A 72,089-nucleotide genomic window follows, 5' to 3' on the forward strand; every position below is an offset into this window, starting at 1 on the left:
ATCCATATGGCAGCTCACGACCAACTGCAACTTCAGTTCCAGATCCCATGTCCTACTTCTCACCTTCTTGGGTATCAGGCACACGCGTGATTCACAGACATACGTAAAGGCAAAATGCTTATTCATGTAAACTAAAAGCGAATAAATCTTAAGCACAAAACCAGAACGTTTACCTCCACTCGTCCCCTCTCCCTCCATATTTAATTTGTTGTTGTTATTACTTTACTCGCTTTGTTCGTTGAGACATGGTCTAACGCAGCCAATGCTTTCTCCTGCTGCCCCTTCTCAAGTGCTGGGATTGCCGACAGATATCGAGACCCCTGTGGATTTTATAAAATGAAGTCGGGGACAGTGTACTCTGTTCTGTCAACTCCCCAATTGTAATATGCAGCCACTGCTTAGGGTCATGGAGGGGATACGGAAAACGGTGGACTCTCTGCGCTTGCAGGGCAATCTGATAGAAGTAGATTTATCCTCCGAGGCCGCTGGGAACCTGAGAAAGAGGCAAGACAGGACCTGCACGGCCAGCCCTGCCCCACAGCGCAGGATTATTGGCTCCTACCACTGTGGCTCAGCAGTCAATCACAGGGTCTGTCTCAGAGGTTGGCGGTGCAGACCTAGGCAGCCGGCTGCCCCAGGCGATCTTCCCCTTGTTAGGCTGAGCAGGTGCAGCCTTGTTCATCTAACGCTTCTCCTTTTTTTTTTTTTTTTTCCTTCACACTGAATGCTTGGTATTACAGATATTTTGAATTTCCGAGTTTTTAGATATGTTACATTGACAAACTTTAATTTTCTGTTAGGTGTACGGGAGTGCTTTTAAGCATTTTTTTTTCTGCTCTTAAAATCAAATTTGGGGTTTGCATACAAAGAAATAGATACCTTCCCAGAGTCTTCATGCACATGTGTTATGTTTTGTGCTGTTTTAGCTTGTTCCCTCCCCCACTCGCTCCATTCCCCTCCCCCACTCTCCATCGGGCTTGCTTCTCTCTCTCTCTCTCTCTCTCTCTCTCTCTCTCTCTCTCTCACTCTGATTCTTCCTTCAAGGTTTCTCTTGCTTTGGTGTTATGTTTGTCTCATCCCCTCTCTTTTCCTCCTCTTATCTTTTCTTTCATATGATCTCTCTTTTAGTTTCAACGCACATGTATGAGAGAGAGAGAGAGAGAGAGAGAGAGAGAGAGAGAGAGAGAGAGAGAGAGACATACAGAGCCAGAGAAAGAGATAACATGGAGTACATCTTTCTCTTTCTGGCTTGGCTTATTTGGGTTAACATAATGATTTCCACTTCTGTTTTCCTACAAATATTACAATTTCTCTTTTTTCATTAAAGCTAAATGACTTACACAAAATGTGTTGTGTATGTCACAACGTTTTCTTCACATATTTATTTATTTATTTATTTAGAGACAGGGCCTCACTATGTAGCTCTGGCTGTCCTGGAACTCACTATGTAGACAGGTTGTGCCTTGATCTCACAGATATCCTACATTTGTCTTTCGATGGCCATCTAGGCTGGTTCACTTCTTAGTCCTAAGACTAGCTCAGCAACAAACATGAACATGTGGCACCTCTGTGGTATGTTGATACAGAGTCCTCTGGGTAATAACCAATTAAACATGTTTTCAATTGGGTAGATGATCCAGCCGTTAGACATGCTTGTATAATTTGACTGCACAGAATATTTTCTTCAGTAGATGCTTTCTGTTGTTACTCTGGGAATGAAATCAAACTCCATTATAATTAAAATATTTATCACTTGAGCCTCTGGGTTTGTACTCAGTCATCCATTTGCTCTGTCACACGGAATGCTCATTACATAACAAGCTTTAAATACTCTCCTTCATCTTTCATGTATGGTATAATTGTTATGACTTAAGAGCACGATGTGGGTGTCACAGGGCAGATTTTGAGAGATGCCTTATCATGTGTGAAAGAGAGAAATGAGGGCCAGCAATGTCGGTCAGCAGTCACAGGCAGGCCATGCCTTATGAAGGGAGTTTGATCCCCAGGACCAACACGGGAGGAGAAGAGGGCAGACTTCTACACGTTGTCCTCTGCTTTGGACCCTCTTCCCTTCAGGAAATAAATAACAATGTAATAAAACTGTAAACTGTAAAATAATGTAAAAAAAAAAAAGAAGAAAAAGAAAAAGAAAATTTAGTGCAAAAATGAGGCCAAGATGCCTGGGCTGCACCCGAGTTTGCCCCTGATACCACCACACTACACCACCATCATCACCATCACCACCATCACCAGCTCACCATACCACCACACTACACCACCATCACCAGCACACCACCACTACCACCATCACCATCATTACCACTACCACACCACCACACCACCATACTGCCATACCTCCATCACCACCACCACCAACATCACTAATCAGGAAAGAAAATAAAAGGGAGAAGTGTGTGCCATAGGAGAACCAGGATACGCCTTATGCTGGCGCATCAGTCCTTGAAGTGAGAGAGCGAGTGAGCTTTCAAGAAACAGAAGAGGAGGCAGGTGATTTCAAGAATGCGAAGACTCATACCATGCTACATACAGGAAGCAACTGGCACAAACTGGATGCTTCCTGATAAGGTATGTCTTTTTTTTTTTAAATCTATTTATTCATATGAGGGCATCAGATCTCAATATGGATGGTTGTGAGCCACCATGTGGTTGCTGGGATTTGAACTCATGACCTCTGGAAGAGCAGTCAGTGCTCTTAACCACTGAGCCATCTCACCAGCCCCGATAACTTATGTCTTGACAACTGTCTTACATCCTTCAGGTGTTTGTCACAAGGTGCTCCAGTTTTATTGACCCTCTGGAATCAAGACTAGCCCCGGGATAACAGATGAGCTAGCAGCCATCGAAAGCATTCATCATAATCTGTGGGGATTCGATGATACAATCCCTGACAGAGGCTGCACTTAGTGGGCTGGCAGAGTGTCAAGAACTTATGTGCTTGCCTTACAGTTAGTTGACTAGCATCTTTTATGTCACCGCTACTATTTTAAGTCCTGGAAACCAGGCAGAAGATTAGATGAGCGGCACCATTTCCTCCTGGGGCTAACTTTCTAGTACAAAAGATGAAGCCAGAAGAGGTAAACACACTCCATGATCATTAACAATGTGTTTGGACCTTCAGATAATAAAAACCCAAAACAAACCAAGTCTGATGGGGAGCAGAGGCAGGAGGATAGTTAGGTTAGTTGCAAGTGTCAGATCAGCTCATCAGCTAGGGTTACCTACTGAGACTCTGTCTCAAACAAACAGAATAAACCAACCCCATGTTTATGTAACATGGAAGCCACGGGAATAGCCTCTGGGAACAAGTTGTTCGTGAAACCTTCCGATGAGCTGAGAAGGCACAACCAAGAAACCAGTAGGCAGGACCATAAGGGAAAACCCAAAAACCAAAGCAAGCTGACTGGCAATAAAAGCAGAGACATGAATGGTTTGCCAACTGACAGTTTTATTTCATGGCTGTAGCACAATTTTTAAAATTAACTCATCAAATGACATCTTGGTTGCTCTCCAACTTATGCATATAGGTTCTGTAAACATTCATCATCAGGTTAGATGCACAACAACTTTCTGATTCATTTCAGTAGGTATTGAAGGACGTAACTGAAGGTGTCCCACTGCGGCTGGACACACACTCCTACCAGCATTTGGCCGTTTCAGTCTTTTCAATTTTAGCTGAATATCATTGTTGTTTAAAGTTACAGTCCTTAGTGACTTAGGATGTTGCATATGTTCTCAATAGATGCTTGCTTGCTGTCTGTGTACCTTCTTGGTAAGTGCTATGTTCTTCTGAATATTCTAAGAATGAGTTTTTCCTGGAGTGGTATCACATGGTTTTAACCTCAGCATTTAGGAGTGCAGAGGTAGGTGGGTGTTTGTGAGTTCCATATTAGCTTGGTCTACCTAATGAATTCTAGGCTTTTTCAGACTGGGAGGGAGGGAGGGAGTTGAGGAGAGAGAGGTAGGGGGGTGGGTTTGTTTTAATCTCAGTACTCAGGAGGCAGAGGCAGGCGGATCTCTGAGTTCAAGCCAAGTTTCAGGTTGGCCACGGGATGCCTAAAAAGATCCTTATTTTTTAAAAAGGAAAAAAAAATAGGTATTTTTGTTTGTTTGTTTGTTTGAAATAGGCTCTCATATTTACTTAGAATTCCTCACTTTGAATTCCTGTGCCATGTGCAGTGTCTCCCGCCCAAGTGCTAGGATTACAGGTCTCTGCCACCGTGCCTGACTTTTTGCATGTTTTCTTAAAGTTTTATTTTAATTTAATTTGGTGTTAGTTGCTTTAATTATAAAATATTCCATATAATATTCTTGAAATGTAATGATTTAATAAGGAGATACTACTTAAAAGGTGGAAGTATTTGTGTGTTCTGTTATTTTAGTTTCAGTTAGATAGAATACATAATGTAGTGTTTCCTGTAATACTCCCTGTGCGTTCTCTCTCTCTCTCTCTCTCTCTCTCTCTCTCTCTCTCTCTCTCTCTTTCTCTCTCTCTCTCTCTCTCTCTCTCTCTCGGTATGTGTGTATGCTTATGCAGGGTGCTGAAAGCAGGGCCTTCCACAGCGATTTTTAAAAACACATACCCAAGTCTGGAAAATGTTCAATAAATTTACAATGTTGCAAAAATGCAGGAGTGGGTTTCCCCCTTTTAAGTCTAGGAAGTTTATCATTCTCCCAGACCTATTTGTTTTGTGACTTAAAAAGGTATGTAGGCTCATTCAGAACAATGAGAACATAAATGTGCGCTAATAGGTAATAAAGCATTTGACCACTCACAAATTGTTCACTTTGTCTTCCTTCGGCCCTTGGGAAGCCAGAAGCCAAGGTGAAAGTCACCTCCATTGTCTCCGTCATAAAAGGAAAGCGTAAGGGCAAACCAAATACTTGCAGATGATCTGGTTTCCACTATCCTCTAACAGACAGAGCAGAGCCTTTCTAACAGATACTGGAAGTTTCATGCAGCCCTGCGAGTCCCAGGACGCGCTGTGACTTGACCCGACAACGATCTATTTTTCTTTCCATCACCCTTCCTTGTGTAACCGGCTTTGAATAATTCTCAGTAACATCAAGTATCTGATCCTTAAAATGAGTGTTGCAGTCGTCTTACCCCATTATCGATCGGCTGATGACTAAGTAGTTCTGGCAAACCTGGAACTCACTATGTAGCCCAGGCTGGTTTCGAACTCATGGCAATTCTGATTTAGTCCATGAGAACAGGTGTATGTCACCACACTAAGGTCACCGGTTTACTCTCACTTTACCTAAAGTTTGTCCCAAATACTGTGATTTCTGTGTACCGCCAAAGGGAATTTGGTTGCTAAACCAAGCAAGCATGTGGTTCCGTGCACAAAGCTTCAGGAACAAGACGACCAAATTAATCCAGCTTGGTCGGATTGTGGCCAAGCTCACAGCTTCCATTTAGGTTATTTCAGGACGTGCCTTCTGCGTCCCGTAAGAACGTCAGCCCTAAGTAAGCAGAGCCCACGACCCTAGTGATCTAGAAAGGTGAAGCTTCATTAAGGCTAGTGACGGGGCTGGGTTAGCACTCCACAGCTCGTCGGTAGAGCTCGGAAGGGCTCGGCAAAGCTCGACAGTGGTCCGGCAAGGCTCGGCAGTATTCGGCAGGACTCCGGGAAGGGCTCGGGCAAGGCTCGTTAGAGCCCGGCAAAGCTCGACAGTGCTCGGCAGAGTTCGGTAAGGCTCGTAAGCCTTCCGGCAGGGCTCGGCAGCACTCGGACTCCTTCGGGTGCAGGAGCCCAGCCAACCCCACAGTAGCGGAGTGCCTGGCGGTGCGCGCTCCCCAAGACCCCAATCCCCAAGAGCCCCGAGGCCCGCCCATTGTGCCGCGGGGGTTCGCCACCCCGCCACCCGCCTGACGCAGCCGGGACTCCGCCCCCGGCGTGACGCTAGCGTCAGGCCAGTCCCGGCATGCTTCGCGGCTGCCCGCGGTCTAGCGCACTGAGGCATCTTCCCGAGAGCGGCCGTGCCTCCGCGTCTCTGCACTGCGCACCCCGTCCGGCCGCCTCGTCGCCCCCGCCGCCCGCCCGTGCGTCCGAGCGGCCGCAGCCCTCCGCCGAGGGCGCCCCGGGACGGAAGGGTCCAGCAGCCTGCCGGCGCCCGCCGCGCTCGTGGTCGCCGTCGCCGTGGTCGTCGTGGTCGTGTCCGCCGTCGCCTGGGCCATGGCCAATTACATCCACGTCCCGCCCGGCTCGCCCGAGGTGCCGAAGCTCGACGTGACGGTGCAGGACCAGGAGGAGCAGCGCTGCCGGGACGGCGCCCTGAGCCTGCTGCGGCACCTTCGGCCACACTGGGACCCCCGGGAGGTGACCCTGCAGGTGAGGCCGGGCGGGCACTGGGTTTCCTTCCCGAAGCCGCCGCGTCAGCGACGCCTGCCCGGCCCCCGGGGATGGCTGCCGCGGCCCTCGTCATGCTCGAGGGCTCCTTCCTCTCCTCCCAGACCCCGCAGCCCATCCGCCTCCCGCGGTCCTCTTCGCTGCCCTCCCTCCCCTGCGCTTGCCTCCCATCCCTGCCTTATCCAGCCTGGGATCTTCCCACATCCTCCGAGCCGCGGGAGAACTCCATTCCAAAGCGGAATGACCGGGGGACCTGCTGCTGCCCACGCCAGGGTGCTAGGGAACGCTATTCCGTGTGTTATTGGAAGGCTCGAGTTGGTGTTTCTAAATTCGTAAAGTCTTAGAAGAATTAATGCTCTGGGTTGGAGTGAGCGTTGGCCTGGGAATATTTTCGTGAGTCAGTGGTTTTAAAGACAGAAATTCTCAGAAGGAGAAAACCTCCCGAAAATCTAGAATTAAAAAAAAAAAAAAAAAAAAAAAAAAAAAAGGCACTTGCAAGTTATGATCCCCCATACCCACAATTTATCTGGTGTGATTGGTTTTAGTTTTTTTTTTCAGTGCACAGCTTTAGGGATTACTAAGATGAATTTCCTATTTCCTTGCAAACAAACAAGCCAAATTAGTAAATTTTTAACGGTTTGGGTTTGTTTTAGATTTCAGCAGTAATTTGGATTATCCAAGCCTTCTATCTCATTTTGATGACTCCAGTACATTATGGGGTTTAACTATACAGGATTTATTGATTTACTTTTTTGGCTAAATTATTATTATTATTTAGTATAATTAAAACATGAATAGTGTTAGGCCCCAGAGCAGTTCCTGACACTTGGGGGCTTTTATGAGTTTTAGTTTCGATTCTTGCTAGAAGGGTTCTGAACAGCTGAAAGGGACCCATATGTTTTGGGGAAGAAACTTGTTAGACAAAAGGCTTTGAAATTTAAGGCGTGCCTGTTGGCTAAGCATATAGGAAATAGTCGATTCAAAATGATTTTTATGTATAACTTGAAAAAAAATGATTGCATTTCCTTTAAGGAAGTGTTTTTCAGATGGAGCATGTGTATTTGTGTGTGTTTGCGGTGCTGGGAAATGCAGTTCTGAATCCTAGGCTAGCGTTCCACCGATGTTACAGAGCCCTCATGTTAGACTGTTACTATATAGTAGATATTCACTTGCTTGTTTGAGAGGGTTTTAAAATTTAATAAAATCTATTTCTGGAAAATATCTTAGTAATTAGAGGCAGTGCTGCTTCCTGGTGAATTGCAGTGCTGGCAACCTGTATTGTTTTTTTTTTTGTTTTTTTTTCTTTTTAGCAGTGACTTCTAAAGTTTGTAGCTTGGAATTTCCTTTCATTTATTTGTGTTTAGAAAAGTGGTGATAGCTATTGCTGGATTAATAAGTGCTGTGTGCTGGATTGGATTGAGCTCTTTTTAAAGTCATTATTGCCTAGGAAGTATTAGGTAGGTGCTCTCTCTTACCTCATGTGAAATTTAATGAGGAAAGTCAGGGTATATGTAAAAAAAGACTTAAAACTATTTTGGTTGTTTTGTAGGAGATCAGGTTAAATCATGATTTATATATCTTCTTTCTTTCTTTTTCTTTCTTTCTTTCTTTCTTTCTTTTTTGTTTGAGGCAAGGTGGCTAGATTGGTCACTCAACTGGCAATTCTATTTTTGTGGGGTCGTAGGTTTTTGCTACTGTTCCTGTCCTATGTTGTGACTGAACTTTAACCTTTGGGTTCATAATCTAAATGTATAATATGTGTATTTGACAGAGATATCACTCACTTGTAGAATTGATAATTAGAAATTCACCCCCTCCTTATGCAAGCAGAACTCTTGGATCAGAAGGTGAGCCATCAGTAAGCCAAGGCTAGGGTTATTTATTACCAGCTTATAGAGGGACTCATATACTAGGGCTTTGCAAACTAGTGATGCCTTGGGGCCTTGTTTAGTAATTCTGCTTTCGTTGTTATTTTTTTGAGACAAGGTCACACTGTAGGTTTGGAGCTGGCTCTGTACACCAGCCTGGCCCTGGAACTTGCCTCTTGAGCCTTGGGCATAAAGACTTTTGTCACTGTTGTCTGCTTGTTTAGTATTTCTTTCTCTCTGTGTGTATGTATATATATTATATATGTGAGGACACCGTCACTGTCTTCAGATACCAGAAGAGGGTATTGGTTCCCATTTCAGATGTTTGTGAGCCACCATGTGGTTGCTGGGAATTGAATTCAGAACCTCTGAAAGAGCAATGAGTGCTCTTAATCGCTGAACCATCTCTCCAGCCCTGTTTAGTATTTCTTAATGGTTATAGTTTCTTTTCAAATTTTATCTCTTGAACTGTAAAAGATAATACTTTTACCTTGTTCCTGAAAGGTATCTACATGTATCTTTTTTTTTTTTTTTTTTTTTGGTTTTTCGAGACAGGGTTTCTCTGTGTAGTCCTGGCTGTCCTGGAACTCACTCTGTAGACCAGGCTGGCCTCGAACTCAGAAATCCGCCTGCCTCTGCCTCCCAAGGTGGGATTAAAGGTGTGTGCCACCACCACCCGGTGGAAACATGTATCCTATAGACAAGAGAGACGTTATTTCAGGTCAGCTGGGTATCATCAATATTAGCCGTTTTTGGTATTCTCTGCTCTCTCCCTTTGTGTGAGGTTCTGGGACTGGAGGCTTGAGCCTAGGGCATGCTACACAAGCTTTCTATCCCAAACTCACTGTTCTTTCTCCCCAAAAGTAACATTTTTCTTGGCTGTATGTAGTGGAGGCAGGAAGATCAGGAGTTCAAGGTTGTTCCTGGCTTTACATGAGGAGTTCTAAGCCAGCATGAGCTACTTGAGAACCCTGTCTTTGCCCTCCAGTCCGCAAAAGAAAAATATATTTAAAAAATATTTTTATATAATATATTTTAGAAGCTTTTGTGACAACCCTTATCTTTCCTGGTAGTCACTTCTATAATACCAACATGTGGAATGTGAAAAAAATAGAAACAGGCCCCAAACAAGAGACTTGATAGTCTAAGAGATAGTCTCTCCTTAGCACTTACCAGCATGTGAAATTGGGTCTCATTTTGGATAGAGCTGGCCTATCAAGTCAAAACAGTATAAGGAGGAGGTTTGGAGGTTAGGTTTCTGAGTAGGTACAGCAGTTCTGAGACAGGATGAGCTAAATGTTTTCTGTTTCATGCTGCCTTGTTTTTAAATCCCTCCCACCCCATATTCCCAAACTGTCCTATGAGGGGGACAGGCAAGAACTGCAAATGGGTATTGCAGCTGATAAAACTGAGCCTGTGTGTAAGTGACAGCTCTGGGGGGACTACCTTAGGATTACTGCTCTTTGACCTAGAAAGGCTGTGTTTATGTTGTTATGATTGAGGCAGGGAGGCCGTGCCTGTGCAAGGCTAATTTCTTAAACTGGTGTGGCTCAGAAAAAGACAGCTTTGAGCGCACTTGAACACATTTGCATTTCCTTCCATGAATGCTACAGTTTTAGAAAGTGACAGACTATTTGTTATGCAGCACTTCCTTCATGTGAATGTGGGTTTTTGATGCATCTACAGTTTTTGGGGTAGTTATAGAGGAACAAAGAGACTTGTTTTCCCTTTCTTGTCATTAGATCTTCCTGCCTCAGCCTTTCAAGCAATGGGATTACAAGTTTATCAGTACAATGCCTAGACAAAATCCTTTACTCAGTTTCTTGAATATTTTAGTGGGTCACTTTAGGGCTTCCTCTGTGCATCAGTGTTTGAGTAAGATTAATTGGCATTAGCATGTCACTGGGGGTCCACAGTAGATAATGATATAATGGCAAAGCTTGACAGGCTGGGAAGACCATATTTTTGTTACAGATGGTTATAAAATTGACATCTCATCCAGCACTTCAGAGGCAGAAAACAAGAATTCCATGAGCAAGTGGATTCATCCAGCTTAGGGTTCAGTGAAAGTTCCTGCTTTAATACATGAGGAGCTTGAGGTAGACATCTGGTGTTAACTCTGGGCTTCCATACACACACTTGCATTATGCCTGCACATGTATGTGCCCTCACACATAAGAATCTAATTTTGTGCACCTGTCTTCCCATTAAACCCAACCCCACTTCCCAGTGTCTGTGCTATAGGATCCCAGGAAGCTTCCTTGGGCATTGGTACCTCATGTCTGTTCAGTATTTTCAGTAGCCAACTTCATAAGGTAGAGAACATGGGGTGGGTGTGTGCTCTGCACCTCATTAGCTTTGTCACTGCTCGAGTTTTGTCTTTTCTCTTTTTGAGACAGTCACTCAACTGTAGTCCAGGCTAGGTTGGAACTTATAGGCAGTCCTTCTACCTTAGCCTTCCAAATGTTGGTATGACATGTATGAGCTACAGAACATGCCTCATGCTCAAATTAATTAATTTCTTTTTTCTTCCCTCCCTTTCTCCGTTCCTTCCTTCCTGAGACAGCTACTCTAGAATGAGCTCTGTAGACCAGGCTGGCCTTGAACTTACAGAGATCCTCTTGCTTCTGCCTTCCATATGCTGGAATTAAAGGCATGTTTGTCACCACTGCCTAGCTCTGGTCAAATTTCTTAGCCTTTCTAAGCTTCGTGATCCGAAACTATAAAATGGATCCAGTACACAGTTCCTTACCCTTGAGGCTTGTAAGGGTGAAATAAATGCTAGCTCATGACAGTTATGCTGCTGAGCACAGGCTGTATAGGGCCTGAATCAAAAACATCTGCTCTTAAAATTCCCACCCGAGACAGATCAGAAAATGGAATGTTCTTTGAATGACTGTTCAGATTTTTTTCACATGTAGAGATGGAATGAAAACACTCTACAAGTGTACTACTCCTGTAAGACAGTGCATTTCCCCAGTGCTGGGGAGCTTTCCTGCCACGAGGCAGTGCTCCCACACCAGGCCCTCCCCACCTCATGCTTCCACATTTCTGAATGGTTTTGAAATCTCCATGCTTTTTAAGCAATAGCTAGGTTCATAATTCCACCATACAAAAACAGCTTCCTTGCGGGCTCCTCTTACACACTGTTCCTCACCTTTGTTTGTCCCTCTCCTGTCACTTAAGTCTGCTTGTCTCTTTCCTGTTCCTGTCCTAGATGATATAGAAAAAAACGTACAAGGATGGGAGAGATCATGTGATGTTTGATTCCTGCCAAAAAGAACAGTGTTTGAAAGCTTCCAGACTTTTTTTTAAAACCGTCCATGAACTTTATTGTGATGTAGTAATTTAACTGTGGTTAGAGATTTAAATTGTTAGTGACTAAAGATACCAACACCTGTGATTTTACTTAAGCAAACTGTTTTCTCTCCTTGGGGCTATCACTGTTGTGGTGGGAAGAGGATGGTTTTGAAATCATTGGTAAGTTTTTTGTTTTTGTTATTTTGAGACAAGGTTTCTCTGGGTAGCCCTGGCTGTCTGGGACCCAGGCTGGCCTTGAACTCACAGAGCCAATGGCCTCTGCTGGGATAAAAGGCGAGTGCACCACCCCTGGTGGTCGGCAAGTATTTCAGTCTGTAAAAAAATAAAAATGTTGGGAGAAGTCATACAGGATTGCAGGATTGCTTGTGATCCCAGCATACAGGAGTTTTAGGTGGTAGGATTTTGACTTCCATGCCTGTTTGGATTACAGAGTAAGACCCCACCCCCTCAATAAAAAGAACTGTAGATGAAAATACACAACATAGGTAGTGCTCTGAGCCTTAGACAGCCCTTGGGAAATGAACACGACATTTTAAAATGAAGTGATGTGTGCTTCAGTGTGGGACTCCTGTCTGTCTCACCTTCCATGACCTTCATTATTAAGTGGAGACTGAACAGAAGGAATCACCATGTTTCAGATGGTCCAGGAATGACTGTAGCTCAGTACTACAGTACTTCCCTGAGTGTGCGGCCCAGGGGGCAGTTTCCAGGGCCACAAAAGGATTCAAGGCCTGCACTTCTAAAACTCAGCAACTTACTGGTAATGTCTGTCTGTCTGTCTGTCTGTCTGTCTCTGTCTCTGTCTCTGTCTCTCTCTGTTTCTCTGTCTCTCTGTCTCTCTGTCTCTCTCTTCTTTTCTTTTCTTTTTTGATTTTTTTGAGACAGGGTTTTTCTGTTTAGCCCTAACTGCTCTGAACTGGATCTGAAGACTGGGCTGGCCTTGAACTCACAGAGATCTACCAGCCTTTTAGCCCTAGTGTTGGAATTAAAGGTGTCACCACGTCCCCCTTAGGTTTTGTTTGTTTGTTTGTTTGTTTTTTCAAGACATGGTTTCTTTGTAGCCCTGGCTGTCCTGGAACTCGATCTGTAGACCAGGCTGGCCTCGAACTCAGAAATCAGCCTGCCTCTGCCTCCAAAGTGCTGGGATTAAAGGTGTACATATTTTAATTTTTAGCTGGGTAGTTTTGCTGTGAACTGGAGCATAAGACAGCCCCAGGAGAATTAAGAATATGTTTCATAGAAGTGGGGGACCTGATGTAGCCTTTGTGGGGTTTGTGTCTGTCGGGGCTAGGTGGTTAGGTGTTGGAGACTGAGTCATAATACTGGGTATACACTCTACCTTGCTCTGCCTGAACCTCTCTACTTTCTTCTTTTAAGGGAAGGAACAGATCCAAGCAAAGAAGAAGCATTTCACAGAGAGTTAAGCTAGGCCCTAAGTAGTTTGGGCAGAGTCGTGGGAGAGGGAGTTTTGGGCATTAAGGGTCTACATCACTCGAGAGTTAGTATAGACTGTAGTAAAGATTTAGCTGGAAAGCAGTGAATGTTTTAAGTTACGAGAAGTGTCACATAATACAGAGGAACATTGGTTGAGAGAAATTTTTGTGGTGTTAAAAATACCAGCTGGGTGTAGTGACACACACCTTTAATCCCAGCACTTGGGTGGCAGAAGCAGGCAGATCTCTGATTTCAAGGCCACCTAGTCTACAAAGTGAGTTCAGGGCTGCAAGAGCTACACAGAGATGCCCTGTGTGGAAAAAACAAAACAAAACAAAACAAAACAAAACAAAACAAAACAAAGTACCAGAGTGAGTCCTAGAACCTATGTGCTAGGAGAGGACCAGCTCCTGCAAACTGCTCTATGACTTTCACATGCACTCATGCGCTTAGGTGCACACACACAATTTAAAAAATGATTTTTGAAAAGATGACTTAGAATAAGATAGGATAAGAGGGGTTAGATAGATGGCTCAACTGTTAGGAGCACTTGGTTTTCTGGGGGTTCTATGTTTGGTTCCCAGCACCCACATTACATCCCACAGCTGTCTGGCAAGAGGCACACATGTGCACAGACACACACACAGGCAAAACACTTATATATATATATATATATATATATATATATATATATATACATGAAAGTCAGAAATTAAGAATAGCACAACATACATGAGGGCTGGGGAGATGGCTCAGCAGACAAAACTCTCAGATAAAGCTTGCTGCTGAGTATGTGTGAAAGCTGGGGTGGTGACTTCCCAGTACCTGTAGAAATGCTGAGTGTATGTGTAGGCCTGGTGGTAATCCCAGCACTCAGAAGGTTAGCAGTGCATTCCTGGAGCAAGTCAGCCAGCTCAGGTCATCTGAGAGGTGTTTGGTAAGAAGGAGGAGTGGTTGAGGAGGCTTATTAATCTTGGGCCTCTCCATGTGTTCCTGAATACATGTGGCCACTCAAATGTACATGTCACACATGCCAAAAAAAAAAAAAAACAAACAAACAAACAAACAAAAAAAAAACCATGGAAAACTTTAGATTCTACATGTCTTTAAAGTAAGCTTAGCTCATGGTGGTACTCACCTGTAGGGTTAGCTCCTCAGGAAGTTGAGAGGTTGCTTGAGTTCAGGAGGCCAAGGCAACACAGCAAGAGTCCTTCTCAAAAGTAAGTGGGAGAGAAATTCGTGAAGCACTTGTAGTTATGTAGCCCCAGACCCCGGGCAGGAAATAATTGCAGCAACTGAACTTTCTCTACTTTCTGGTCTTAACTTTGCCCTCCCTCTAGTGGTTTGCCACAGTAGTAGCACCTCTCTCCTTCCTTTCACAGAATGAACTGTGGAGAGGACAGCATGATCTGTAGCGAGTTCCAGGACAACCAGGGCTATGTAAAGGGAATGTGTCTCAAATTACTGCAGCCATGTAATTTTATGTTTTCTTGTGACTGGTCGTATGTAGCCCAGGCTGCCCTTGAACATAAGATCCCCTTGCCTCTATTTTCCAAGTACTTGGATTGCAAGTGTTTGATTCATAGTTTGTCCTTTCAGTGATTTACTTGTGATTAGCATTGCTGAAGCTGTTTCAGTTTTTGATAGTTAAAACTGTTGTAGCAGACTGTGTTTGTATATGTTTGTGTGGTTTGGATGAGGTTTCTGAGTATTTCCATAGGATAAGTTCATATTGGAACAGAGAGATGATAAACTGTGTGTCAGGGTTCTCTGGAGAAGTTGTTTATACGACAGCTGGTAGGTCTGTAAATCCTAAGATGGTACCATGGAACTCAGCTGTGGCTTCATAGTACAGTCTTGAAGCAGAATTTCTTCAGGAATGCTTATTTTTGTTTTTTGGCCCTTCAGCTAATTAGATGAGATCACCCGTGTTATGTAGAATAATAAGACAACTAGTGTGTGTTCTCCCCATGAGCATAGCGTTTCTCACAGCAGTGCTTAAAAACCAGCTGAGCTTTTGGTCTTTATGAAGCCAGGCTGATCCCTGTGTACACAGCTCAGCCACCTCACTTAGGGTGTCCCATTTTGAGTGCATAGGTGCCAATTCTATTCATTTTACCAGCTAGCTACCAGTCCTTGGAATGAGATTGCAGCATGCTGGCATTTGTCACAACTATCAAGGACTCTTCATAGTGAGTTCTGTGTTCTCCAGTATCCTAGCCATAACTGGCTTGTATGAAAATGCCCTAAATTTACCCTCAAAATAACCCACAAAATAAGTTACTACATACATACATACATACATACATACATACATAAGTATGTATGTGTACACACACACACACACACACACACACACACACACACACACACATTATCTTACCTGCAGTCTTAGTTTGTAGTCCAAGCTAGCCTGTAACCCGCTGTGTAGCTCAGACTCTTGCCACTTCCGTTGTCCTAGCTGATTTAGAAAAGAGGCAGCTGCGCCCCACCCCCCCTCCCCCTTGCCTGGTCCCTGGTTTGCTGATGTCCTACCTGCCCTGAGTTGTAGTCTTGGTAAGCAGGGAGCTGTCACCCAAGTACAGTTTTTGTTCTGTGATGGTTCTGAGATTAGTAGCCCCAGGTTTTGTTTGGCTCAGTCTGCCTCCATTCTTTGTTTCTGCTTGGCTGCTATCTTTCTTTGTGGTAGTGTGCCTCGCTGCCAGGGAGTCAAGTGCTTCCTCAGTGTTGTGCACATTATTGTAGATACAGTGACCAACTCTTCTGGAGTTGGTTCTGTCACTGCTGGAGTCTGCTCACCTTGATAGCAGGCTAGCAGTCAGCAGTATTCTGACAGACAGCCCTCAGCGCTCAGGGAGTTAGCACTTTCTGTCTCATTATTTTCAGCATATAATGAGCGACGTGGGCTTGTGTTGCTGACCTAAAAATTTGAGACATACCATCAAGTGTTAAGTGGATTTTATTACTGTGGCTTTAGTTAAATATGACAGCTTTACCAGTAGCATGGTTTCTCTTCCTAAAAATTGATAATTTCCATGGTTGAATCCAGAACCACAAACTACTGAAATAGTAAAAAATCTCTGCCACTTAGGAATGAAGCATGGTTCTTTTGCTGTATCCTCTCTGATGTCTGTGGGAATGTTTCAGGTTCCTTGTAGGTTAAAGGTCTTGCATGTAACTAGCCTGTGAACATCCTCTCCTACCATTTAGGTGATGTAGTAACCCATGGTTAGTGCCGTGCCGTGCCGTGCCGTGCCGTGCCGTGCCGTGCCGTGCCGTGCCGTGCCGTGCCGTGCAGTGCCGTGCCGTGCCGTGCCGTCACTTGTAGGGAGTGATGCCCTGTAGTCTGTGCTGTGCAGGCGTGCTTTTCCTCAGGTATTTTTGATCCAGGGTTGTTTGAAGCCACAGATACGTAACCCATAGATGCAGATGGCTCTTTCTGTCTGTATACATTATATACAAATACATATGTTTGTGTATACATGTATTTTTCTTCTTTAAAATAGTTAGGTGTGGCTGGAGAGATGGTTCAGTGATTAAGAGCTCTGGCTCTCTTCCAGAGAATCTGGGTTCCATTCCCAGTACTTACATGGCAGCTCACAACCTTCTGTAAGTACAGTTCCAGGACATCTGGTGCCCTCTGCAGGCACTAGGCACATACATGGTGCACAGACATACATGTAGACAGAACACTCATATGAAAGAGCTAACAAGAAACAAAACAAGAAAGCCAGAGTGAGCTGGGCATGAAGGCATGTCTGTATCTCAGTGCTGAGGAAGTGGAGGTGGCATGATTGAGTTCAAGGTCATCTTCAGCCTCAAAGTGCAAGGCCAGCCTGGGCTACATTAGACCCTTCTTAATGGGCAAACTTAGTATATTCAGTGTATTCATGTTTTGTTATTGAGGTATATGCATTGAATTTGAAAACATAAACACTAAATCACCTTTGCATTTCTGGAGAAAATGCAATTTAGTTGAGATATCATATTTTGTTATCTTTCTGTATTGATTATTCATAACTCAAGATTTTTCCTTTTGTGTTTTGTATGAGACAAGGTTAGCACAGGTTGGTCTCCAGCTCATTTTTGAATCCTTTTGTGTCAGCTTTCTGCCTGAGGCTTAGTCTGGACTATCACAGCCATCTTACGACCATGTTCATAAGAGGCCTTGTTCTCTTTTCCTTCTGTGCTGCTGTCTGGCTGAGCTTCAGGATCGGCCTGGATGGTCTCTCTTTCTCTTTGGAAGTGTAGGACTATGTAAGTCACTGTCCTCACTCGCTCTTTCTCACTTGGTTCTTTTTCTTAGCTTCTGGGTTTTTCTCTCTGTTTCTGTCTGTCCTTTTTCTTTTCATTCACCATATAGCCTGGGCTGTTCTTGAGCTTGGGATTGCTCCTGCTTTAGCCCTGGTGTGCTTAAATTTACAGGTACCCACTACAACTGCCATGTTGAGCTTACTTTCCTAGCTTATTGAGTTGGAAGGCTAAATGACTGTGTGTGTGTGTGTGTGTGTGTGTGTGTGTGTGTGTGTGTGTGTGTAGTGTTGAGTCTAGGCTCTATCTGCGTGTTAGACATATAGTATACCACTAACTTACATGCCTCACCTGTAGTTCCTGTCCTTTTCTAATGAATGAAACTTAATTTCACTTACCTATCCCTTACTGTGTACTGGCAAAGGCAGTCTCTTGTGCAGTCTTCTTGCCCTTTCTCATAAGAATTTGCTGTAGACCTGACATTCTTACAGAGGTCACTCAGCCTGTGCTGAACTTTTCTTTTATGTGGTATGCCATTTCAGAGTCAGTCTTTGCTCCTTTGTTTTGTTAAGCATGTATGTTATAAATCCCCTTCCAACTTCTAGGGGGACAGATACAACAACCTACTAAATCTGTCTTCTGTTGGGAGGTGACAGGTCTTTCTCATGAGCAACTCCACTGTCTGTCTAGTGTTAGGAGGTACCTGTTCAGGGCTGGCAGCCACTGTGGAAGCTCCAATTGCTCTGTCTGTTCTCAGAATTAAGTATTAGTCCACCCAGCGTCTGATGGCTCATTGTGCTTGTTGTGGTGATACCAATACCAGTATAGAGGACTAACTGCCACATCCTACTGACAACTGGACACCTGCCACTTGATCGACAGCCTGTTAGTGCTGCTCAGTCTGGCACTCATCCCCTACCCCTCCACCCGTTTTCTTTCTTTTCCAAGACAGGGTTTGTAGTCTAGGCTGGCCTCAATCAGACTGATGGGATTAAAGGCAGCTACCACCATGGCTCACCTGATACATTTTTAAATTTTCATTCAGCTTATGTCTACCTCTCCTAGACAATTTACATGTACATTTGGTTCATTTCTTATTGATTTTGTCATTTCTAAAGCAGTTAAACATTATGTAATAAAAATAACAATTCACCGTTCACTGCAAGTCATAGGACTTGAGGTGTATGTATGTATGTATGTATGCATGCATGTATTTTGTTTTGTGGCTTAGTTCTGACTGTTTGAGAAAGTGCTCTTGAGTGTTAAGCTTGTGGTGTTACTGAGACCTTTAATCAGGCCAGTCAGTTGGTAAGCTCTTGAGCTTTGGAGAGGAGGAGGAGTGTTCAGTTGGCCATGGTGTATGATCTGTGAGTGTTGTTGATTGCCTACATGTAATCATTTCTCTCTACTTGGTATTTGCTTTCTAGTTGTGCTACACATACATTTAAAGGTATTGGAATCTATAGATTTACCCGATAAATCTTGGACTGGGATCATTATGACGAGTCTTAGTAATGTTTTATATGGTTGTGCTCCCTTTCCAGGTGGCACCCCAGCTTTCTGTTGACATAGCAAATACTAGTTTCCTTCATACTCAGGATTTTAATTGGATTATTGTATTCTTCTTAATTTAATCTAATTACATAGATTGTTTTCCCTCTCAAACTCTTTAGTTTTTCAGGATGTTGTAGGGTAGTGGTAGATAGAGCTTGACATTTTTACTCTGTCTTGGAGCTCACTATGTAGTGTAGTGCAGGCTAACCTTGAACTCGGGCTCCACTTGAGAGTGCTGTTGTTACAGTGTGAGTCATGACGTCTGCCCTTCTCAGACCTCTTTGTACTATCTCCTTTGTATGTATTTGTGGCCATAGACATGCTGTGACCATCAGCAGAGGTCAGCAGATGTCAGTGAATGCTCTCCTTTCTCTGCTGGCTCCTCCTGGGCTTGAAGTCCAGTGTCAGGTGTGCTGCTGAGTGCTTTCGCTCTGTGCTGTCTCTATGAATAGAGCTGGTCTTTTTACAAAGCTGCTACTCACTGTTCTCTTCCCCTTCCTTTGTCTTATTGCCATGCGTTCATGGCTCATCTGTCTTCCCCCACTGGGCTCACATGCTCCTCAGATGCCTTCCCCAGTGGTGCTGGGGATCAAATAAGGACTTGCTTTCTAAGGAAGCACACTACTGAGGGTTCTCCAGAAGGGTCGTTGACGGTCTAAAATAGGTGTTTTTCCTGAGTTTTGGAGATTTGAGGCCAGGGTCTGGTGTATGCTACCTATGTACACTAAGCTATACCCACACTTGCAGTGTTTCCAGTTACCATTTTACTCACATGTCATCGTTAATCCCGGCCTTAGTAGAGTCCATCAGCATTTCTCTTTCTCTTCCTTTCCTCTGGCAGCTGTTCACAGACGGGATCACGAACAAGCTCATCGCCTGCTATGTGGGCGACGCCATGGACGATGTGGTTCTGGTGAGGATCTACGGCAACAAGACTGAACTGTTAGTGGACCGGGATGAAGAAGTGAAGAGTTTCCGTGTGCTGCAGGCTCATGGCTGTGCACCTCAGCTCTATTGTACCTTTAATAATGGGCTGTGCTATGAGTTTATCCAGGGGGAAGCTTTGGACCCACAGCATGTCTGCAACCCAGCCATTTTCAGGTAAATTTGTCAGGTTTTTCTTTTGAAAAAGAATGTTATGTACACTAAAGAAATATTAAAAAATTAAAAAATTACATTTAGTTTTTGTGTATGTGAGGGAGGAGGGTGTGTGTGGCGTATGTTTACCTGCTGTAACATTTAGCTGACTTCTTAGACACTGTTTAATAACTGAGGAGGCTAGTTCACACCTGCAGTCCCAGCAGGATCTATTTAAAGCCATCCTCAGCTACCTAGAGAGTTGGATGCAGGCCTGGGCTACATGAGACCCTGTGTTCCTCCCAAGAAGGAAAGTCTTTGAACACCAGGAGACTTTTTAGTACCAATATCTTCTGTGTTAGAAATTGAAACATTTTAGAATATAAAGACTGTCAAGTGGACATCTTGTTTGAATGGTTGGTGTGGTGACATTGTCAGGCACGCTTCACTTAAGAGAACGAGAGTGGGCATGGGAAATAAGGTCTCATGGAAGAGCTTTACCATGGAACTTTCCTGAGAGGCGTCCTGGGTTGTACTTCAACATTTTTTGAGTGAAAACTAATTAGAAATGAAATGTGCCATTTGCCTGTGCTGAAATTCTGTTAGACACTATATACAAATTTTGTTTTTCTAATGAGGAAGGATCTCATGGAGCCCAGGCTGACCTCAAACTTCCTGTAACTGAGGATGACCTGGAGCTTTTGATCCTCCTGCCTTTATCTTTGGGTGCTGGGAGGCAGGTGTATGCTCACCATGCTTTTCTGTTTGTTTGTTTTTGAGACAGGGTCTCATAACACAGTCCTGGCTGGTGCCGACCTGGCTAAGTAGACCAGGGTAGTTTAAGGGCCCGTGAGCGCATCTCCCGCTGTTCACACAGCTCCTGCCTTACTCCTTTACCCTCGCCCCATGCCCTCATTCCCTGTGCAGATCCCAGGCCTCCTTTATTCTGCACCAGGACTGTTGAGTTGTCTTCAGTCCCTCACACTGGAACTCAGTGACACACATCAGTCAGTTTACATTCAGGAGACTTTTACTCTCTGGACATAATAGTTGGAACTGGACATAGGGAGTTTATGTTTTCTACTTTGCTGATACTGGCAGTGTGTTGTGGAACGAGGGAGGGGCTGTATTGAAATGATAATTAGATGTCTGTGGCTTTCCTTCAGAGTATACTATTAGAACCATCTTGCTACCTTTTTGAGCTGTGGACATTTGGGCAGAGAGCCAGGTCACCTCCCCTTCACCAAGCGATGAGAATATGGTTAAGTTGATCAGCTCAGACACACAGGCTGAATTTCTTATATCTTCAGGCTGGAAATGCTGCTCTAAGTATTTTTGGCCATGGAGTATTTACACATTCATAGTGTGTAGTCTTTGGTTTGAGGCCAAATTGAAACACAGCATCCATGTATGTGGGGCTGTGTACCCAGAGCAGAGCATGAGTGCAGCTGTGTCAGGGCGTCTGTCAGGGTGTCTGAGCTGACTGACCTGTCAGTCAGCTGTGGGGTTTACTCTAGGTGTGGGGTTTACTCTGTATCCTTTTTCTAAGGATGCTCACCTTGTATGTGTGGGAAGTTTAGAACAGTGTTAAGTAATGAGTGTTAACTTCTGTAATATTTTTCTTATGCTTTCTTACATGTTAGCCAAACTTTGCAGTTCTAACAGTTGGATGCTAAGAAGCAATTAATACTATTTTGGCAAATTCTCATAGATAATGCCAAGCTGCTGCCTCTGTTAATACTTTTGGAAGCATGCTCTTCTAAGTTTTTAGCTGAGTGTGATTATGTATAGTTCTGCTTGGGAAGTGGGAGACAGGAGGCTAACCTTGGCTGTGTGAGATTTTTTGTTCCCTGTAAAGTAGTAGGAAGGAGGCTCAGTGGGTAAAGTGCTGTTGCATGGCCTGAGGGCCACTAAAATCCAGGATGCTGCACACCCTGTAACCCCACTCCTGGGATGAAAGGTGGACACAGTTAGAGCCTTGGGGGCTCCTTGCTCCAGTTGAGCAGTAGTGGGAACTCCAGATTTAGTAGAAGACTATCTCAAAAACAGAACAAAACAAAAAGCCATCAAAGAAGAGATTCCTGTTGTTACCTTCTGGCCTCTGCATTCATGGCAGGCACATGACCCACACACATGACTCCTCTCCCCCAATTTACAAACAAATAAAATTTACACAAACTAGGTGTAGTGCCACATCTTATGATCCCAGCCACTCAGAAGTCGGAGGGAGGAGCATTACTTGAGACTAGAATTTGAGGCTTGGGAGCTCAATAAGGTCCCATCTCAGGGCTTGGCTTTTAGAACTGATGATGCAGGCATATTGGACACTCTCTTCTGAAGTGTGTGGAAGTTGCATGTAAATGTGGCCAGGCAAACACTCTCGTTAGCGCAATCAGTGCTGTCATAACTAGGTGAACTCTGCTCTTGGTCCTGTCCGATACCTCGGGATGCTTCCTGACTGAGCCAGGTTTTCATTTCTTTAACGAAGTTCCTGACAAACCTGTCTTAAAATAGGAGAGGTTTAGTTTCACTTACAGTTTGAAGAGTCATTTGGTTCTGTTATTTTGGGAGGGGTGGGGTGCTGTGGTGAGAAGAGCAGCGGCAACTGGGATCACATGGCGGATTGGACCAGAGCTGCTCCCCTCACAGTGGCAAGAAGCGAGAGGCACATGAAGAGGTCTGGGTCCTAGGCTCTACCTTCAAATGGTTCTAGCACCTCCAGGTGGCACATCAGCTAGAGCCAGGCCTTTGGGGACATGTGAGCTCAAAATAATGTTACCAATGCATGCTTTATTTAAATTTTATTTATAGTATAAAAAATTTAACAGGCATATTACAATTCTAAAAATGTGAGAATTCACTTAGTGAAGTTGAGGACATGATCCAATGACTGTGATAGCTAATTCTGATGGAGCATGTGACAGGAACCTTGTAGTGTCTAAATCTAATTAATAAAATTGATGCAGAATAACTCTAGGGGATAGATACTAATAAGCATGCTTTAGTAAATTCTCATTTACTTAAGATATAAAGACATTTCAGTCATTAACCTTTGATCCTCCACATTGTTAACACAAATAGATGCTGAAAGAATACCACTGATAGATGACTAAGTTCTTATGAATTAGAATAGAGAGGAAGATAGGGCTTTGTTGTGCTACTTAGAAAACATGATATTGCTGGACTTAAAGGTGAACAGAGAAGATGAACGTAGAACATTCTGTTCTTTTAGTATTTATAACTACATAATACTTGGCCTGCTCTAGAGTTTCTCTTTATTAAGGGAACTGCAATCTTTCTGAGTAACCTCAGGTGGGAAGAGTGGAACGTCACAGAGTTGTTCCTTAATGTCTGCGAGTGACTGACTGATTCTAAGATCCCTTCTCTCCACTGCTGTCAAATCTGTGGGTGCTCAGTTGAGTCCCTTGTGTGAGATGATACTTGTCTGGAGCATGAGTGCCTCCTTTCATCACCGGTTGTCTCTGCGGTACTTAGTCCCACATGCCGTGCAAATGCTCTCTAGGCTGTAAGGGTTCACTGTTCAGTACGGATGAGCAGTTGCAGATAGGTTTGAAGCACATAGTATATGACAGTGATACCAGGCAGATAGTGCTGGGGGTGGGTGGGGGTGGTGGTGGAGGGAGGGAGGGAGGAAAGAAGGGAGGATTTGGAAGGCTAGGCTACTTCACTGTGATTCCATATAGTATTATTTGTATAGAAATTATGTATTACTCAGTGTAACAAGGTATAACTTTGTGAGATAGATTTTTTTCCTGAATCATTTCGGTTGTGCTTAGTTGGATCCATGGATATGTGGCCCAGAGACATGTGGGCTGACTGCAGATTTTAGTCACTTAAGGTTTGCTAAAGCTGATTTTAGCATTTATAATTACATTCGATTAAAATGGTGTTACTTGTATTTTCAGTTAAATCTACTCATTTAGAATACATATGAAAATACTAATGTCATGTATTCACTATGTAGATATAATATTTACTGTTAGAAACCAGGCATCAACTCTTTCAAGTATATTGTGTGACAATATAGTTTGCATTGTGATAAATTGATTTACTGTTTTTTGAAAAGGAGGCTAAAAAAACTAAAATAAGAAACTGATAGGAATCAAGTTAGTTGGTGTCTTAAGGAGTATATTTGCTGTTTGTTTTGCTATTCAGTTTATTTCAGGTCTTGTTGTAACTGTTTTATGGCATTTTAAAAACACTTAGCAGGTTCTATTAACCACTAGAAAACAGAAAGTGCAGGATACAGGAAGGGCAATATGTCCTAATCATAAGTTAATCTGGAAGGATTCTGGGTAGGAAGCTCTGCTTATCTTTACTGGATCTTAAATGCAGGACAAGACAAATCCCCATGCCCAGTAGAGCAGAACAGATAACAGGAACTGAGGTGACCTTACCTCTTCACCCAGCAAGAGAAGGATAGGAACAAGCCCTTGCTGGCTACGAGCTCATCTGTGCTTCAGAGGCAGAGCCAGGAGATCATGAGTTCAAGGTCACCTTCAGTCACATAGGAAGTTCCTGGCCTGTTTGTACCTCTCCTACCTCAGATGTATACGTGCACACATATGGCACACATAGGGACATCAACAACACAAAAGTAACTTTATTTTTATCTCTTTAAAGCTGATTGTCGCTGGGTGATGACTCAATTGGATACGAGCTTGTTCCTTTTACAGAGGAACCTGAGTGTGGGTCCTAGCACTCATGTCAGGCAGCTAACAATGAGAACAAAACTTCAGAATGTTCACCATAGAGGGCTAGGGATGTAGCTCAGATGGTCAAGTACTTGCTTCATATGCGTGAAGTCCTGGTAGCATTCTTAAATAGGGAATGGTGGAATACCTGTCTAATCTGAATAGGTGACATGAGATGATAAGACGTTCAGGGTCATCCTCTGCTACCTAGTCCAAGGCTAGCTTAGGGTATATGACATTGATCTCAGAAAAATCAGACAAGAATAATTAATTGTAGTAGACACTTAAAAGTGTTTATTTAATCACAACATTATTACACTTGATTCTCTGTGTTTTAGTTTGAGTTCTCAAGTCTTTTTGTGTGTTAGGGTCATCAGGGACACTTTTAAATATTCTCATTCATTAGCTAGACCCTAACCAAGCCCATTAAATCAGAATTTGGGGGAGGATAGTAAATTTTTTTTTTTTTTTGCAATTCACTGATGGGGATAGCTTTTCCTTCTGGGGAACATAGTTACAGTAGTGATAAACGGTGGCCAGGATGTGATGTCAACGGGTCAAAAATTCCTGTGAGGTTGCATCAGGAGTCAAGGATGTTGTGGCCATAGCCAGCAGCTGTGAGGTGGGAATCCGGAAAGGCATGCAGGAAGCAGCCTCACTTGACCTGGCAGAGAGACTGTTAAAATGCAGGGAAACACCTCAGAAATGTGGGGAAGATAGTTGAGGAAACTGGCTAACGGTGATGGAGTGAGAATCTTTTCTAAGTAGCCTACTTAACTATTCTTAATTTAACATTTTGCACTTTTCTGTTTTTAAACAGGCTAATAGCTCGCCAGCTTGCCAAAATCCATGCTATTCATGCGCACAATGGCTGGATCCCTAAATCTAACCTATGGCTAAAGATGGGGAAATACTTCTCTCTCATTCCCACAGGATTTGCTGATGAAGACATTAATAAAAGGTAAATTACTTTGGTATTTGCATTACTTTGCCCTTAGTATGTACTGAAAGATAACGCTTGTATAAAATCTGGTTTGCATTCTCTCTGCATTAAAGTGAACACAATTATTGACTGTGGCTCTCAGATGACACTATAGAGTTTCCTTATCCTTTTGAAGTCCCTCCCCTTCCCACTCTCAACCCTGAAGAAAAGTCCCTACAACAGCAAAGGGGGGATGGAGTTGCTACAGATACAGAGTATTTATTTAGAGGTAACTATAAAGAATACCAGGAAAGGGTGCCAATTATGACACACATCTAGAGATGTATATGTGTAGGTACGGATGGGACTGTAAGAATTTAGGTCATCTTAATTTACTGTGTTTATTTAAATGACAGATTATTAGGGTGAAAATTTACCTTCTGGGATCTTAGCTCTTTCGAATTGGCTACCAAGTTCAAACTGCCTGTGATGGTTCATTTGGCAACCAACAGCAACCGTGTTCTTCTTCAAGCGGTTTATTCAGCTATCCCTGTACAGCCAGCTTCCTCTCCCCTTCTCCTCTCTTGTCTCTCCTCCCCAGCTCCCGCAGCCCCTTATAAGCGTTGCCTTCACCCTATCAGCAGCTGCCACGAAGTCACTGGTGATTGGCCATTCTCAATGACTCGAGGTGGGGTGATCGGGTAACCACACCTCTCAGCGCATACAACTCCATATATGGAGTTGTCTTTTCTCTCAAGCAATGCCTATGCCAAGCGCCACCTTGTAATGGCGAGAGTGGAGCCGCTTCCCACAATTTTTTATATGGGATTTTTTTATAGATCAGTCTTTAGAATCTAAATCTTGAATATTGCTAGTATTACTAGTATAAACATGGAAGATTTTATTAGGTTTATACCTAAGTTGTGTTGAGGCTATAACTTTGTGTAGGAATTCTATTTCCAGAACAACAGAAGCAACCATTATTTAGAAGTGTTGACAGTGTGCGTACCCACATGTATGTACACACACACACTATCTCTTAATTTCATAGTGTGTGCTCAGACGCACGTGCACACACAGGAGAATAATGTAAGTGGACTGGGAAGCAGCACACTGTGGGTTCAGCCTGTCCGGCTCACCAGTTCACGTCCCCGTCATGTCCACTTGGCAAGTGCTCAGCTCTGTTTTCTCACCTGTGTAAAGGGACTACTGTAGGTTATTAGCTGGGTTTGCTGGTGGTCTCCTCATGTAGGTTATTTGTGTGGAGCATAGGAATACTTTGATAGATTTTAGATGAACAACCAAGAGGCCAGACAGCTCTTTGGAAGGAGTCTGTGAAGAGCAGTCTGTGCCTGGTGTTCACATGGCAAGCTGGAGGAGGTCGCCCGCTCAGTATCATTTACTTTCTACTACATTTTATGCAAATAGATACCATAAAAAACCATACTTTTGGGTTCCTCCTTTTTCCCAGGCACCTTTCTATTAACCCTTGTGCTTAAAGTCTGTGTTAGTCATGTTTTTAAGAAACCATCTGCTCAGTTGCACTGAGGCCAGCTCTCGCTTTGTTGTTGGGATGAAGTAGGCCATGGATGTCATCTCCAGCCAGGGCTTTCTGAAAACAACTCATCTTCATCTTTCCTTGCTTAAAGTAAATATTTTTGGTCTGTAGCTTTAAGTAATCTACTTTACCCTGTTAATGGATTTACTGTGTTTTAGTTCCCTTCCCTGTATAAAGTGGCAGTAAGCATCAGGTGTTCAGAGTGGTACCCCACGCTGGTCACCGCTTATACTGTCCCTCTCAGTTTTGAAGTATCAGTTTTTAGTTTCTGCTCTACAGTTCAACTGTCTTATGTTTAAGTTGAATATAAAGGTTTTCTTTATCCAGGTTTTGGAACACATTGATTATTGTTGAATTCAGGAATATGTGCTTATTCAATAGAAAGCATTTGAGGTAGAATGTTAACTTTAAATTTGAAAGAAGTGTCAATCAGATAAATAAGGTCTAACTCTGCTTTTAAAATGGACAGGTTCTTAAGTGAGATCCCAAGCCCTCAGCTTCTTCAGGAGGAGATGACTTGGATGAAAGAGATTCTTTCCAGCCTGGGCTCACCTGTGGTACTTTGCCATAATGACCTGTTGTGTAAGAATATAATCTACAACGAGAAACAAGGTAGGTGTCTGACCTCAGCAGTAAGTGATTGGATTGATGGATTGCTCATATGTCTTCTTAATGGTCCCTTGTCTGTATCAGTAAACAAGAAGTAAAACATGCACAGAGATTTTCGCTTGAGGTTATAAAAATCATGGTAATTGCTATTAGGAATACATATATATATATATATATATATATATATATATATATATACACACACGTACATATATATGGGTAAAATGTTTTAAATTGTATTATTAGAAGTAGTTCTTGTTGCCTTTTTAAGTGTACAATGCTAGTTGTGTATGTATGTATATATATATGTGTATACATATATATTTATAAATATACACATAAATATATATTTCTAAAAGCTTTTTGGCTATTTGTGATTTTAAAAGCATGTCTGCTGTAATGGGGAGTGTGGGAAATCAACAGATTGCTACTGCACTGCTGGATCTGTGGGAACCTTTCAGTGCTGTGGGCTTAACAGCATTTACTATCGCCAGGCTTTGTAATTCCTGAGTATATGCTGATACTCTAGGGAGAGGCTCAGCTGTAGAACACTGTCTTTGTTGGTATTCATAGCAAATGAAGTAGTAATAAAGTAGCTGTGTTAAATAGACTTAAAATATTCTAAGGTAAAAGTTGATACTTTGGTCTAACTTTTTGTGACTGTTCATATCTTGATGCTTTGTGTTCATATCTAAGGTTGCATTATTAGGTCACTGGGTAAAGTGCTTTGAGGTTTGGTTGCTAAATAATAAATACCTTCAAATACTAAATTGAAATTTAAAAGTACCATTTGTGTTTAATTAATGATTGAGAAGTGGTTGAAACTGGAGCTGCTGCTTTTAGAGAAGGCTCGTTTTTGAAAGTACTTATTTTGCGAAGACCATATTTTAAATTAAAAAAAAAAAGTGTTTTTATGTATATACTAAAACCAAAAAATTACTATTGTTGTAGTCATAAATGTATTAAATTTGCTACTAATGACCTTATATCCAAAGTTGGGATTATTCTAATAAGATAATTGTTACGGTTAACTTTAACCTGAAACCCAACTAAAGAGACATTGTCAAGGATGGCGGCCTTGAGCTATATTTTCAAAGACTTTCTTTTTTTATATTTGATATTTTAATGTGGATGAGAGATTGTTTAAGAAAAGAAAACACTGCTGTTTTGAGTCGTGTTGATTCTTGTGTGGAATCACTTCATTTTAAACTTTAGGTATACCCTAGAGCATTAAGTCTTTGACAGTGTTCTTTAAGGAGTTACTGTCCATTGGTTATATACATGGTTGTTACAGTAAAATGAGTGGTGACCAAATCTCAATGCCATATGAAACAGGAGCATTAGCTGTGCCTGATGGGTGTGCTAGCGTGAGGTTCAGTGCGAGACCTAATCACACGCTTGTGTAATGGAGTTTCACGTAAGGGACTTCACCTGACATTTGAAGTGGACACTCAGCTTTATTTTTAACTGCAAGTTAAAGGGAATTTGTTATTTCCTTTGGAGTATAAGTTTGTCATTTATATTTTTTTTGAATATTCATTTCATAGAACAAAACTTGTTTATAAAACTAAAAATAAGGGACCAAAAAAATCAGATTACTTTGTCATAGGTACTTTACTTTGTATTAAACATTTGCCAGTCTCAGCTCTTGATAATTTACATGTAAAGTGCTTGCATATCAAAGAGAACAACTAGATTTTAATTTGGTGTTAGAGGTCAGAATCCCTCTCCATGTCTCTCTGTCTCTTTCCTTCCAGTAAGAGTTCATGTTGTATTGCTTGCTCTCCTTGTCTTTGTGGACATTTCGAGTGTTAGTAAGGAAAGGCTGTATGTATGTTTTCCCTTTATCAATTAGTAGTTTTATGTTTACTAGAAAGCTAATTGGGTCTTGTGGCAACCCCTCGCAACAAGATTTCTGTGTTAGTAGTTGATACGTAAGCTCTAAGATACTGTAGTTAGAGTTTTCAGGTAAAACCTAAAATTCAAGAACACCTGACCGGAAGCTGTACTGTTGTTATCCTTTGGTGTGATTTCAGGTGAGGAGCTAGTGGCTTTGAGGTAATGAAAGCATGTGATCTATTTGAATCTATAGTTACAAGTAGAAAATAACCACATTTTAGTCCAACAAATTGGTAAGCTTAATGCATGTTGGTATGGGAGCATTCCTTTGACACTCCAGAGATGATCTTAGAAAAGGCAATATGGGAGCCAGGTGTGTGTAGGTACATCTTGTATCCCAGCATGTAGGAGGCAGAGCAGGCAGATTTGCTCCACTGAGTTCCAGGACAGCTAGAGCTGAGACCCCATCTTGAGGGGGGAGAGGAAACTACAAAAGGGGACTACAGAGATGATGACCCAGCTATTAAAGGCTAGGCTCTTAACCACAACAACAGCAGCAGCAGCAGCAGCAATGGCAGATGGACCACACCTGTTTTAGCTGGCCGTTTTCTTTACTGTAGCAAATGCAAGCTGAGCTTTTAGAAGGGAGGGTAATTTGCATTTAGAATAATGGATTACATTTTGCATTTTATTCACACACTCATTTGATCTTTAGTCCTAAAGTCATCCATGTGACTCAAGTACAGTACCTCCCTATTTTCTGCTCATCTTAGGGGATACAAGTAGATAAAAATAATGGATGTAGTGAGTGGGCTGGCCCCATATCATCAAGCTCTCTTTTTTCTTTTAATTTCTCAGAAGTGTAAATTTGTGCAGTGTCATCTTGCAGTTACTACATATATTTTAAAATAATGTGATGAACTAGCTTTGGCATTAGTATACATATATAGTTTGCCAGCCATTATTATGGTGTTTATAGTATACATTTTATAAAAAGCTATCAGGATTTGAAAAGCTGGCATATCTGGGGAGTGGTGATGCATGCCTTTAATTACAGTACTTGGGAGGCAGAGGCAGTGAGTTCCAGGACAGCCAGAGCTACTTGGAGGAACAAACAAACAAAACAAAACAAAACAGAAGCAAAAAAAAAAAAAAAAAAAACCCCAAAACAAGAACAAAATCATTAGCATAAAGGATGCAGGTGTTTGTTAGCCGATGGCCCTTTCCCTGCTATGATGAAGGGACACCTGTCCTCATAGTGTGGTCAGTGCACAATTGTGACATAGAATTTGTAATAAATAAAACAGGAAGTAGTCATTCTTCCTTCGGAGTAAGACAACATTATGCAGTTGTTTGCCAGTCATTTGTTAATCTCACAAAGCTTAATGTGGGGAACCCGGTGTGACTTCTGGTGTAGTATTCTGATTGTAACTAATTCTTCAGTTGTTGACATGTCAGAAGCCATCGATGAAACTTTAGAGATTGTGCATTTGTCTTTACTTTTGTTAGAAGGTTCTTTGCTTTGACAATGACTTTAATTTGTTTCTTACCTCCACCCCAATTTCTTCATAAGCGCCTACATACAAGTCTTACTATAGCTTTAGATGTAAGGGATGTTAATCATTGTCTATTTTCTGTTCAGAAAAATACAAGAAGCTGACTGGTGGGCATTTAGGCAAAACAAAGGAGTAGAAGTAGATGAAGTCCTTTTATTGGGATGGTTTTAGTTTTGTTCACTGTAGGTAGGAAAGTCAGCACTACTCTGAGTCCTATGATTGGCTCTAAACGACATCCATTCTACTCTTACTAATGCAAAGCTTATTGTTTTAATGACATAGAGGATATTTTTCATTGATTTTTATTTTAAAATTTAATATAAATCAGACTTGTTAGGTTTATAGAGATTTCTTAGTCCCTTCACGCTTGACTGAGATGGCCTCAGTAAAGCTGTCTTGTGGTACTGCAGACGTGGCTCAGTTGGTACACTGCTGGCCTAGTAAATGCAAAGCCTCCGTGCCATCCTCAGCACTGGGTAAATGGTGTGCCAGGACTGTGATCCCACTATTTGAAAGGTAGAAGCAAAGAGGATAGGAAATTCAAGATCATCCTTGAAGAGGTTTTAGGCTCCCCCTCCTCTAGTTCTATTAAAGAAATAACAAACAAAATCTTGTCTTTGAAAAAGATAATCTCATATACAGACAAATGTAAATATAGATGAAACAAGTAGAAATATATCATATAAACAGTTTGCTTATAAAAACCAATGTATTCATACACATATATACCTTTTGCTTATCTGCTTGGAGTACCACCATACCTTTAAAATAAAAGCCATATGAATATTGAGTGTAAATATCTACAAACACAAATACAGACCTAACTCTTTATAACCATGAACCTGGTACCTATATAGTCTAGGACTGACAAGTTTGTGCTTTATCACTCACCTCACCTGCTCATTCATCAGTTCGCCTTAGTCTGTCTTTCTTACTTTCTCTTCATTGAGTTGCAGACCTGAGTGGCTTCCATGCCCAAGCTCTTTGGCAGCATAGTGTGTTCAGAGCTCAGTGTTCACTGAAGTGTACTGTGCCAGTCTTAGCATAGCAAGCTGGGAGTGGTGATGTCGAGTTGCAGCCATTGGGAAGCTAAAGTGTAGAATATTTTCTGTGGCCGGAGAAGTTCAAGGTAACTTAGGCAGCATAGTGGGAGCCTGCCCCTATAACCTGCTCCCCTAAAACCTGAATGCCCTTAAGTATAGAACATTTCTGCCATCCTGGAGAGAGCCTTATGTTCTCGTGAAGAGTAATACCAATCCTGAATTGATTCATTCTAGATTACTGTGTATGAGAGCAAAGCATCCCGAAGACAGACACAATGGTGCATGTCTGTAATCCTAGCTCGTAGGAGACTGAGGCATGACGATTGTGAGTTAGAGACCTGTGTTGTCAACATAGTGAGTGACAGGGCCTAGTGACAAGGCAGCCAGGGCCGCAGAGCAAGACCCAACCAACAGCCCCCTCCATTCCTTAGTTATTACGGAGCACTGACTGAGATATTTTAGATGTTTGTTTTCAGTGTTTTACTGTCTACAGTTTCTGATGTATGTTTGTCTTTCCCGCTCATTATTCTCTCATTCTTTCCCCATTCCTGCTGAACCCTTTCTTCCCAGCATCCCTCCCTCCCCTTTCTATGTGTTCCTGTGTGTGGCCCACTGGATTTCATTAGAGTTGTTTGCATGAGCCTTTTCAAACCCATGCATTAGACCCCCTGTATTCCAGCCATACTTGGATGAGAATGTTAGAAATACCATGTTTTTCCTTTTTAAAAAAATGCTCTTTTGCAACCCTTCCTCACATGTTACTGTGCCTGTATTCTGTGTAGTAGATCCTCCATTCTCTCCTAGTATTTGACTACTTTTCATGTGCCAGGAGGACTCTTCTGTTCCTCCCCCCAGGCTCATATGTCACATAGCCATGGCTAGTTCCTGGCTCTTACATTGAGAGTGATTTGTCCTGTGCTGGAGGTGATACAAAGCATGACTGACTGGGTATTTCTCGCTCATATCCTCCTGCACACTCTGTAAGACAGACAGCATTTTCTTTTGTTTTGTTTTGTTTTCAGAAATCTTGTGAGTTTTCCTCATCGCTGTTTCTCCATATCTAATGGCTGATTAGGTTGAGGGGTGGGAAAGGGTCAGGCTCTCATATAGGTGACTTTACTTTCCATTTTTAATAAGATAAAGTCATGACGTGTCTTGTTATAATTATATAGCCTTATTTAATTTGCTTTTGGCTTTAAAGTGTTTTAATAAATGGAAGACTAGTTTTCTTGTATTGAGATTTGAACAATTTAACTAGAATTTTCCTACAGTGGTGAAGGGCTTCAAAAATAGTAAAAATCAAAAATATTTTCGAGAATTCAAATTCATCCATTATTTGCTTTGTGTTGTGTGTCACTGGTGCAATTATTTAAAGGTAATAAAAATCAATGCTAGCCCTTAAGCTAATCATTTTTTTTAAAGGTTAAGGATGCCCTGAGAATCTGGATGATCTAGAAGCCCCTCCTTGGGAAGTGAGTGTGCACATAAGATTCTAGGGTGTATTTTCATTATCTGTTTACCTTTGAGACCTCAAGAAGAAATTCTTGTCTTAAGGAATTATTTATTAATAGTAATGCGCATCATTAATATTGGGAAATACTCGAAACAAAAAATTAAACTCACTGGAAAAACAAATAACGTGTTTCTGTTGTTAGGAGAATATTTTCCAGTGCTGTAATTTGATTTTTCTGGCACCCTAAAGATAATAAGGCCTCTTTAATTTTACATTGTTGCAGAATCTTAAATTTAAGGTTGAGTTCCACTTTGTAATAACTTGAAAAAGACTAGTTAATGCAGATTTTGAACAGTTTCTTTCCTTTAAAGCTTTGTGTCTTGTACAATGTGAGTTTGCCAAATTCTCTTCATCTGCTACAGATTAGGTATGCCATTGCTGCTGCCATGTGGCGGCGCCCGTGCTTCTTAAACGCACTGACTGGAGCTTTGTCGCCTCACTTGTTCACATGCACGGAGCCTGGTAACAGCCCCATCTGTATTTTGTTAGCTTCATTTTCTTATCTTTAGATTTCATTATAAACTCAACATAGCATTTAAACATAAAGGCCAGTGTTAATGAGTTAACGCTACTACAAAAGTCACTGCTAAAACTTTTCATGATGAAACAGATTTTAACTTTCCTTAAAATGATTTATATTTTAATTAAATTATGTGTATAAGCGGGTCTGTTTTTACCTGCCATTTTAACTGTATTTGCCAAATTCTAAATATAATTTTGAAAACTGAAGCTTTTATTTATGTGGCAAAAGTAAGCTTCAGGGTTGGGCTGTGTATTTTATTGGCACTTAACTGTTAAATGAGCTCTACAGAGTTGGGCTTTAAGAGCCAGAGTCATCAACGGCTGCAGACAAGAGTCACCTGTCAGGCGTGAGCTCGGTTCATTACGGACCACGGTAAATGTTGTATTCTGTTCTTTGAATGTTCTGGATCATTCTATTTAGTTTTACTTGTTGACAGTTTCCTATAGAATATCCATAGTAGTCTTTTTTAAGAATAACATTTTTTCTTGAGAAACGCTCATTGTAAAGAAGTTAGAAAAGAAAAGTTAAAGGGAAAGTTAGTAGTCTACCATTGTAAGAAAGGAGCTGAACGTTTTGTTTTGGTTTATTTCAGTTCATCTTTGCCTTGTATTCAGTATGCTCTCTTCTCTTAGACATATTTTGATAAATTACATCACAGTATATTAGCTGATTCAATATTCATTTTTGTAACTTTATATTTTAGACTCCTGATTTTGAAAGCTGTCGAGTGCTTTGTCTCAGTCAAGAACTTGCCATGATACTTTGTCTGCAGCTTCTCACTGCCAACCGTGTCCGGGTGCCCTTCTGTTGCTCTGGGAAACCCTTGAATGATGGGAGCGGTGCTTGTCAAGTAGCCTTGGGCTCGCAGCAGGCCACACTTGTAGCTGGATTGCACTGATTTATTCTCAGGAACATTTATTGTAACAAGATGTATCCAGTTTTGCACACTGGAATATACTTTGATCATTGCCACTTTTCCCAGTGTAGTGCTTAGGATCGACCCCAGGCTAGAGCCTGATGGGCAAGCACCTGCCACCAGGCTGCTCCCCAGCCCTGGCTATTCTTAAAACTGCTTGCTGAAGAGCCGTACAGTTACCATGACAGCTCTTGGTCAGAAGGTTTTGTTTTTCTTGGTGGATTAACTGTAACTGTGCTCACTCTACTTCTAGATTAAGTATTCAAATCTCTATTAAGACATTAAAATTAAGACTCTGCTCTCTTTGAGAAATGCCCCCCCCCCCCCCCCCCCCCCCCGTGTCTGCTTTGTTACTGCAGCACACTTCTTACAAGACAGATGACCACATTGTTGTCAAACAGTTTCTCAACCTCAGCATCCTGGAAAGGCCTCTCATAGCCACGGCTGCTTTTGTGTCCACTGTAGCTGTGGCTCTGTGGAACACACACATGTTTGATGTGGACAGTGATGTACAGTAGTTCTTTGAAATTATTATCACTTTTACGTTTTATCATAGAATATATTCAACTTCTGTATTTACATATAATCCCACTGTAATGAGCACTTGAAAATTAAAGTAAAAGGTGGACAGGATTGTCTACACTCACACAGACACACAGACACACAGACACACACACACACACACACACACACACACACACACACAGATACACACACATACATTTGAATGAAGTTTTAATTTAACTCATGTAATATCCTTAAGACATGGAAAACTCAGCTGGGAGGTTATACCATATAAACTTAAGAATTTGATGGCAGCTTACTTTACACTGGTGATAACATCAAATTGGTCACCATGTATACTGTCAGAACCACAGAATTCAGGTTTTCAGAGTTTGTTTCATATGTTAGATATACAGTTTGTCATAGGTGATGTTTTGTTACAATAGGCCATTAATAATTTCCACAGTTATTTTTAATTAAACATGAACTTTTAAGTTACTGATGCCCCAATGTGGTAAAAAACATATCTTTCTTCTGTTAGAACTTGGAAATGACTATATTTTCATTTTAACAAAAGTAGATAATAATGTTTTTGAAATGCTGTTGATCAAGGGACATAATTTGGATTTTGTAAAGCTCATTGCCATAAAATTCACAGCCTCACCCTGTGTTGTCTCAGAAGTGCATGTAACCAAGCACACCCATTGAGACAAACTATAAGAGAGATTGAGCTGCAAATAGCATAGGGGTTTTCTGATCATGTATATGATTTCTTATTTGCTTTGTTTCTGTGTCTCACATAGGTGACGTACAGTTCATTGATTATGAGTATTCTGGATACAACTACCTGGCATATGATATTGGAAATCATTTCAATGAATTTGCAGGTAAGAGCCATGCTTCACTGTTGGGGTTGTCTACCATCAGTGATCTTGTAGAGTTGTTCCAAGGATGAGTCCCTGTGCAGGAACAGCATGTGCTGCCCACCACTTGACCTTCCTGGAGAAGAGACCTTTTCCCTTATTGCCATCAGAAACTACTGCATAGAGGGAGAGAATCACAGCATGTGACCTGGGTTTTGATCATGTGTGAACCTTTGCTCCACATATACATCTCATGTATAGTATCTTGGCTTCCATCTGCAGCACCACAAAACAACATGGTACTTGAAATGCTTTTTAGTAAAACACTCACGTTTTTTATGGTTTTGTTTTGATTGCTACGGATCTCGTCGTAATGCTGTATCCCTCCCTCTGTTCATTTGCACATCCACCTGCCATAACAGTCACATGTGCATTCAGCTTTTCCTCACAAAAGTTCAAAGACCATTGCGGCTTCCTCCTTCATAGAACAGCATGCATGTCATGAAGGGTGAAGGAACGCTTATCCTATAGACTCCTTGCTGCCTATGAGTTAACATCAGTTTAAGTTTGATTGCTATTAAAAGGTTGAACATTTTTTTTCCTCTTGAATTTTATTTTAAAATTACTTTTAAAACTACAATTTTTTATGTAAGTGGAATATATAATTAACATGGTGTTTAGCATTTTCATAAAAGTAAAAATAAAAAATACTTTGGGTGTTTTATTCCTAGTGAGGATATTACATCACTGGACTTAGACTTATAGCAGATTCCTATCTTTTTATTTTTCTATAACTTGGTTCTAGGCTAATAAATGAAATTGGTGAAAGTTTTGTTTCTATTTACTTAGTTCTACCAAATTTACTATACTGCTGCTGCTACACACACACACACACACACACACACACACACACACACACACACACCAGCCCCATGTGTGTGCTGTGCGTGTTCTCCTATGGTCTACCATAGGCAGGAGTGAGTGTGGGTAGAGTAAGAATTCACCCTTCCATGACATGCCACATAGTCTTAGACCTTCTGTGGGAAAAGCTGAACAAACTCCTGAATGTTGGAATAGAAGGGAGGAAGGGAGCATTAAGATGAAATCAATCTGTGTAGGAGAAAATCTCTGGAAGGAGAAGCAAAAGCTATAACATGAGAGCCAGGTTTAAAGTATTTATGAGAACCCCAAGTGCCAGGCAGGAGTAGCAGAAACATTTAGGGTTGGTCATCAGGCTGTGGCCATGACCCACCTTTCTTCTATCGTCTCTTCTTCTTCACCCCTTTCTTCCTTTGGAAAAGATAGAAGCCGAAAGGAGCAGAGTTAGAGTAGATGGGCAAAACAAATTGGACTTGGTGTTTGTTTTTGTCTGTGGGGTGAGGAGGGCACAAGGGTTCGGATGGGCCTAGGAGGACTGAGAATTGAGAGTGATGGGGTACACTGTGTGAAAGAGTCACACAGTGATTGCCAAATAATATGTCGGAAGAAAAAGCTTACCCTGAGTATTATCAAAAGCTGTTAGGAAGTGGGGCTTGAGGCTCTGCTCTCCCTTTGCTGCTTAAAAATACTCAGGGGTGCTGACTCTGATGTAGACTGGGGCTTGTGCTGGAGACTGCTCAGGGTAAGCAGTGACATCATCAGCTTCCTAAGATGAGCAGCAGCTCTCTGTGCCTTACTTAGAGTTAAGCTAGGAATCAGAAGGCCGGTCCATTGTGTACTAGAAGGTTGCCAGCTGAAGTGAGAGGCCGCATTACTTTTCAGGTAGCAACTCGTTTGCAGTACATAGGCGTGGTGAAGGGTATTTCTCAGTCGTCTGTTTCTCCTCAGGTGTCAGCGAGGTAGACTATAGTCTCTATCCAGATAGAGACCTCCAGGGCCAGTGGCTGCGCTCTTACCTTGAAGCCTACAAGGAGTATAAGGGCTTTGGCAGTGATGTCACTGAAAAGGAAGTAGAGACACTCTTCATTCAAGTCAATCAGTTTGCACTGGTAAGTTTAACTAGAATCAATGAATGACATTCTGAGTGTAGCTAACTAAATGTTCATCAGATAAACCAATTTTTAGTTTTGTGAATTTTGTTTAAAATAATGAAAAATTTGGTTGCTTACAGTTTGCTTCATTAATTACTTTGCTTTAAGGACAGAATTTGTTGTTGTTTTACCCACTTATATATCTTTACCTGGGTTTAGTTTGAAAATATTTAGTTCTCTTCCAAGAATACTGTAGTTCGTTAGCACAGCTTGCAGCTGATGAGTTAAGACATTACTGGATATTAGGTCAGTTCCTTCAGCTACTTTATAAATTTTAAATATGATTTTATGAAATTGGATTTGGGAGCATTGGCCGTCTTGTCTTTTCAAGTACACTGCAGTAATGGCCCACAGCTAGACTCTGGATGCTTTTAGGTGCAGGCACTGATTCTCTAGAGACCCTGGCAGCGTAGTGCAAGTGAGTGGCTGTGTAGGTGACTGCTGCTGGGCACAGCACTCACAGAAGGAGAAGTGGACTTCACAGATTTTGTGCAGTGCTTGCATGCTTTAAATCCTAGGATTGTATCTGAACACAGTTCACTAATCAGATGCTAAGTACTATGCTACTCTAGTTAGGAATATTAGAAGTAAAGTTCTTCAGAATGCTTAAAAGTTAGAATGACGGGATGCAGTTTTTTTTTTTTTTTTTTTTTTTTTTTTTTTTTTTTTTTAAATGTAAAACTTAATACCCATCTTTAAAATGTTTAGCGAAGTGTAATTAGGAATAACCATACATGTGATTTAGTGGGAAAAGCATCATGGTGGTGCATGCCTACAGCACTATGCCTACAGCACCAGCGCTTGGGAAGCAGCTGCCACAGGGTCTAGAGCTTAGTACCAGCCTGGCCGCACAGCAAGGAAGACCAGCCTGGACTACATGAGACCTTATTTCAAAAACACTAAACCAAGCTCACATTAAAAACAAGTGTACCTTAAATGTATTTACGTGGACCCATGTGTCATCTAGCCTTGTCCGGGACTCTGAAGAGGGGTTAAAGGTGTAGTTGACCATGCTGGCTGTAGCAGACAGTCAGAAATGTCAGTTTTACAAGAACAGCATGCTCAACAAGCATGACGACCTGTGTTTAGATCCCTAGCATCCATGTAAAAGTGGACATGACACACACCTGTAGTTCCAGTTCTAGGGAGATAGGTGGACAGATGAATCTTTGTGGCCTCTGACCAGCCAGACAACTCAGTTGATTAGCTCCTGTCTCAAGAAATGGCTCAGCATGTAAAGTGCTAGCTGTGTAAACATTAGGCCCAGAGTTTGGATTCATAGCCCCAGTGTAAAGAGCTGGGTAGGTATGGCAGTCCTCCTCTAAGCAGTGCGGAGAGGCCCAGAGCAGTCTGACCAGCTAGAGAGACCCTGCCTTACTGTGTAAGATGGAAAGTGATAGCGTTTCCATGTGCACACCCCATATCATTTATGTTCTGTGTGTGTGTGCACACATACACCACATGGCGTTGAAGTAACTATTTAAAAAGAGGCTGCCGGTAAAGCCTACTATCTGTATGCTCAGCGGCCATGTTCTGTGGCCAGAGGCCATGTGCACACTGCAGCTAGAAATGACCAGCCAGAAACACCAGCCCTGCCACTCACAAGACGCCAGCGTGGGAGATGGCTATGGCAATCTTCCATGCTGTCTCTGCAAGGCTGGGCATTGCCCAGACCATCCCACCATCCATGCGGGCCAGTAAGAAAATGAGACTCTAATGCTTAAATATTAATCAAAGGCTTTATATATTTAGTAATGCTCAATAACAATATACCCATACAAGGAGAGGTGTTTCCCAATTAGCTAACCCAAATATAAGTTGTTACCCGAGACTGTTCTCCATACCAGCATGGTTCTCCATCGATCCTACATCTCTGCTCTCCCCAGCTCCTCCTCTTCCTTTTCCTCTTCCTCTCCTTACTCCTCCTCTTCTCCTTACTCCTCCCACCTTAGCTCCTCCTACAACATGGTGCATGTGTGGAATTCACAGAACAGCTTGCAGGTGTAAGTGTTCTCACCACCACGTGAGGATCAGGCATTGAGCCTGTCCTTAGGCTTCATGGCAAAACCTTTATTCACTGAGCCATCTCGCTGGCTGAAGAACTGTTGTATTAATATCACTCCGTTAGCATTTCTATAAGTTGATGTGCGGTTTTCTAGTATAGGATATGTTCCTATATCTTGAGGTCTGATACTAACTTCTAGTTGTTCATAAATAAAACTAGTTAGTTGTTGAATTTCTCTTATCACAAAACTTCTTATGTGACTTCCATTTCATTTCTGGAAATGTCTTTTTGCTTTCTGACTGCAGAATACAAAGAATGTGGTAGGATTTTATACAGGTGTGCACAGGCATGTGCAGGTGCATGCTTTACTTCCCTCTAAGACTCTTCTAGCTGCTGTTTAATTAGTTTGCTCAGCTTATCGCAGTTCTGATTTCCTCTGTGGAGCACTGAGGTGTCTGAATGGAGGAGTACCTCCCCCATTCTTTTCACGTGTACATGCCCACCAGAAGAGGGCATCAGAACACCTGGGACTGTGTAGATAAAAACGTAGGACCGACCTTGGCCTTTCAAGAACAACAAATAGGTTGTTTTTTTTTTTTTTTTTTAAATTTGTTTTTTGTTGCTTTTCTAGGCAGAGTTTCTCCGTAGCTCTGTAGCTCTGGCTGTTCTAGGACTTGCTATATAAACCAGGCTGGCCTTGAACTCACAGAGATCTACCCAGCCATAACAAATTTTCTTAACACCAAACTATTTTCCCAGCCCCAATTAAGAAAATGTTATTATTGTGTAGGGTTCCATAAGGCCATCCACGTGTGTAGACAGTGTCCCTGGAGCATGTCACCCCACGGTCATCATGGCCTGCCCCTTTTCTCCACCATCCTCCCATCCGTCCCTTTGTTCTGTAACAGATATACCTAGAATCTGGGACTCAACAAAGGAGAAAACCACAGTATTTGTCTTTGTGAGATTGGTTTAATGCAGTTAACATGATCTTTACTGAATCAGTCCTCCTATAGCCGACTGTAGAAATTACATTGAGACTTTATTTGTCCATTCCTCTTGTTGGACAGCTGGGTTGGTTCATGATTTGGCTGCTGTGAGTAGTGCAGCAATAAGCAGTAAACGTCCTTGTATAGACTATGACGAATTATGGCAAATACTGAAGTAGTATGTGTAGCTGGGTCATATAGTGGATCTGTTTATAACTTTCCAAGAAGTCTCCTGTGGTGGATAGCCCTAGCCTCTTGTTGTCATGGTAATTCCACTCCTGGGAGGGGCTGGGAAGGATGTTGGTTTCCATACTGGCTGGGTAATTTGCAGTCCAGTTAGCAATGCAGAAGGGATTTAATCTATCTGCATGCTCTCAGCATTTACTGACATTTGTTTTTTGATAATTGCATTCTGACACTGGTGAGAATCTCTATTGTGTTTGTTTGCATTTCTCTATGGCTGTTGATCTTGACAGGCACTGAAATGTGAGGAGAGATCTCCATTGACATTACACCATGCCTTGCTAACACCATACACTAAAACAGTTGTTACATGCATTTATTTACTTTGTGTGGGTGTGGAGTCAGAGAATGACCTACTAGAATTATTTCTCTTCTGCCAAGTGTGTTCTGTAGGTTGGAAGATTGTCAGACTTGATTGGTGGAAGCCACTTTATTTACCCTCTGAGCAGTCTCACTGGCACTTTTGTTGCTTTTGCCTTAAAGGATATACCAGAAAAACAAACAAACAAACAAACACAACAACAACAAAACAACAACCCATGTTTTTAACATGTGTTTTTTAGAGCATCTCTAGTACAAGTAGAGTGTCTCTGGGGAAGTGGGGTTCTAATTTTGTTACCAGCATTAAAACAATCATGGATATGAATGTTTTGCCTGAATGTATGTTTGCATTCCACTTGTACGCCTGGTGCCCACAGAGGCAGGTGGTAGTCATCAGATCCCCAGGGACTGGAGGTACAGATGGCTCTAAGTTGCCGTGTGGTGCAGTGTAGGTACTGGGAATCTGAGTCCTCTGGAAGAGCAGTCCCCATGCTACCAGAATTTTTTTAAAAAGTACTTTAAAACTTTGATTTATCATTAGTATGTTGTGTATACATAACATGCATATGCGTATCAGAGATCAGCACAGCTTTTGAGGGTAGGTTCTTCCTTCCAGTTCCTGGAGTCAAAACTCAGAACTCTTTTCCTTGTTTGAACTATCTTGCTGCCTGTGTTAGCTGAATTTTAAAATAACATGTCTAAGTGAAAATTAATTGTGTACCGGTGAAATGGCCTAATGGCCAGAGCAAAGTACTACAAGTTTGTATGGTGAAAGGAGAAGACAAGTTCTCTTTCTTCTACGTATGCTTACAGGCAGAAATACACGTTCTCTCTCTCTCTCTCTTTCTCTCTGTCTCTCTCTGTCTCTTTTTTTTTCTCTCTCTCTCTAAATGAATAGGTAAATGAATGAATAAATAAACAAATAAATGTAATTCAAAAAGAAAATAGGGTCTTGAGAAATGGTTCATTGGTTAGGAGCTTTCGGAGAGGGGCCTGGATTGGGTCCAGCATGGTACATGGTGGCACACAGCAGTCTACAACTCCTGTTCCCGGGTGATAGCAAACACTCTTCTGGACTCTGTGCACTGGCATGCACATGGTGCGCATAGAAACATGTAAAATAAATCACATTAATTTTAAGTTCTAGGATGCAGTTTTCACTGATACACTTGTTTATCACTGTTGTAATTAGTGTGTATAATGGAGCATTAAAATAGATGGAGGGTGTGAGCCAGTTCTTGTGTCTGTGTGTTATGTGGAATGCTGAATTCTGTTCTGGACACAGGATATAGAAACTACTAGACTTCAGTTTCCAAGTCAGTTTGACTTTGTTACTTGTCAGTAGAGACAGTCATCAGTGCTGACCCTGTAATTACTCATATGCTTTAGTATGGGCATGTTGTATAAAAATTAACAGAAAAAAAAAAAAGATACTTTTGGGGCTACAGAGTGTAGCTCAGTAGATCCAGATGTTGTCTTTACCAAGAAAGTAGAGAAAAACAGAAGTACCATGTATGTATAGAATTAACAATTTTGTATCGTGTACAAAAATACGTTTCCATAATTGTTGATTTTTCTTCTCTTTAAGGCTTCTCATTTCTTTTGGGGACTCTGGGCTTTGATACAAGCTAAGTACTCCACGATCGAGTTCGACTTCCTTGGGTAAGATGCCGTTAACTGAGGTGCTGTCTCCATGAGGTTGCACTAGTGTCCCTCACTGCAGTGTTGTTGTGAGGCTGTGTCCACTCACATGCCTGCTCAGCATGGGGAGTGGCCAGGGGGGCAGCAGATGAAGCATGCCCTTCGTAAACTTTGGCAGTCAGCTCAGGGTGAGAGGAAGCAGCTGCAGGACTGAGGTCAGCTCTGACTCTGTCTTGTTCTTTCCCCACTAGGTATGCGATTGTCCGCTTTAACCAGTACTTTAAAATGAAGCCCGAGGTCACAGCACTAAAAATGCCAGAGTAAAGAAGAGGCCTCGATGTTCTCCAGGAGCTGAGCGATGCTTGTGGATGTTTCTGAGAAATTCCAAAAGCCAATATTTGTTAAAACTCATTTAATTTGGTTATCTTGCTTTAAAAATTATGCCTCTAAACAACCAACCTATTTTTAAATAGAATGATGTTAAGACTATGCTTACTGCTGTCAGTATGTGGCGGGCTAAAGATTTGACCATCAACAGAGAGTCGGGCTTTAGCCTGTGGCAGTACAGCCATGTTACATGTGACTTATTTATTACAGTTTTGACATGACTGACTACTTGGATCTTTTATTTGTTGGTTCAGTGTATTGCAATGAGAATATTGTGGAAATCTTTAAAAGGTTTTGTTGATAGATTTAATTTCAGAAAAACATTCTTGTTGTTCAGTGTAACCTTTGTGAAATGAATCATTTACTCTCAGTCTTGGCAGTTACTGCCTCAGTAGTAACTTAGGGTATTCTAGAGAAGGGCCCGTCGAGGAGGGAGGGAGCAGGGCAGTTTACTGTCCCCTGGGGTATACTTTCTTGAATTCGAAATTGGAAATCATTTCTTTTTGGGGAGTACAACTTAGAATTAAATTGTCTCTTTACATAGCCTGACAATATAAAATATATTTACTCTATAAGCCTGGAATATAACAATTTAATGTTAAAATCTGTTATTAAGTCATGTTTTCAAATACTAGATATGGTCATTTAAGGTAATAGTCCCAATTTTTAGAATTTACCTATCAAATTGTTTCTAACCAAAAGTTTTGTTTTACTTGAGATACTCTGTTTTTGTTCATTAAATAATAGCTGGTATTGTTAGTATTTGAAACAAACATACAGAGTTCATCATACTTGGAAGCAAGGAATGTCATTTAGATGCTTTCTATTCAAATTCATTCCTTAAGTTGGTTTTGTGTCTGTAGAGTCAGCAAATGATAAATTATCCATGTAATTCCAGAGTAGTGTTGTTGAAGCAGTTACAGGATCAGTAAGAAGCATTTAGCTAGGCCATGGAGCTTGGGTACTTACAGTCTCACAAGTAAGGAGATGGCAATTAGACAGTGGTTGTGGTAGGAGGGTTTGTTTTGATTTATCTTGGTTTTGTCTAGTTTTTATTTTGTGTAGGTGTAGGAGGGAGGCAACTATTTCATGAAAGGAAGTTAGGTCTTTGAGGTAGACAGGCTTTAATCTTTGAAGACTGCTCTGTGGGCTTGAGCAGTCAGGGGTAACTTTACTTAGACTAGTCAGACAGGCTTTGCACTTTGGTCACATAAGTGCTTATGTACAAAGTTGGCTCCATGGATCTGCATATTTGAAGTATGCACTACAGATCCGTTCTAAGATTGTCTGGTGGTGTTCCACATGACTTATGTTCTTAGCCAAGTGCTTTACAATACTTGGATTGTCTCAAGATGTTTAAACCTAGTAAAGTAGAAACAGGCCATTTGAGATGGTAAATTCTAGCCACATACATAGTCTCTTAAAAACATGTCTCTAACAGTGTTAGACCTGGATTCGGTTTCTACCTCCCCAGTGCTGTAATGTTCATGTTTGTTTTTATGAGCCACATTACTGTAAGATCATTACAATTCTGCTGACTTCCTTGAATGGAAACAAATAATGACAAGCTCTTTACAATGTTAAAGAAAACCTGCAAAAAAACAAAAACAAAAACCTGGCTTAGTGGAATTCTCATTCATGTATGGAACATTGCCATAGGATGATAAATATGTGAGCCTCCTGATTCTGTGCTTTCCTCCTTAAAATCCAAGAGTATGTGTCATGTGGAGACCCTGGAGAAGACAGTGTTGGCTAGTCTGTTCCCTGTTCTTGAGTGCTTTCAATGGAGGCTCACTGTGCTGCTGCGGCTGCGGCTGCGGCTGCGGCTGCGGCTGCGGCTGCGGCTGCGGCTGGTGGACTGCAAAGCAGCCAGCCGAAGTGTGACAGACTCCTGTGGCAGTGAGTGCCATGGCAACGGACGGGGCTTCCTTGTTCACTCGCTAGCACGTAAGAGATTGTGGAAAGAGACTAGCACATGAAACTCTTGCCCCCATTCCTTGGCCAGATTTGGGTGCTCTGATGCACCTGCTTCTCATACAGCTTTTGGGGATCATGGTGTAAACTATCAATAGGATTCAAAATGTCTTTCTTTGTATTGACCATGTAAGGGATTCTAAAGAGGGTATATTGGGACTGTTCTGAAGAGCATCCCTGTAAAATGTGTCCTGTGGCTTGCTAGATATCAGTTGCCTTCTTTTGTTCAGCTAAGGAACTTGAATGCCTTACCTAATTACTCAACTGGTAGTAAGCTCGTTTTGTAAATGTGAAAGTGGATGTTAGAAGTGGCATTCATGGATGTTCAGTGTCATCAGTAGACCGTAGTGGCCTGGATGCTTTAACAAGCAAAAGTCTGCATTTCTGCCCTCCCCCCAATCCTGTCTCCCTGGCACACTGTATGATCTTGAACCTGACCAGTGATATTTGATGCCCTTCCTCTCCCCTGTGCTACCACCATTTCTGGAAATGAGATGTGGTGGCCATGTCTTGCTGTTGACATGATCTGCTTGAGATCACCGTGAGCACAAACCTCATGCACTCGTTCTGCTTGGAGTGTAAATAGGACAGTGTAAATATGCCGCCGTAGTTAGTGGGAGTGCTGTTTTGCGTAAGAGCGAGTAGTTTTGCATTTTTCTTTGTACAAGTTTTTCTGTCACTAAATGATCCAGCCTGTTGATGTTAGGCTGGGAACAGTGTAGTGAGATAGCAGGAACTGGAAGGAAGATTTAATGGTTTAGTTCACATTGGGATTTATTTATTTAGCCTCTCAGTGCCTAATAAGACTTTTCTCCAGTTTTTACTTGGCTATTAATTTTTTTGTAGTTTAGATTCTGGGAAGCAGTACATTTATTGAGCTCATCTTTGAGTCATAATTTGAAGCTAAAGGAAACTAAAAACGTAATTTCTTTGTAAACTGAAGTGTGGTCCCCTTTTCTAGTTTCAGAGTTTGTTGACACTTTCTATAGAAACTTGAAATTCAATGTGAATGTAAATCTCATCCATACAAGACAGGGCAAATGGCATCTCTTAAGTTCGTCAGGCACCTTCTCTGGAGTGGTTCAGTATGGGCCAACTACTTTTCCCTCCCTGACCCCCAAATGTTTATTTTAACTTTGTGTTTCTAACATTAAATTTAGACTTAAAAGAATTCCCCCAAACACTCGAAAGAAAAATTAGACTCTTTGGAAAGTACTCAGTTGTTTCTGTGTTTCGTAGGGGTCCCTGTACCTCTTGTGACTTCATTGGCTGGCTTATGGAGGACAGTAGTGTCAGGTGGGTTTTTATTTTTTTCTCCCTAACTTGCATTTTATACTGCATTCCAGAGTACTGTAGACTTAAGTATTTCCCTATTAATCTGTCACCTGTCAACAGTGCTTTGTCCTGGGGCTGTCCTAGGGCAGCAGCATGTGCTACCTCACAGGGAAGGTGCGCACAGGTGGACAGCCTCTTGAGAGTGTCTTTGGCTTCAGGTGCTGTTGATTTTCGTCTGTCAGATTATAGGCTGGCCTTTACTGTGAAGCCAAGCTGCATCTTCTGGCCTGTTCCTGTTCTAAGAAGCAGAGGAGAAGGTGGTGAGCTGCCTTCCCCCAGCGACAGCAGTGTTCAGTCTTGGGTTTGACAAATGCTATCTATCAGCTGCTCCAGACAAAACATCCCCAGTTTTGGAATTTCAGTCCATATTTCTGTAATCGAAAATATTGGAAGTTTTGCATTACTTTGAATTCTTGAAGGCTAAATTCAGTGATACTTTACAAAATGAATTATATTTAACAGTTTTTATGCTGAAAATGTTCATTTTTGGCTCAATTTGATATAGGAAGAAACCCCAAAGTTTAGGAACAAATAACGATGCTTGATTGATAAGCATTGTAACTCCTGTGTTGGCGGCAGCGTCTCTCTTGGACCTGGGCACTATGGTACCACCAACATGTCTTTGTCCATTGTGCATTGTATGGTGTATGTACTTGCAAAAATACTCTTAAAAGTAGTTATAATTTTATCTTTCGGTTGTCGTACCCACAGTGGTCCTTTAGATCCCATCAATAAGTTTTAATAAAACACTAGTTAGTTAAAGAACTGAAAACACCACATTGTCTTTCAACTAGTTGTGAAAGGTGGAGCAGGAAAGCCTATCCAACTGGAATTACAGGCTTCCTAGCCAGAAACTGAGGGCTAGGTTGAAACCCAATGACACCTGCAGAGCGGAGGAGGGCAGAGGGCCTGTTCTCCACGCCTGCACTGTGCGTGCTGCTGTTGGTTGTAGGTAGCAACATCCTGAGTGTTCCTTGTTAGTAATCTGAAGTTGTCCTCTGTATTTACATGTACTAAAGTAACTGTAAACTAATGGAACCTGTAAGAACTTTTCTGTATTTAGGAGCTTTTGTACACATGTCCTGATTGGAAGAAGACATGGTATTACCCATATGCAAGGGAAAAGCTGAAATGAGGAGCTGTCATTGCGTTAGCTGTCTGTTGAATCGGGAAGCTGTGGCATGGGATCTTAAATTTGTGTTTCTCAAATGTGAATTGTAGTCTAATGCTGCTTTGTATAGACTCTAAGTGCTATGGATAGTCTCAGCACTGAACATGGATCGATACCTCGCAGATGAATGCAGCCTTTGTCCTAGGTTTCCCTACTCCTCAGCGAGTGTCTGAGCTCTGGAGAACTTGCTTATCTGTTTGCTAGCAGAGATACTTCCTGCTTTTTCCTTTGTTGTTACATATTTTTGTTTGGAATTTAATTTTTACTACTGTTAATTTAAGTACAGTTTGTTCCATGTATAAAATGGCATTGCCAGTGAAAATCAACAGCCTCTTTCATGTAGCTGCTGAAGAGAAGTACATTTATGTTCTGTGTTCATGAACTTGCAATGAAGCCGTGTTTCTTTAAGATAAAGGGCGGCTCAGGCTTTATTTCTGTTTAATAAGGCTTTCTACCATTGATTAAATGAAGGAATGTATCTTTTTGAAGAGATTTATATTCTGTAAATAAACATTGGTTGTAACAATAAAGTTGAGTTCTAACTATAATGTGTCCATGTTGTTCGTACTCAAGACCGTCGACTCTTGTAGAATATATGGAAATACACAACCTGGAAGGCTTGGAGTCATAGAGTATTTGCCTAGCAAGGGCAGTCTGCTTAGGAGTGGAGTTGCCCGGTAATTGTGAGGTCTGAAATTTGTATCCCAGCACCTACATAGCAAGCCAGGTGCTCCCCACACACCTGGAACCCCAGGTCTAGGGGCATAGACACAAATGTTTGGGGCTTGCTGGCCCCCCAGCCTAACCAAGAAAAAATATGAGCCCTGGTTGAAGCATGGTAGGACACCAAGTTTATCTGGCTTGCTCGTATGTTTCCATACTCTCATTTATGTTAATTACTGATTGATTGTGACAGCCTTGTCTGTCCTGGAACTTGATTTGTAGATCAGGCTGGCCTTGAACTCATAAAAGATCCATCTGCCTCCCGAGTGCTGTGATTAAAGACATCCTCTACCCCAGTAGGCTGATAGCATTTCAACCACACAAAAAGAGCGTAGGAAATAGGAGGAAGCTATATACATTTCAACAGACTTTGAAATGTCTTTGGTGGCACACTTCCAGCGAGGCTTTACCTCCTAAACACTTAAATCTCTCCAGCTAGACCCCAGCTGGACCACGTGTTCAGATACATGCGCCTGTGGGGGAACACAACCCGTTCAAACTGCCACATTCATTCTGGTTTTGCAGTATGGTGTGAAAACATTTTGAAAATCTGTATTCTACCAGCTGAGCCACACCTCCCAGGCTTCTCATGCTTCTCATCACCCTCTCAGGCTAATTCTTCCCGAACTCCATGGGAAACTTCTTGAGAAAGTCTTTCTGCTTAGCCAATTGTGCATCCATGGCCTTTTCCTTACCTCGACGCATGGCCCCATGGACACTGCTTGTCAATGTACTTAACTCATCATTCCATTGCTTTAGGGATCTGTCTGTCTCCTTGCGTGCCCATGCTCCCTAGCAAGGTGGATGGACGTTATTTGTTTCTCTAGTCTTACGATATTGTATGTAGGTACATGGTGAACTTTAATTTTCCCACACAAGAGTGTCAAGAAGTAGAGAAACATTTTCCAAGAAAACACTAGAAGGTAGGATTTGTTCTTTCAGGAAAGCTAAAGCTCTGGGCAAGAATGTTGAGGTTAACTTGTCTGAGTCAGTGATGCCTACAAGGAGAAAACCTACAGTTGAAATTAATTCAACTCTACCATGTTCTTTCCCCTCTCATCTTGATTTGCTTTGGTATTGTTTAAGCCTCAATTGAGAGAAATAACTTTTTAACTGCAGTTAATTTCTCAAAGGTGACCAGAATTCAGTAGTCATAGATTCTGGTATCCCAACACTTGAAGTCCTACTAGTTTGTGTGTGTGTGTGTGTGTGTGTGTGTGTGTGTGTGTGTGTGTGTGTAGGTTGATGCATGTATCACTGTACCTGTATGGGTGTCAGAAGACAGCCGTGTAGAGTCAGTCCTTTACATAGATAATATTTTAATGAGAACGCCTCCCTCCACCCCCATTCAGATGTTTGAATAATTGGTTCTTGCTTGTGGCATTGTTTGGGTATGTTTAGGAGTTGTGGCCTTGTTGGAGGAATTATGTCACTGAAGGTGGGCTTTGGTGTTTAAAAAGCACATTGCTCTCTGCTTTTTTTGCTCCTGGTTCAAGATGTCAGCTCCTCAGATTCCTGCTCCAGAAGCTATACCTTTCTTTCCCACTGGCACCATATACCCAAATAAATTTCTTCCATAAGTTGTCTGGTCATGATGCTTCACAGTCGTGAACTATGCTCGTGGTTTACAGAGATCAAGTCCAAGTTACTAGACTTACACAGTAACCTGCCACACTAACCTATCCAGATCTGAGAAGGTGTCTATGTAGCCCTGGCTGGCCTAGAAGTCTTTATATAAACCTGGCATCCAACTCACAGAGATCCCACTATCTCTGCCTCCCAAACACTGGGACTAAAGGTGTGTGCCAGTGTGCCGGGTTCAGCCTAGTTTTTAAAAGGTGTGTGTAAAGGTGTGTGTAAAGGTGTGTCGAAGGAAGCAGCAGATGACCTTTTCTACCCCCTTGAGAGAAGTTGCAGCTAAAATCTGTAATTAGTTTTTTTTTTTATAATATTTTATAGAGCTCAGGAAAACCTAAAGCAGATGTTACTGACTTCCACTAGAACCCTATTTATGAAGATAATGGTAGCTGTTAGTAATGACTTGTGTAGGCAAGAATCTTTTTAACAAAGACTTGGCACTAGCACTGGAGTATCACCTTTGATACAACCTGTTTTTTTTATTACTTCTGTTGCTATGATAATGGACCCTGACAGAAGCAACCTAAGAAAGGGTGTATTTTGACTCCCAGTTGGAGGGTACAGTTCATGGCAATGACACCAAAGTGGTAGCAGCTGAAGCAGCTGGTCACACGGCATCTGTAGTCACGGAGCAGAGATAAAATGCTTGCCGTCGGCTCATTTCTCCATACCCAGGATTCCATCCTAAGCAATGGTGCCATCCATAGTGACTGGGTCTTCCCAACTTAATTGAGCTAATTCCCCATAGATACACCCAGAGGTGATTCTAAGTCTCACAAAGTTGACAAGTGAGGTTAACCAACGACGTACAATTGCTTTTGACACAGTGGGTATTTGTCTTGAATAATTTAAATTCTGCATAAGACTATGAATCAATATCACCCATCTCATACTAAGATCTCTCTAGTTGGTTTTTGCAACAATTTGTACTGTGAATCTTAATAGCTGAAAAATTAATCCTTTTTACAAAAATACTATATTTAGTAGTTAGTTGATGAATACTATTTCAATCTTCACACCACGCAGAAGATGCTAATTTAAACTGCTCTCTTTTTCTCGTTTTGTAACACTAGGAGAGAATTTAAAACGTTATTGTGCTCCTTGCATATTTCTTCTTGTGTGGTGGCAGAAGGCTGTGTAGGTGCCTTGAAAAAGGCTGTCTTGCTGATGTCCCTAACAAACGCCAAAAGCTATCCTACTCAAAGATTTCTGAGTACCAACTTTGAAACCTGACAGAACTGAACAAGAAGGAAAATGCTAAATACTTGACAGTGTTTGCTGGTGCTCACTTCCTTATCAGAACAGAATCCCGTTGTCTTCAGTTGTCCCAAGTGTTGACAGCACTTTCATTTATCTTTCGAAATAAAGATGAAACATTAGGTCAGTGTGTTGGGCAAATTTCCAAAGTCTGAAGACATCACTATGGCAGTCTGTCTACACATCTGGGTTTATCCAGCTCTGGCCATATTCTCCCTCCCACCTCACTAAGGACTCTTTAAGACCTCCCGACTGGAGACCTCTGTACTTCTGTTTCCCTCCTCTGACTTTCAGGAGGAATCCTGGACTCCCATGTGTCACCTTGGGCTCTCCTGCCAGCATCTGTAACAGGTGACTTCTCACCAATCATTCTCTAACCACCATCTAGAAAACAGGTTTGGATGTACCCAGTGTCTGTCCTTCTACTTCTGTGATGGCAGCTGACCTGCTAATGACATGGTTTTCCTCCCCTCCCCTTTTCTTCCTTTTTCTGTTTTTCCTTTTTTTTTTTTTAACATCTCCTCTCCTCTCCTTTCTTTCCCCCCTTTTTTGGGACAGAGTCTCATTATGTAGCTTTGTCCCAGAACTCTCTATGTAGACTAGAACTCTCTGACCAGGCTCACAGAAATCTATCTGCTTCTGCCTTCCAAGTCCTGGGATTAAAAGCCTACACCACGACGATTGGCTATTATCTGTTGACACAGTGCTGGGGGTCAAATCCAGAGCTATATCCATGCTAAGCAAATGCTCAATGGCTACCAAGGTCCAGCTATCAAAGTATGAAGTCCAGCAATCAAAAGCCCCCCTTTGGCTCCCTAATTCACCTATTTGATCAAAATTAAACACCTCATCCTAACACAGGGTTTCCCCTTTTATCTTTATAAACTGACATTTGCCTATGGGCCTTGTCTGTCTCCTCTATCCAGAGGCACTTATATCTTGGACAGATAACCTATTCCCTGCTTCCCATTCTTCCTAGTTCATGATCTCCTGTCTTTGTCTCTTGTTCCTTCCCTTTTGTCCCTCTAGGGCAAATACATATAATTTTTTATTTTTCTGTGCAGAGAACTTGGTCTTGGAGTGTCTTGTGCCAAATACCAGTTTCTTCCTTTCATGGAGGCCCAGAGAGGCCATTGCATGAATGAATCTGGGAAGGGGAAGCCTGGATTGTATTGGAGACTTCAAGATGTTGGAGAGTCATGGGATACATGCTGAGGAGAGCTTGTGAGAGGGTGTGGAACCACCCCGTGAGAGAAGTATGTCGTACTCAACAAAACTGAAAGGGGCTGGAAACCAAAGAGTGCTTTGACATCAGACATGGAGATACAGTTTGGAGCTTGCTCTGCTGGTTTTAGCTCTTGCTTGGTCCGGTATTTCCTCCCTTTTGGAATGGTCATGTATCTCCTGTACAGTGCACTGTGTGTTGGAAGTATGTGGCCTGTTCCCCACCGGACAGAATGTTTCTTTGTGTAGGTTTGGCTGCCCTGGAACTAGCTCTGTAGACCAGGCTGGCTTCAAAGTTTCAGAGTTCTGCTTCTGCCTCCCAAGTGCTGGAATTAAAAGTGTGCACCACCACCTCCCAGTGTAGTCTGCTTTTTGATTTTGATTTTATAGGTGTTTACAGTTAAGAGATTTCTGTGAGTCTCAGAAGAGGTTTGGGGCATTTAAATAGTGTTGAGACTGCCTGTGGGGACTTCTGAAGTTGGACTAAATGCATTTTGCATTAAAATATGATTATAAGCCTATGGGAGACAGGAATGTGGTGTTTTGAATAAGACTGGCCCTGTATGCTCATGTATTCGGATGCTTGGTCATTAGGGTGTGGCTCTGTTAGGAGGTGTGGTCTTGGAGTAGGTGTGGCCTTGTTGGAGGAAGTGTGTCACTGGGTAGGTGTGCTTCAGTGTCTCTCTTTTCCTTCTGCCGATGTATCTGAATGTAGAACTCTCAACTCCTTCCTCAGCAACGTGCCTGCCTGTGCACACGTGCCTGTCACGTGCCCCACTGTGATAATGGTGGACTAAACCTCTGAAACTGTAAGCAAGCAACCGATTAAATGCTTTCTCTTATAAGAGTTGCCTTGGCCACAGTGTCTCTTCTCAGCACTAGAACACTGACAAAAACAATGTGTATAGATAGGTTTTTTGCCTATATGCATGCCTATGTACCACATATGCACCACCCGCATGCAGTGCGCCAGAGGCCAGAAGAGGATATTGGCTCCTCTAGGACCCGAGTTATAGGTGTTCCTGAGCCACCGTGTAGGTGCTGGGAGCTCACCCAGGCCCTCTGCAACAGCAGTAAGTGCTTTTAAACAACTGACCCCTCTCTCTGTCCCCTCGCTTTCCTTTTTAGTTTGCCTAACATTTTATTTCATTCATTCTCTCTCTCTCTCTCTCTCTCTCTCTCTCTCTCTCTCTCTCTCTCTCTCTCTCTCTCTCTCTCTCTCTCTCTCTCTCTCTCTCTCTCTCTCTCTCTCTCTCTCTCTCTCTCTCTCTCTCTCTCTCTCACTAAGCACAATATTTTGAAGATTGATTTATATAATACTCCATATGTACCTCAGTTGGTAGAAAGCCTGGCTAGCGTGTACCAAGCCCTGGATTCAGTTCCTAACACTAAATATATTGGCGATTGTGGCACATGTCTGTAATCCTAGCACCTTCCGTGTGAAGCCAGGAAGATAATAACAAACTTGAGTTCGTTGAGCCAGTGCTTGAAGGTTGGGCTGTAAGGCGGTCCAACAGGTAAAGGTGCTTGCTGCCAAGCCTGAGGATCTGAGTTCAAGCACTGGAACCCACATGGTAGAAGGAAAGAACTGGCCTCCACGAGTTGCCCTTTGATGGACATAAGGACATCATGGCATGTGTCCCCTCCCCCCATATGCTGAATAAATAATTAGAAATAGAAATAAAATAAAACCTTTATTCTTGATTACATGGTGAATCGGTCAGAGGTACCTGAGATCCTGTATCAGATAATTAATTAAACTAGAAGGAAATGAAAACTAAGTGTTTGTATTCAGAAACACATAGGCTTAGTGCCAGGAAGATCCTCTCAGAATGTGTTTTCCTGTTAAGGGGCCAGGAAAGGTGGCAAACTGGCTCCCAGTTAGAGTTCCCAGGAAGAAACTGCTGATGATGCCGTTACCCCAAACCCTAGAGGCTCTTCTAACTTAGGAATTTTCCTTGTAACTAATCAGTAGAATTGTTTGCTGAAATCTAAGCTTATGTAAAAAGCAGGAAGTGCCCACAGGGGGACGCCCAACGTGGACAGGAAGTGCCCGCAGGGGGACGCCCAACGTGGACAGGAAGTGCTCGCAGAGGGACGCCCAACGTGGACAGGAAGTGCCCGCAGAGGGACGCCCAACGTGGACAGGAAGTGCCCGCAGAGGGACGCCCAACGTGGACAGGAAGTGCCCGCAGGGGGACGCCCAACGTGGACAGGAAGTGCCCGCAGGGGGACGCCCAACGTGGACAGGAAGTGCCCGCAGGGGGACGCCCAACGTGGACAGGAAGTGCCCGCAGGGGGACGCCCAACGTGGACAGGAAGTGCCCGCAGGGGGACGCCCAACGTGGACAGGAAGTGCCCGCAGGGGGACGCCCAACGTGGACAGGAAGTGCCCGCAGGGGGACGCCCAACGTGGACAGGAAGTGCCCACAGGGGATGCCCAATGTGGATTCCCTGTGCTTTTTGCATGAGTGTCTTTCAGAATTCTCCAGGAAACTGCCGTCAGGTGTCCTGGGCAGCACAGGAGCAAAGGTTACATGAATGGCCTCACCCAAGATATGAACAGAACGTTTCCCTCCCACCTCTCTCCTCTCTGAGCAATTTCCCTTCACAGACATTGACCTCGAATATGTGTCGATCTGAGAACTCGACGCTCAGGCACTTGTGACCGATCGGTTTAACCTTTGTACAGCTTCACACACCTTTCTGTTAGGAGGCTGCGCTTTTAAAACCCAGGCCGGCTTCTTGAATTCTCTTTTATGGCCCATAACATATTTATATTTCTCCTTTATTAAAGACAGTACCTGTTCATTACAGAACAAATAAGGATATAGAGAAATCGAAGGTTGAATTGTAGACCTATGTAGATATCATACACGTGTATTTCAAGCTTTCATTGTGCACAGGCATCTGTGTATTAGTGTGTGTCTGTGTATTGTGATAGTTAATAGAAATAAACACACAAACTAGAAGTGGACCACAGTTATTCCATGTTAACATTTTTTCTTTTTAAAGTTTTTTTTTTTTAATTAAGTTTGTATGTGAATAAGTATGTTTGTGTGTGAGTGCGCGTGCGCCCGTGAGAGTGTGTTCAGCCAGAGGCTTGGGATGTTCCAGGAGCTGATCATGATCTGTCTGACAGGGGTACTGGGAATAGAACTTGGTTCCTCTGCAAGAGCGTTATATCCTAACCACTGAGCCATCTTTCCAGCCCTTATTTTTTCCCCTTTAAAAGGATAACTTTCAGTCTTCCTTTTTTCTTCTATTTCCTCCTGCCTTCCTTCCTCCCCTCTCCCTTCCCCCTTCTTTCTCCAGAGCAGTCAGATGTGAAGGTTTTGCACACCCTAAGGGAGTGTTCATCCACAGAGCCCCGGCTTTGAGTTCCCTGGTGGACAGCTGCTTGAGTTCTGCTCTGGATCACCCCAGCTCACAGTGGCGCTTACTCTGGACGGCTTAGGTGCTTAGCCTCCCCGAGCCGTGTCACCACGCCCGTGACACACAGTCTCACATCTAAAGCTCTGTGCACATGGCCATTTTCTGTTTTGCTCCCTAATGTGCACAATTTGATGAATTTCTTCAGTCATGGTCTCCGGTCTCACATTCAGGCCGCCCTCCTGTTCCCGCTGCCTCCACCTCTGCTCTGTCACATTTGGTTACTACTGGTTAATCGTCATTAAAGATATTTGTCAGAGATGGCATTTTGTTTTCTTGAAAGCTTGATCACTGGTGTGTGTATGTGTGTATGTGTGTATATGTATGTGAGTATGTGTGCATGTGTGCATGTGTGTGAGTGTGTGTGCGTATGTGTGAGTGTGTATGTGTGTGTGTGCGTATGTGTGAGTGAGTGTGTATGTATGTGTGTGAGTGTGTGTGCATGTGTGAGTGTGTATATATGTGTGTGCATGTCTGTGTGTATATGTGAGTGTGTGTGTATGTGAGTGTATGTGTGTTTATGTGTGTGTGTCCATCCCAGAGTCTTTCATGTTAGGGAAGCACTTGATGTCTGGACTGCATCCCCAGCCCTTGGTAAGTGATTTACAGAAAAGCAGGAAATCTCTGTAATGGGCCTCAGATGTTATCCACTGACATTCTTAGCCTTTGGTTGATGTTTTATGTTCTAGAAGGATTTCACTTGATAATCATAAGGATGTTGGGTCAAACACAGAGGTGGGCAGTGAATGCCCATTAAGGGGCTACAGCTCGTGTCCAGTACAAATCGACTCCAGACTTGCAACATTCCGCGTCTTTTCAACCACAGAAGTTCTAATCGTCGCCCTGTGCGGCTTCTAGCACATTGGAATGCTCAAGGAGGTAACGAACCCGAAGGCTAATTAGGCTTGTAGTGACAAGAGGATGTGATAAAACCAAAGTGCCATCAAAGTTTACACAAAGTGCGCAAGGGCTTGTTCACGGAATCCTGAAATGCCAAATTAGGAGGCGCTAATGAAGTAGGGACTTGGGATCATACAGATTAGTCAATACTGACACTCATGACAGGATGCAGAGATGAAGTTTGATTGGGAGAGTCAAGGGAGTTTATGCCACAGATTAGGCTCTCCATTCCCCGCCCCACCCCCAGACCGAAGCTCAGCTCTGCTCTGAGCTCAGGGTGTCTAGGTTATGTACATGTCCAGCAAGCTACAGGTAAAAACTTCCCCGTGTTGAGTACTTAGGGGCAATACACGAACAGACCACAAGGTGGTGCTATAATGTCATAAGTCTGTCTGGAGATCCTGCTTTCCTTCTGGATGCGTCCTCCGTTTTTTATTTAAGAGCTTTCTGACTCGGTATTAGTCCTTTAAAAAAAATTTGCGCCTTTCAAAATGTTTTCTCCTTTTAAATTTTTCCTAAGCTGTCCATTAAAACTATCATGATTTTTACACTATTCACTGAATAGAAATTCATTAAAAATTTAAATCCAGTAAAACTTATTACAGGATATCGAGACCTGTGTGAAAGTGTGGAGATGAGCAAAAGGAATCTTTCCAAGCCCATCCCTCAACTCGAGTTCGCAGCTACTGGCAGCTCTGTCTCTGCCCTATGACTCCTCCGTACCATGTTTTGGAAGCATGTTCAAGTTATCTGTAAAACCATCTCTTGTTCATGAAGACGCTTCAGCGAAACTACAATGCCAGCATTACTCCTAAAGTACTATCAATTCCTTAATATTACAAACTCAACTCTAAAGTTCCAGTGGCTCATAAGTAAATAAAAATAATTTATAATTTGATCTTTGAAATTAGCATCTAAATAAAGCCTATATATTGTGATTGGTTAATTCATTATTATTATTATTATTATTTTATTATTATTATTATTGAGACAAGGTTTCACTACATATCCCAGCTGGCCTCAAACTCATAATGATCCTCCTGCCTCCTGAATATTGGGGGTTAACAAATGTGTGCTATGATCACACCAACTCCTTTTTAAATATTATTTTTAGGCTTGATTTAAAAATATTTTTAATAACGCTTTGAGAATTTCATACTTTGTATTTTGCTCATCTTCCTCCCCAATTCCTCCCAGATCCACCGCCTGCCCCAGTTGGGATTTAAATCCCAAGTGGATTAAAAATTTTAATGAATTTCTATTCAGTGAATAGTGTAAAGATCATGATAGTTTTAATGGACAGCTTAGGAAAAATTTAAAAGGAGAAAACATTTTGAAAGGTGCAAAAAATTTTTTTAAAGGACTAAAACAGAATCAGAAAGATCTTAAATAAAACGGAGGAAGCATCCAGAATCCAGAACCACTTTACTTTTTTTGTTTAATATATTGAGTACCATTGCTGCTGCCCACATACTCTCGGGTGTGTGGCCACCCACAGGAGTGTGACCAATCTGCCAGGGGCCACACACGTAAAGAAGGCTAAAGCTCCCTTTCCTCAGACTATTCGGGTGTGAAAAGCTTCTGGGCTAGGGGTGAGACTTAGTGCCCACTGCCTCTCCACTGTGCTGGGACTCTGTCTCTGTCAAGCTTGTTCAGCCCCTCTCCTTTTCTTCCTGCCTCCGTCTGTCTGTCTTTCTGTTTGCAGTTTATTTGTTGAGAGAACTAAGTTATTTTTCTGTAGTTTTCCATAGTCTAGGGTGTTTTTTTTTTTTTTTTTCTTTCTGATTGCTGTCAACTCTTAAAATGGGTAGTGAAACATTTGGTAATTTTCTAAATAAAGTTTAAAGATGAAACTAAGAACTTGCATTCTTTGTTCCTGTTGCTGGGCTTCTGAACATTCCAGGAAAAAAAAAAAATCCGACACCTTGACAGCGAGTCACATCAGACTCCGTGTGAAGTCGACGGCCACTGCAGATCGGAACGTCAGATATTCTAACACATCTTATTTTTCCTTGTTTCCAATGCCTCTCATGCTCCTTAAACCCCAATCTCATGCCAGTCTCCCTAGAATCCGGCCAACACTTCAGAACTCTTTTGTCTTGTATACCTGAACTAAGTTAGACATATTAACCGTTCTCTCAGGCGGCCCTCTCTCTGATCTCTCAGGTTTGCGCCATTTGCTCTGTGGGACAGTGTCCTGGGAACTGGATATTCAGCAGATGCCTGGGCGAGGCGGTGCACACATAGGCGCTGGTCACACTAGGGGATGTTCCAGGAAGCCAAGAGAGATCCAGGCCAGCCTGTCTATGCCACATGATGGTATCTCAGAAAATAAAAACATGGAGGTGTGAATATGCATTATCTCCGGTAGTGGGCTCTTTGTTGATTGCTTCCTTTCTAGCTGCACTTTTTGAGACCTGGTCCTGTAAGACGAAGTGCGTCACTGGGGGCTGGCCCTGTTTCCGGTCCCCCTTTTTCTCTGCTTCCTGGCCATGAAGTGAGCCGCTAAGGCAGCGAAGCTGCTAGGACCCTGCAGGGCAGCAGCCCCACCTGAGGCTTGAGGCTGTGGAAGCTTTCTCTCAAGAAGGTTGGCTGCAGCTGCCAACGGCTAACACGAAGGACATGGGGGAACGTTTGCTGTTTATCATGCTGGCTTTGCGTCCCCTTGCTCGGTTGTCGGCTCAGACTGGGGTCTCCCTGTAAACCGTCCCTCTTTTTCTGGCCTCCGAGCAGGTGCTTCTGCCGTGTTCTGCCGTGTCTGTCATTCACATTTTTACTTGGCTGATATTCCAAAAAACCCAGCAAAAATCAGCGTTAACAGTACAGTGCAAAAGCAATGGGCTCCCTTGTATCAACAATAAATAGCACCAAGACTTCCCAGTCAGCCTTGAACCCTTTCTGCCTCCTTGCCGTACCCTCCTCTCCCCTCACCTTCCCTCCCTTCCCCTCTCAACCTGGATTGCTAGCGTGCCAAATTCCTGATCTTTCTTACACATGCCCTCCTCTGTCTCCTCCTTGACTCATCCACTCCTTTGTTTGTGTGTGTATGATGTGTGTAAGTGTAGGTATATGCGTTCCAAAGAACAGGAGGTCAGGGTACAGACGACCGCGAGTATTAGTCACTGCCATCCGTCTAACTTGAGGTAAACACTCTCTTGGTCACTGTAGCACATACCGGACTTCTGGCTATTCTCAGTCCCCACATCCCATTACCGAGAAGCCCTGCAACATCAGGCTTCACATGGGCACCGGGAATTTGAACTTGGGTCCTCAGGCTTGTGCAGCAAGTTATTTGGTTATTGAGCCACGTCCCAGCTGCTTGTTTTGACTTTCTGTGTTGCACGCCCTCTTTTCATTGCATTTCAGTACACAGCCTGACCATCCTCTCCATGGGAGTCACTCTTGGCACCTCCAGTCTAGTGGCACTTTCTTCAAGCCTCCTGCCCGCTTAGCTTCACACCTCTTGTGTGGGCCCACCACTCAGCTACTCGCTCTGCAAATGCTTTTAATATTTCTGACTTGGAACTGAAGCCCAGACGAGGCTAGAATGGAAGTATTTTGAATGACCCCAGCTGCCTCTGGGACTCATTCAGAACTTCACTGGTGGAAAAGGAGAAGGAGGTCACTGAAGCAGCCCAGACCAGCATCTGGGAGACCAGGGTGTAGCGTTCGACCTTGTTACCCACTGGTTTGGGGCAAGTTGTCTTTCCAGAGCTTCAGTTTTCCAGGTTTCAATGAATACCAGTAACTGAGTGCATCTCCCAGTTGCACAGACAAAAATAGGAGAATTAATCATGTCACATAGTCATCTAGTAAAGACACAAGCTTTACTAGAAGCTGATAAGAGTACCAGGATCTGTACAGCCCACAGTTATGACCCCCCAGTTAGTGGTTACATCATAAGCTAGTAGACCCCAAAGGATAAAGCTGTTTCTCCATCAGTTTGAAGAATTTGAAGGGACAATTTCATAAAGTGTAATTAAGGGAATCCGGAGAACCCCAATAGGACACATACTGTGTGATTTCTCCATCTGGGTCTAACCTGCACCTTTGAGCGGGTAGTGAGTCAAGGTGGCACTTTGCTGAAGATGTCACTACACCTGCTCTGAGCCCAGGAACAATTTGTTTTGGTGGGGGGCAGAAGATCCAAGGAGACCATTAACTCATCCAGCTGCTGTTGCCAACACACGAAGGAGCAGGTTCATAGCATCTCCCAGGAAGGAAAGGGAAAATGTCAAGGGTTGTACTGGGGAGGCGCTGGGATGTTCTGTGTGAAAGTGGCTATTTGGATGAAATGCCTCGGAGGCCCTAAGATAGCACCAGAGGCTATAAATAGAGAGGGGAGAGAGTAGGCAGGACAGCATGCCTCGTTGATGGGTGTCTAGACTCGGTGTCATGAAAACAGTCTAGGGGCCTTGGGATGCAAATGCTAACCAAAGTCCTTCTCGTCCCTAGAACAGCATCGCAGAAAAGCTGTGACCAATTTATTCTGGATTTCAGGTCTTATTCTATGGCTGCCACAGATTCCCCTTAGAAATGCTTTTTAAAACTATGAAGCAGGGATGAGGAAGATGGCTCAGTCTGTGAAGTGTGTGCCTCACAAGTGCTAGGACCTGAGTTCGAATTGTGGGCACCCCCATAAAAGGCGGAGCATGGCATCATGTGTGTGTAACCCTGGTGCTGTGGAGGCTGAGGCAGGTGGATTCCTTGGAGCTTACTAACCAGGCAACCTATTTGAGTCAGTGAGCTTCAGATTCAGTGAAAGACTCTCAAAAGAAAAAAATAAAAAACCAAAAAACCAAAAACAAAAAACAAAAGGAAGACTCAGTTGATGGCCTCTGTACACATGCACCTGCAACATGCATGTGTTGCACATACCAAAACAAAGAGCCAAGCCTGTGAATTCTGTCTCACCACAGAAGAGCTTCCATGGGAAGAAGAATTCCTATGGGGCGCCCTCATTGTTCACTGGGAATGTTCCATTTGTACAGAGATCACCAGGGCTGCGTTTTCTTGCTTTGATCAGTGGCTGACTTAAGCCACTGCGTAGGGGAAGTGTCTGACAGCATCCTCCCCAGACCTTAGGTACTGGCCATTAATCACCACAGTTGCTGTCACCCACTGGTGTTTGGCCTAGCAGGTTCTTCAAAAGGTTAATCTTGCAGAGTTCCTTGGGATTTGTAAGGCAGTACTCTGAAAACCTAGTTTTAATTTTGATAAATGAATTTAGCAAGTGGTTAGTCCCAGAAAAGGTTCAAGATTTACAAGTCAGTCAAGAGATGAAGGTAGCAATTTATTATACTTGTGGGCTGCTCCAGTCACCCCGACGCTCTTTGACGAATCAAATGAGCAGTAATCAGAGTAATCGGGTACCCCAGCTAGAGAAAAATTGATCTCTGGCCTTTTTCCCTCTCTGCTTTTATCAAGAAACCTTTTTGGGTAAGGGCAGCAGTGTGCCAGTCACTCTGACCTCCCTGGTTCTGCTTAAGATAACATGGGGAATCCCTGGAAAAGGGTTTCTCAATCTCATTGGCCAGAACATTAGTTCTCCCGAACAATAATGCCACAGACCCAAGTAAACCACATCATGTGGATTGTAGAGAAAGGAAGCTCTGGCATTTTGAAGGCATGGTGTGGCTTTCCCCCTCAAGTTCAGCCTGTTTTGCATTTTGCTGTCTGCTGTGTCTGAACTATTTTGCTTGTGTGTAGCTGGGCGTCAGAGCACACGCCTGTAACCCCATCATTTGGGAGGTAAAGTCAGGGGGATTTAGGAGTTTAAGATCATCATTGGCTACCTAGTGAGTTCAAGGCCAGCCTGGGCTACATGAGACCCTGTGTCTCAACAGAAACAAAATGAACCCAGGAAGAGAGAAGTCCCATGTGTATGTCGTGGCTGGTTGAAGCAAAGTCCTAGGTTATTTGATTTCTGATTATAATTTTTTTTCTGGGCTTACAATAGATGTTCAGTAATCAGTTTTCATATTAAAAGGTTTCTGAGAGCATGATAGTATTCTGTGTGCTATTTCATTTGGATTTTTAAGTGTGTGACTTCTCTCTCTCTCTCTCTCTTTTTTACTGTGTTCCCTTTGCCATCTTTCAAAAGTGCAGACTCAGTTCATTTGAGTCCAATATTAAAAAAAGAAAAGAAAAGAAAAAAAAAAAAAAGAATCCTTTGATCCTTCAATGGCTTCTGTTGATGGGATAAAGGCAACATTCTGTATGTGTCTTGGAGTCCTGTGGGGTGGCCTTTCTCTCTCCAGCTCTCTCCCACGCTGTCTACCTGTGAACTGTGTGCATCCAGCGTGTCGAATCACGTGGTTTCTGACTGTCGTGAAGGCTCCAGGCCAGTTGATTTGTGTTTTTCATGAGGGAGACTATCCAAAGAGGGCCTGACCTGGCTGCGACTGAGACCAAACTGTGAGAAACCTGGAAACAGCAGAGGGCGCCTCAGCGGGGTGTGGAAGACATTGCGGTTATAAGAGGCCAGTGCGGCTGAGCCCTGACCTTAGTCTCCAGGGACTAAGCCACCTAAGCGAAGCCCCAGCAAGAACCTGGGAGCTCAGTCCTACGCCACTGCCAGCCGGTGAAGTGAAGGAGCTTGGGAAAGACCCCTGAACCCTTACCCTTGTCCTGCAAACGCCTGAACACAGAGCCCAGCCATCTGCTCTTGGGTCCCTTCCCCACAGAAAGTGGAAAAAGGATTTGCTTTAGTTGGGACTACCAATTTTATTTTAATTTGTTATCCATGGATAAATGAAAAATATGAAAAATCAGAGAGAACGGAAGCCAATGAGACAGGAAGTAGAAGAGAAGCAAAAGGGAAGGTAAGAATGGGGGCCATATAATACATGGTCACTCTCTCCTTTTGTTAAAACTTGGAAATACATTGACTTTTCACACCACCAGGCTTTAATCTCCTCAGAAAAACACAGCACTATGGAGCGACTGCATCACGCTGAGGACACACCAGTCTTTAGTTATGGTCCGGCCTGCCTTCTGTGACATTGGCACCACCCTCTGTGACGTCAGCACCACTCTCTGTGATGCCAGCAGTGCTCATAATTTCTACCCTTTTGTTCTGTTTCCCAGCTCAGAAAGATATAGTGATAATTTATACACCTTTGATAAAGGAAGCACCGGTCCTGAAGTTCTCTGTGCTTTGTGATTCTCCGAGCAACGTTCCCGGAAGCTCCAACGAACTTGTGTTCCCCGTGCACACATGTTCTTACCAGGGGTGTGTGTGGAGATCAGAGGTCAACCTTGGGTGTCTGTCCTTTCCTTCCACTTGGTGTGAGACAAAGCCCACTAGCTGGACGTCGAGCATCTGAGACTTCTGCCTCTGCCTTCCTTCTCACAGCTGGGATTACAGGGACGCACTGTTTGGCTTTTTATGTGACACACCCGAGGAATCCAAACTCAAGTCCTCATGCAGACACCAGACACACTGAAAGAGAGGTTTATCTTCGAGGTTAACCTCCCAGCACCAGTTTGATAAACTATAGATTTTTATTTCTGTCTTTCTCTTTTTTAGCATCCTTCTGAAACTGTCTTTTTTTTTTTTTAAAGATGAAAGTTGCATACAAACAGTATATATTCACATAAGAAGGTGCTTCTAAAATGAACATTTAGGCACACACCCAATTAAAAAAGACCATTATCACTAATTGCTGTAATGCTCACTGTCTGATCATTTCACAGTTCAGTTTTATCCTTATGCCCCATAAACTTTGAGGTCATAGGATCTTGCTTGTCTTTAGTTCCTATGTATACTAATTGTGTATTGTTTAATTGAATCATTTTTGTGCCCTGGTTTACTGTTGGCTTGGTATGGTATCTCTTTAGATACATGTTCTCACAGCCCATGCGTTTTTACACTTTATAGTATTTGCTTTTTACAGACAACAAAATGCTTCAGTTGACAGTGGTCTTCATATATAACTGTGGCCAGCCATTATTTACTACTATTATTGAAAGCATTTCATTTTATTATTTATTTGAGTGTATGTTTGTAGGTCCCCACAGAGGCCAGGACTCTGTCATTGGGTCCCTTGGGGCTGAAGTTACAGGCTGTTGTGAGTTTCTGGGTGTAGTGCTGGAAACTGAACTCTCACTCACTGAACCATCTCTCCAGCCCATAGTATTATTTAAAATATATATATATATATATATATATATATATATATATATATATGTGTGTGTGTGTAATGAGTGTGAGTTTGTACATGCCACATCATGTGTGTGGAGGTCAGAGGCTAGCTTTCTGAAGTCATTTTTCTCCTACCATGCAGAACTTGGGGATTGAACCCAGCTCACCAGTCCCAGAAGGAAGCACCTTTAATGGGTGTTCCATCTTGTCCTCTCTGCCCTGGTAAATTATGATGGAGCTGAGAGGTTCTTGTGGCCTAGTGACACTGCTGCTGTACGGTTTTGTGAGTCCTGTCCTAGAGCCGAGCTTGTATGCAGGAATAATGCCCAAGGCACTATGCTAAACACCAGTCACTGCGTCAGCTGCAGACAGTGCCCCACTTTTCCTCATTACTTTAGCATCTACCTCCAGTTGCAAGAAATTTAGGAAGGGCTGGAGAGATGGCTCAGCAGCGAAGATTGTAGACATGAGCCTAGACATCAAGTGTCTCCCCACTGACTTTGCCTCTAGCGGAACCAGTGACCTCTTGTGGTCTCCACAGACACTTTACACACACACACACACACACACACACACACACACACACACACACACACACACTCATGCACGCGCACACGTGCGCGCATGTACACACACACAGATGCACACATGCATGTACATGCACACGTGCACATGCATGAATGCACACACACTTGAATTTTTTTTTAAAAAAAGTCTTTAGAGAGGGAAAACACATCAGCTTAAAAGGAGAAAAGATTAGAACTCCAATTAGAATCATCGAAGCGGCACTCCATGTAATGCTCCATTAGCCTTTCTCTCTTGATTGCGCTTTCTCTTGTTCTTGATTTAATTTCACATTATTTCTTCCTGTGGAGCAATGGCTCTGTATTATATGTTAGTCAGGCTATATTTACAACATTCAGCCTGGGTGTGCAGCAGACCCTGATGTTTGTTTGTATAATTACACATTATGATAATATGCAGAATGGACAATTTACCCAACAACACAGTCTCCAAAGATTCTTTGTTAAAGGATGTGTGTATACGAAAAGTCACTATTTTTAGCTACTTTGAAAGCTCAGAATTGAGCTTTAAAAACATTTCTTTTTAAAATCCGTATGTGTATGTATGTGTGTGCATGCACATGTGTGTGCGCCACACCTGAGCATTGCCACGGAGGACAGAGGAGTGTGTCGGATACCTGGAGCTGCAGATACAGGTGGTTTTGAGCCTCCGTGTGGTGCTGAGAACTGGGCCCTGGTCTCTGCAAGAGCAGTCAGTGCTCTTAACTGACAAGTCATCTCTCCAGCCCTTGGAGTTAAGATTCTATTGGCTCAAGCAACACTGCTGTGAAGTTTATCAGCATAAACCATGAGTGACAGTTTCTCTAGGATGCATGCTCAGGGATGGGCTTGCTGTATGTCTTGGTTTCTATTCCTTTGACTGCCGTGAAGTCTTCTGCAAGAAGCAACTTAGGGGAGAAAAGGCCTACTTTTGTCACAGTTGGAGGTACTGCAATTCCAACCGTAACTCATGGTGGAGAAGCCAAGACAAGAGGAGCCTGAAGCATCGGACACACTGCGTCCACACTCAGGAGGCAGAGGGATGAATGCCAGCGAGCGCTCAGCTCGTTCTCTACATTTCAGCCAGGGATCCCCTGCCCAGGAAGTGGTCACATCCACAGTTAGGACGTCTCTTCCCACGGCAGCTAATGTGATGAAAATAATCCTTCACATAGGGCTGGAGAGACGGCGTATAGGTTAAAAGCACTTGTTTTTTATTTTTTTAAATTACATTTAATCTTTTAAAAAAGATTTATATTTACTTATTTATTATGTATACAGTGGTCTCCTGCATGTATGCCTGAAGACCAGAAGAGGACACCAGATCTCACTAAAGATGGTTACGAGCCCCCATGTGGATGCTGGGAATTGAACTCAGAACCTCTGGAAGAGCAGCCAGTGCACTTAACCTCTGAGCCATCTCTCCAGCCCTCCTAAAGCACTTGTTGCTCTTGCAGAGGTTTTGTTCCCAGGACCCACATGGCAGCTTACAATCTTCTATAACTCCACTTCCAGAGGACCTGATGTTTTCTGACCTCCGTTGGATCCGTACACAGTGCACAGACAAACATCAGGCAAAATACCCATGCAAGTAAAACAAAGAAGGAGGTTCCCAGATGTGTTCGGAGGCTCATCTCTCAGGTATCTTAGACGTTCGTCAAGTCGACAGTTACTACTTACTAGCTGTCGCATGGGCTCACAAAGAACGTGCCTGATTCTTCCCATCCGTAGCTCCACGCTGCTTTCTAAATCGGCTGTACCGAATTACGCTTCCGTCATCTGAAAATTCCGGGTGCTTTTCACTCATGTCGGAACACAACATTGTCAGGATTGAGTGGTTTCCTTTCTGGTCTGTATGAAATGGACTCCTGTAGTGGTTTTAATTTGCATTTTACCTGTAATTTATGCGTATAGATGAATCCTATGAGTGCTTCATTTTCTGAGACATACCCCCATATGTCTAATGCTCAATTTTTTCTATAAGGTTTTTTTTTTTTTTTTTTTTTTTTTTTTTTTTTTTTTTTTTTTTTTTTTTTGGGAGGGGTCAGGGATTTATAAGCAAACTTTGTAAACTCTAGATATTAATCTTTTCTTGGTTCTCTGTGTTGGAGACAACTCCTTCCTGAATGGGATACTATTTTACTCTTTTAGTGATGTCTTTTGGATGCAGAGTAGCTTTTTTATTTTAGTGTAATAATAATGACTAGTCTTTTACTTTAGGGTTTATGCTTTTTGTGTCGTATTTAAAAATCTTACAGCTTTGTAAAGATGGCTTAGTGAGGCTAGCTCACAAAACAGTGGGCTTTCTCATCATATTTTCATATACAAATGTACATCATTGTGTTCCTGACACGCCCCCCAGTGTTCCTCAGTCCCGCCCTCCAGTGGTCGTCTCTCTTCTGCCAGTACTTTTAATTTTTCTTACACATCATGTATGTGTTGTCACTGTATATTTAAATTTAGATTCTATAGAGGAAAGAAAACAGGTGCCATTTGTTTTTCTGAGGTTGGTTTACTCTGCTTAACGTGACGATTCCAGCTCAGTCAAGTTTCCTGTAAACGACGCAACTTTGTCTTCTTTATATCTGGACACAATTTCACTATGCACGCGTGGGTCCACTCGCCTGTGGCTGGGCACCTGGCCTGGTTCCTTATTCTGCTGTTGTGAATAGTACAGTGGGAAGCACGGCAGAAGACAGACACACAGCCTTGAGTCTGGGAATTCAAAGGGAGTAGGCTGACTTAGATTCCTGCCGGTCTGTGCTCAGGAGTGGTGCAACTGCATCAGAGGGTAATTCTAGGTTTAACTGTTTGAGGAGCTGCCCGCTGACTTCTATACTGGTGACACCGGTGACTGCTGAGAGACAAAGTCCTTTCTCTCTGTATCTTCATCAACCTTCCTCCACATCCTTCTCTGGTTCTCCCTCCATTGGTCCTTCTGTCTCTGTCCCTCTGTCCTTTCCCTCCTCTTTCCTCTCTCCTTCCCTCCCTTTCTTCCTTCCTTTTCCCCGCCCCCCACCCCCAGTCATGGGGGTTGAATTTAGGGTCTTGTGCATAGTAGGCAACTGCACTTACCACTGAGCTACACCCCCAGCCCTGTTGGCTTTGATGATAGGTACCTGACTGGGGTAACATGGGATTTCTGTGTAGCTTTTCAATACGCATTTTCCTGTATCTATCAGTTACACTTTAACATTTTGGCTTTGATATTTTATACTTTTCAACATGGATAACATTTTTTTCCCTCATACTCTTTTGAAAAGCTCACCCTTCCCCCTGTGATCTGTGCCATTAGATCAGACATAGATCCAGTTTCTACACACAGCCTACAGCTCCCATGTCCTTACTACACCTTCTTAATGATCACAGCGTTTGTTTCAAGTTTCTTCATGTGATGTACACTGTCTGCCTTACTTTTATTTCAATAAAATTTCCCCTTGGTTTCTGTTATGGCCAATTGAAAAATGTGACGGTGAAGAGAATTTTAAAGATTCGGTACGGTGGACAGATACGCTGAGCTCTCCACTTTAACTGTTCTGCTCTGCCATACAAGGGTTTATTCGTTCATCTCTCTACATGTGTTTCTCGAAAATTAGCCTTTGGTTCCTCAGAAAACCCTGTTGGGCTTCGATTAAAGTTCACTTGAATTTATAAACAAGTTAGGAATAATTATTGCTATAATATACACAGGTTGATGTAATCAATGGTTTTGATGAGTATTGCTTATCTAATTTACATTTTTCTTGATAGAGATCTTCAAGGCATTTGTTAAAATTATTTACATATTACTTCAAAGAAAATTTATTTTTAATTTATGTTTAGGAGTATTACACATATGTATGTATGTATGTATGTATATATGCATGTATGTATGCATGTATGTATGCATGTATGTATGCATGTATGTATGCATGTATGTATGCATGTATGTATGCATGTATGTATGCATGTCTGTATGCATGTCTGTATGCATGTATGTATGCATGTATGTATGCATGTCTGTATGCATGTCTGTATGCATGTATGTATGCATGTATGTATGTATGTATGTATGCATGTCTGTATGCATGTATGTATGCATGTATGTATGCATGTATGTATGCATGTATGTATGCATGTATGTATGCATGTATGCATGCATGTATGCATGCATGTATGCATGCACGTATGCATGCACGTATGCATGTATGTATGCATGCATGTATGCATGTATGTATGCATGTATGTATGCATGTATGTATGCATGTATGTATGCATGTATGTATGTATGCATGTATGTATGCATGTATGTATGCATGTATGTATGTATGTATGCATGTATGTATGCATGTATGTATGCATGTATGTATGCATGTATGCATGCATGTATGCATGCATGTATGCATGCATGTATGCATGCATGTATGCATGTATGTATGCATGCATGTATGCATGTATGTATGCATGCATGTATGCATGTATGTATGCATGCATGTATGCATGTATGTATGCATGTATGTATGCATGTATGTATGCATGTATGTATGCATGTATGTATGCATGTATGTATGCATGTATGTATGTATGTATGTATGCATGTATGTATGCATGTATGTATGCATGTATGTATGTATGTATATATGCATGTATATATGCATGTATGTATGCATGTATGTATGTATGTATGCATGTATGTATGCATGTATGTATGCATGTATGTATGCATGTATGTATGCATGTATGCATGTATGTATGCATGTATGTATGCATGTATGTATGCATGTATGTATATTGTGTGTGCTGTGCTCATGAAGGCAAAGGAGAGCACCAGATCCCCTGCAACTAGAGATGCTGTGAGCAGCCATGTGGTGCTGGGAACTGAGTCTGAGTTTTCTGCAAGAGCAGCCTGTGCCTTAACTGTTGGGCCATCTTGTTAACCTCTTATTTTTTACTTTGTGTGTGTGTGTGTGTGTGTGTGTGTGTGCATGTTTACATGTAAGGGTGCATACATCTGGAGGTCAGAGGTTCGCAGTGGGCCGTCTTCCTTGGGTGCTTTCTGCTTTATGTTTTGGGGCAAGGTCTCTCTCACTTGAATCCAGAGCTTGCTAATTACCTAGTCCAGTTAGCCAACTTCCCTGGGATCTTCCCGAGTGACTGACTGGAGGGGCCTTGGAATTCTGCTTCTCATGCACTTCTGCTGCTCAGCCACCTCTCAGTCTGTTTGGTTTCTTTTGCCCATATTTTACTGGCTCTATTATCTTCCTAGCTATGTCATGACATGGGGCATTTTTAAACCTCTTGTTTCTATCTTTAAGTACTTTGGACAAGGCTCCCTTAGTTCTGTGTGCTGTCGGTTGTATTTTGAGGGAGCCAAACGTCTTTCATTAGCAAACTTGACATGTGTTTTGAAGCAGATTCCGACTTTCTGCTGTTCTGTGTATTTGTTTGGGGTTTGAAACGCTGAGCCCCGAGGAGCTTAAGAATGGGGATAGCATTGCTCACAGAACATTCTGTCTCCTGTAGCTTTGTTCTCAGCTACAGTTCCCCAGACTAATATGGAATAAGCACCCAGGAAACACCTGCTGAACAAGGCCAAGGCTGCCTTTTTTAATATGTTTTTAATTGTAGAAGTTGATAGTTCATTGTCACAAAAGTCATTGCCAGCATGATGACTTTGTCCCTCCAGCGGCTGAC

General features: G+C 42.5%; 1 protein-coding gene across 1 annotated transcript; it reads left to right on the forward strand.

Annotated features, from left to right (window-relative positions):
* The first annotated feature begins 5,948 nt into the window (after positions 1-5,948).
* Etnk1 (ethanolamine kinase 1) lies at positions 5,949-49,081 on the forward strand. The gene is made up of 8 exons (XM_034512540.2): positions 5,949-6,353; positions 19,641-19,900; positions 25,412-25,552; positions 27,541-27,683; positions 36,378-36,461; positions 38,265-38,425; positions 43,614-43,687; positions 43,918-49,081. The coding sequence occupies exons 1-8, from the start codon at positions 6,198-6,200 to the stop codon at positions 43,988-43,990; spliced, it is 1,092 nt and encodes a 363-aa protein (XP_034368431.1). The 5' UTR covers positions 5,949-6,197; the 3' UTR covers positions 43,991-49,081.
* Positions 49,082-72,089: the final 23,008 nt, after the last annotated feature.

This window comes from Arvicanthis niloticus, chromosome 9 (assembly GCF_011762505.2).
Source record: "Arvicanthis niloticus isolate mArvNil1 chromosome 9, mArvNil1.pat.X, whole genome shotgun sequence".
NCBI classification, from domain to species: Eukaryota; Metazoa; Chordata; class Mammalia; order Rodentia; family Muridae; genus Arvicanthis; species Arvicanthis niloticus.

Bases quoted from the DNA above. Each gene is read 5' to 3' on its own strand.
- Etnk1 (XM_034512540.2), top strand. From the start codon at position 6,198: ATGGCCAATTACATCCACGTCCCGCCCGGCTCGCCCGAGGTGCCGAAG. The intron at 6,354-19,640 runs GTGAGGCCGGGC...TTCCTCTGGCAG, and splicing joins CCCGGGAGGTGACCCTGCAG to CTGTTCACAGACGGGATCAC. The intron at 43,688-43,917 runs GTAAGATGCCGT...TTTCCCCACTAG, and splicing joins ATCGAGTTCGACTTCCTTGG to GTATGCGATTGTCCGCTTTA.